We start from the raw sequence: 60,948 nt of genomic DNA, 5'->3' as shown, positions 1-60,948 counted from the left end.
GTTGAAGCTGCATCTATCCGGGCAAGTGGGGAGCATTCCGTCACATGTCTAACTTGTGCCTTGGAGATGGTGAACAGGCTTTGGGGGGGAGTCAGGAAGTGAGTTACTCAGTGCAGTATTCCTAGCCTCTGACCTGTTGTTGTCACTGTGTTCAGTTTCTGGTCAATAACAGCCCCCAAGCAGTGATGGTAACATCACTGATTGTCAAGGGGCTGTGGTTAGACTGTCTCTTATTGGTGATGGTCATTACCTGGCATTTGTGTGGTACAACTGTTACTTAGCACTTGTCAGCCCAAGCATGAATATCGTCTAGATCTTGTATTTGAACATGAATTATTTTAATTAACAGACTTCAACTTCACTGCAAATGAAGTTGCAAATGGTACTGAACGTTGTGCAATCATCTGTGAATATTTCTACTTCTGTCCTTTAAAATGAAGAGAAGGTCTTTGGTGAAGCAGCTGATGGTTGGGCCTAGGGCACTACCTTGAAGAACAGCTGCAGAGATGTCCTGAAGCTGAGAAGACTGACCTCCAAAAATCACTTCTTCCTACGTACCAGGTATGACTCTGGCTAGCAGAGAATTTGTCTCCTGATAGCCATCGTTTTCAGTTTTGCTAGGGCTCCTTGATGCCAAGGGCTGTCACACTCAACTCACCTCTGAAATTCAACTCGTCCATAAGGACTCATGGTCTCCAATGGATGTTTAGTAGATGTTGGCACATGTCTCAACATAATGAGTAATTCTCACCAGCCAGCAACTAACGGCCCGAGACCACCACAGCTCAAGATTAGGATTCTTGAGTACATACCTTTTACTAATGTGCTGCAACACTGATTTGACAGATACTTCCTGAACAAGTATATGCTATGGCATAATGCAGCTTCTGAGTGCTTTTTATGTGGCACGATGGTTCACAGTGCCAGGGACCCAGATTCGATTCCACCTTTGGACGACTGTATGGATTTCCTCCAGGTGCTCCAGTTTCCTCCTACAATCTAAAGATGTGCAGGCTAGCTGGATTGGCCAATGCTAAATTGTCCATAGTGTTCAGGAAATTGTAGGTTAAGGTCTGGATGGGATGCTCTGAGGGTTGGCGTGCACTTGTTGGATTGAAGGACCTGTTTCCACAGTGTAGCAATTCTATGACGATGATTGGTGCTATCAGCTTTGTGGACTGGGAGCATTGCTAAGCAATGAAGTTCCTATTTGCACTGAGGAATGGTAATAAGGGGTTAATCCTGAAATGTAGCAACTAGGTGACAACTTTTTAGATTTTGTTTAGACAGCAACTAATCACCGAATCCTAAATAATGTTTTCAAGACTAGCAGACATTGAAATTATAACACAGAAGCAGGGTATTCACCAGCTTCAAGATCTCCACCCCCTCCCCCCCCCCCCCCCCAACCACTGCATCCCAAAACCAGCCCAGCTTGTCCCTGCCCCTCTCACCTGTTCTTCCCCTCACCTATCCCCTCCTCCCACCTCAAGCCGCACCTCCATTTCCTACCTACTAACCTTATCTTGCCCCCTTGACCTGTCCGTCCTCCTCGGACTGACCTATCCCCTCCCTACCTCCCCACCCATACTCTCCTCTCCATCTATCCTCTCCTCTATCCATCTTCGGTCCGCCTTCCCCTCTCTCCCTATTTATTTCAGAATACTCTCCCCATCCCCCTTTTCTGATGAAGGGTCCAGGCCCGAAACGTCAGCCTTTGTGCTCCTAAGATGCTGCTTGGCCTGCTGTGTTCATCCAGCTCCACACTTCGTTATCTCGGATTCTCCAGCATCTGCAGTTCCCATTATCTCTGATCACCATTTATACAAGCAGTTCATTTTGTCCTTGTAGTTCCCATATCCCTCACTACTTTTCATTTAGCTATCTGTCTAAACATAGAAACTGAGCGCAGAGAGAAGGAGGTCATTCAGCCTCTTCTGCACTGGTGCTTTAGCAGAACAATCATGCTTCTTTTCCTGCTAAACTCGCTTTGTAAAATGTATGGAGTGAACTTCTACTGTTTTTGTTTGAGGTATAGGGTTCCAAATCTTGACCAGCTTCTAACTGAAAAAAGTTTTCACCTCATTTCTAGACATTTTGCTAGTGATATTGAGAATGTGACCTCTAATTATTGAAACAGTACAAATTCAATTTCACTGTGTCCATCAAAACCTTTCAACTTGTAAACTTCTTTTGGGTTAGCACAAACTTTTTTGTTCCAAGAAAAGTAATCTGAACTTGTCCAAACTTCCTAGATAACTGAAGTCCTTCATCCCTATGAACTACCTTTCCAATATTTCTAAATCCTTTTGTAATAGTGTAAACTTCAGAATATTAATAACTTCATAGATTAAGAGAAGCAGCAATATCTCTGTCTGGAGTAAACTATTAAGGGACAAGGATAAACTGTTATACAAGACGTGAAAGCAATTAGCCATGCTTGGGAGAGGAGGGGTCAAAGCTATATAAAAGAAACTTTTTTAAATAACTGCTTGATAAATGACTGTCTTATGCCACAAGGACAAATAATTGCCCTGTAGAAGAATTTTAGGAGTTGATCACAGGTAAGCTGTGTCTTCAAACAGACAAGCCAATGCCAAATATAACAAGGAACAAACAGCTACTGTCAAGAAGGTAAGCTGCATACTTGATTGTTCCAGAGCAGTAGTCAATATTTTAGATGAGAGAATCTAAAGGATTATAAATAATTTCATACCACAAACTTGACAGACAGAAAATTACATAAGAATTCAGCTCCAGGATTCCTCTGGAGTAGAACTCCACAGAACAACACTATGCAAGGATTGAACTGTAGACATCCAAACATAGACTTTGTTGCTTGCAACTGTAGTTGAATTCCATTATGTCATAGCCAAGTTGGGTTGTGAGGCTTAACTTGCTCACTTGAGGGGTCTTATTTTGCTTGCTGCATGCAATAAAGTTTAAAAAATTCTTTTTGTATTTGACTGAGAGATTTCTTAATAAGTAGCTGAATTAACAGAAGCTTGTGATGCACTTCATATCTTTCTTGAAATCTGGTCCCTAGAATTACCACAATGCTGCAGATGAAATCAAACGAGAGATTTGTGAAATTGTAGCATGATCACCTCTCTTTTGTATTGTATTTCTCTATTTATAAATGCAAGTAATCTAATGCATTTTTAACTAGCTTGTCATTTTGCCCTGCCGGAGTTAAGATTGTACGTACACAATCCATATCGGCACTAAGATCATTGTGACTTTTTTTGGAAATTATAGATACACAAATTCTATACTCTGATGAGCAGAAGAAGTTCTGAAAAGCTGAAAGTCAACCATTATATGCCACCATCAGTGCACTATAGGAAATAAATGCTGTCATTCCAAAAGCACGCAGCTGGTCCAGCCTCCTCAGGGCCTTTGGTGGGGATAGGGTTAGAGAGGGACAGAGGCTAGCGATCTCACTAAATTTTGAAGGACAAATAGCTGGACTGGTTGACACCCTGCAAGGCTTCGAAACATTGGTATCTATAGCAAGACTGAGCTTACATTATTTCAGTATGAGCTTCCACTCAGCATCCACAAAGTGGGTGGCTTTTGTTGATTCTGTTAGTGTACCAAGGAGTTGTCCACTCAATCACAGTACTAAAGATGGTCTTCAAGCTTTTTGTTAAGTGCTGTGCCAGACTGTTGCCCTGAAATTGCATGTAGGCTTTCTGGTAGATCTATGAATGGACAAAAGTGGTCATAGTAATGACTTGGATGAATGACGTGAACATACTGTTGTCCAGTTTGTTGATGACACAAAAAATAAGTAGAAAGGCCAGTGATGACAATGGCACGGAGTCTGCAGAGAGATCTGGACAGATTACGTGAGTGGACAAAAACTTGGTAGATGGATAATAATTGTGGGGAAAAATGTGAAATTATGCACACAGGAAGAAGGAAGGAGCTAAATATTATTCAAATGACAAAAGACTGCAGAAGACTGAAGCACACAGAGTACATAAATCACTGAACGTTAGCTACAATGTCAAAATGTAAGAGGTAACTGGCATTTTGGGCTTTATTTTAAAGGGAATGAAGTATAAAAATATAGAAATCTTGGTAAAATTATACAAGGCATTACTTAGACCACATTTAAAATGTTGTGAACAGTTTTGGTGCCATTATTCAAGGAAAAATATACTGCATTGGAAAAAGTCCAGAGATAGTTCAGTAGGTTGATTCCAAATATGGAAGATTTCCTAAACACAGGAGGTTGAGTCTGCACGCATTTGGAGTTTAGAAGAATGAGAGGCAAACTCTATGAAAAATGCAAGATTCTTAGAGGACTTGACAGGGTAGATGTAGAGCAGTTGTTTTCCCCTTGTGAGGCACTGTTGTGCTACCAGTCTTAACCTTTGTTTCACAGTTCTCTCCCTCTAAAAATAAACCCAGTGTTTTGTTTGGTTTATAATTAACTTATTAATGTTATTAATAATTTGTGTATCTGTACCCTGCAAAGAAGTCAACTTTTTTGTTTTTTTTAATTCTTGGTTATGGACTCAAATAGAAAAAGGACAATTTTAAAACCTGGGACTGATGAAGGAATTACTGTTCTTTTAAAAACAAGTTACTGTACTGTAAACTATTGAGTTTACACTGTTTTGTTTTGAAAGCAATAGGGAAGAAGAGATAGCTACATCGCAGAGGTGTTTGGATGTGAGAATATAAGAGCTAGGAATAAGAGTAGTCAATTTAGCCCTTAACTTTCTCCACCATTTGATACAATCATGGCTGATCTAATTTCGGCCTCAACTCCATTTCCCTGCCCATCCTCGGTAATCCTTCAACCCAACACTAACTAACTAACTTCCTTCCTTCCTTTCGCTTTCGCTCTCGCTCTCTCTCCCAGCATCCACCACATGCTGGCGTACTGAATTCCACAGATTCATGACCCTTCGAGGGAAGTAATTTCTCCTCATTCCTGTTTTACATGTATTACCCCTTATCCTAAAACTAGATCTTTCATTCTAAATGGTCTGACGTGATGGAACATCTTTTCCATGACTACTTTGTCAATCTCATTTAGCATTCTCTACACTGTACTTCAATTAGATCTCTCATTCTTCAAATTCTAGAGAGTATAGGCCTCCCTTTTCAATATCTCTTCAAAGACAAGCCCCTCATCTCGAGAATCAATCTAGTGAAAACCCTCTGTACCCGATACAATTACATCCCTCCTCTAGTAATGGGACCAAAAATTGTATGCACTACCTGAGATGTGGTCTCACTGATGCCTTGAATAGTTGCAGCAACACTTCCCTACTTTTATACTCTATTCCTTTAACAATAAATGCCAAAATTCCATTTTCCTTCCTTATTACATGCTATGTGTGCATACTAGTTTTTTGCATAAAGACACTGAGAACCCTCTGCACCAAAGCATTCTGAGGCTCTCTATTTAGATAATAAGCTGCCCTCTATTCCTTTGATCAAAATGGATTTTCTTACACTCATGCATGTTAAACTTCTACCAAATTGTGAACCATCCACCTAGTATTATATAACAATTTGTAAATTTCTTATTTCCTCATTGCAACATACTTACCCATTTATTTTAGTGTCATCTGAAAATTTGGCTATTCCTGCATCCAGGTGACTAAATAAACTGTATATAGTTGGGGCCCAAGGGCCAAACCCTCTAGTATCTCAGACTGAATATCAGACTCCAATGACTGAAGCTACTCATTTCCCATAAATTACAGACCCATTACAACTACCTAATTTCTCTATAAGGTCTATCTATCCCAAATCCCACAATTTTCCCTGTTACATTTGTTTTACTTGTATTTAAGCCAATCTTCCCATTTTTGATTTAGATGTTTGATTTCCCTTTTGTTTTTGGTCTGTATCTATTTTCACAAAGAAAGAAAGTATGCATTTAATAAATTTGCCATTTACTTTTTACCTATTACAGTATTATCACCATGCTTGTCATCAATAGGCTATTTCTCTTGGTGATGCCTTTACATTTTGAAACATACATTTATCCATGAAGGTGGTAGTGCTAGTCACTAAGGCTGTATTGGAAGATTGTAAATCATCAATTAGATTTCAGCTCGAATATACCACCTATTTCTGAACATCACAATTAAGGGAGGATCTTAAAACCTTGGAGAATGTACAGATGTGGTTTACCAGAATGGTACCAGGGCTTAAAGGTCACTTAGTGACTAGAGTTGAAATATTGACAAAAATTGTAAAGATTAATAATTTTATTAACCAAGATACTATTATCTGGAATGCATTGTCTGACTAGGTGTTGAATGTAGATTCCACATCTCAAAAGGCCTCTGTTTTCAAATTCCTTCATGACTTTGACCTTATTTCTGAGGTTCCTCCAGCCTTATTAAACTCTATGATTTCCAGTACTTCATTAATCTTGGACTTTCCCACAGCCCCTTTTTAATAATTCTAATATTATTGGTCGTGGTTTCAGCTGTCATGATCTTAAACTCTGAAATTTCCCAATTAAATTTCTCCATCTCTTTTGCTTAATTGGATTTTAGTTAAAACCTACTTCCACCTGCCTTCATATCTTAAAACAAAAGCAAAGAACTGTAGATGTGGCTAAAGATCCGAAACATAAAAAAACAAATTGCAGGAGAAGTTCCGTAGGTCTGGCAGCATCTAAGCAGAGAACGCAGAGTAAACGTTTCGAGTCCAGTAGCCCTTCTTCAGAACTGCCTTTATATCACCTTCTGTGACTTGCTATCACACTGTATTTCCTAATACTCCCGTGGAGAGCCGAGGGACGTTTTACAGAGTTAAAAGTGTTGTGTGTGTATACAGGAGTTGTTGCAAAGGGGAAGAGAGAGAGAGAGAGGGGAAATAGCAGAAGGACTGGTCGAAACGTCGGAAGAGACTGGGTCAAAATCAGTGAAGAAATACGATTAGCTTTAACATTAACTTTTAAGTTTGTTTTACGTTTATGTAAGTTATTGAGTGAGTTGTACTAAAATTGTTAACCTTTTCGCACTCTTACCTGTACTTCGTCCGATCTGAGGTGAGTGCCAATAATAGGTAGTTGCGACCTGTTCACGTGACGCGGAGAATTGGCGCGAACCGGAAGCTATCAGATGTCCGTTAGGAGCACGAGACGGCCGCGAAGCTGTCAACGAATTTGGCTCGAGTGGGCAGCCTGACCCCTGACCCCCACGGAATGTGGATCTGACGGTCACGGAGAGCCAATCGAGAATGAACGAGTCGGCAGTGTCATCCTCAAGGCCAAACAAGCCCGGTACAGCAAATGTTTTTATTATTTATGGAGCTGCGGTTTGGGCTGACTGAGATTCGGGGGCCGGCCGGGGTTCCGGGGGAGTAAGCGATTCGGAAAGGAGGGGAAGCAGGGAGGGTCTGCGGTAGTGAAGAGAATTTCTGATCGGGTCAGTGAGGAGCCCAACTCCTAAATTTACCCATTATAAAACAAAGAACTGCGGATTCTGGAGATCTGACACAAAAGCAGAAATCGCTGGAGAAATTCAGCATCTGAAGAAGGGTCACTGCACCGAAAACATTAACTCTGCTTTTTGTTCATAGACACCGCCAGACCTGCTAAGTTTTTCCAGCATTCTCTGTGTTTGTTGTTCAAAATTCTAATCCGCTGCTGTGGAAGTAATTATCTTTATGGTGTTATGTAAATGTTCCCGCGTGATTTCAAATAATGTCTGACTGTTAGCCTTAAACCACAGCTCGCTCGTGGTCTGGAAATTTGAGATCCCCACGTCAACCTGCTCCCTGGGTGAAGACTACGCACTGGTTGGCATGGAGAGGCACATTCATAGCCAATTCAGATTTTGTACAATAAAACCAATAAGCGTCAAACTACGTCGTAAACCTTCACTTTTCATGTTTTTGAGGCGTAAGGAATGGACCGACCGGTTCATTCACTCTGAGTAGTGGGTCTAAATAATCGAGTTAAAGAGTGATGTAATAATGTCTGGAACGGCTTTTAAGCTGACAAGAGCGCAGATAATTGTACTTATCGCGATCTGGAACCGTAGTGCCGAATTTTCAAAATGGACAAAATGAGTGCTGATCCTCCGGGTATTGGATGGAGACAAGGACAAAAGTGAAACTGAGATTTTGAATTCGGTTCAAACACATGAAACGCAAGACTGAAATGATCCTCGGGCGTTCATTTACATTAAATTTTATTCTGCAGTTGGTTCCATACATCGTGTCTACATGTACTGAAGGTAAATCTATCAACTCCAATGATGGCTTTGTTTAATCTGCACCGGAACTAACAGCAAGTGACTGACCTTCAGTATTACAGCGACAAAAAACGAATACATTACAATTAATAGTTTCATAATTAATATAAATAGAATTAAATATGCTTTAAATAGCAGCTGGCACTGTCTGTACATTAAGGGTTTCATCCGAGAGTCGAAATTGTAATCAGTCTACAGGTGGGACACTACTTGTCATCTGTCAGAGTTCGTGGAGCAAGAATCAGAGGAGTGCATTAATTGCGGGAAGGTCGATGAACAGGCGGTACCAGCAGTGTTGCTCTCGGAGTCAGACCTTGGGATAAAGCGAGAAGACAATGAACTAAGCAATCTACACTCAGGACGACAGATCCAAAATCTGAGTTAAATCCAAAACATCGAACTGTTGGATGAGAAATTTAAGAGATCTGATTGCATTGAGTCAATTCACTTTGTTACACGAGGTTTTTCATATCAAGAGGGCAAATGAAATAATGATCTTCACCTCACTGGGCTGGAGTACAACGTAGTAGAAGTTGTAGCTTTTTAGAGCTCTGTGTAGACCCCATCTGGAGTACTGTATTTAATTCGGTTCTGAACATTGGACTTTAAGGAAGATAAATTGGCACGTGAGGTAGTTTCCCAACTCAGTGGGTTATTTCAGAAAATAAAACTCAGTCCAAAGTAGTCTAATTCGAGGTCTGTTTAGTAATATTAAACTATTCCCTTGTGGGGGTGACAGATTCATCAGAACTGTATTTTGCCCAAATGGGTTAAACATTTGAGGAGAGGTTGCATAGACTAAGCTCTTATTCCTTTCAATATAGACAAATAATTGGTGATCTGATTGAGGCACTTAAGGTTAAAAGACTTCATAACGAAGAGAAAGAAACCATTTTCTGTGGGAGAGTTCAGATAAAGAGGGCATAGTCCTAAACTTAATTCTAGGGCAGCACAGATCTGTAACAACTTCAACAAGTGATTGAAGCTGGGAATGTCAATTAAAATGTTCAAAACTAAGAACAGATTTTTATTTGGCAATGATAGTCAGGAACAAAGTCGGTAAATGAAGTTGCCATACAGCGACAAAACTGAAATTGCTGGCAAGCTCAGCAGGTCTGGCAGCATCTATGGAGAGAGAAAGAAGAGTTAATGGTTAGGTCCAAGTGACCCTTGTTCGAAACTAATTGTAGCTAGGAAAAGATTGGTAGACATCTGAGGCTGGGAGATGGGGGAAGAAATAAACGGTGGGTGGAGATGGAGCCCAGAGGGAGAGAAAAACAGTTGGGCAGACAAAGGAATCAGTAAAGGCCAGCCTGGCAGAATTAATAGCTGCTAATGGGTGCCATTAATGGCTGACAATGGGTTGGTTGTGGTAGCACCCCATTTAGTGACACTATCAGGCGTGTGGACGTTGGGGCAAGGGCGTAGGAAAGGGTGCTCAAACCCTAAAATTGATGAATTTTAGGTAATTTCTTTTGCCGCGGAGAGACTGGGCCACGACCTTGTCGGGTGGACTTGTCCAAGGTGCTGAAATTCAGAGCTTGAGGTGATTTTGCGGGTTGATTGTCAACATTTTGGAATGTCTGAGAAGTGAACACTATGGCATTCATTTGCTGAAATCAATCCGTCTTACATATTTTAACAATAGACGAAGAGATCGATGCTGTCTGGGGCAAAGATCAGCAAAACTAAGCAAAATATTGCGGGAGGTGGAGAGATCTGAAGTAAAGAGAGAAAATGCTGGAGAAACCCGTCAAGCATGGTAGCGCGCGCGCGCGCGTGTGTGTGGAGGGGGGAGTGGGGGTTTGGCAGGGTGAGAAAAACAGAGTTAACGTTTCGAGCCCCCATGACTCTTTTTTGGAATTTCACTTCCCCTAGCACTTTCTGCTTTTATTTCAGTATATAATTAGCCTAGAGCTAAGTTGGAATATGAAGACTGTTTAAAAAGGTATGGTGAAGGTGCAGGAATTAGCTTCACTGCCTCTACCAAACGCACCGTCACTGTTCCCTTACCATGGACACTTGACGATGAAAGGGAAAATGTGGGGGTAGGGGAGCTCCGATCTTAACCTATCAATTACTTGCTACCCAGCCTAATGGGCTATTTCAGAAAAATAGCTCAATCCAAAGTAGTCTAATTACAGGTCTATTTAGTAATGTTAAATCACTCCCTGGCGGTGTGTGGCTGCATGCTATATCTTTGAGTACTCCACTATTTACGTGAACCATTCCAACTGTAAAAGACATCATCAATGATTATCTCAATCGTTTTTACCTCTAAACAAGCCGCTAACAGCCCAGATCGCTCATAGCCCCGATTCTGTCCAGCTTCGCTCCGAAGCAGGGCCGTGATTTCTTACTTTTTCTCTTCCTTAAATTATTTCTCCGCAGAAAATTATTGCGGAGGTCTTTCAGGACACGGTCCAGGACTGCTTCCTGTTCGGTAGATTGCCTCTCCATCTCTCTGGCATCGCGGTCCCAGGGAAGCTCCAGATCGGACAGGTCTGCGTTGAATTCGGAAATAGAAGCAGCTGGCGGTATATCTTGTGCCTCATTGTTCAGCTCGTCTGAGGGGAAGTACTGTCCATATTCATCTTCTAAAAGTCTGGATAAGGTCTGAAAATAAAATAAATGGATGGGATTTGGGGATCAGATCTTACTGTTCACAGTCATAGATTTGATAGGTTTTGGGATTTGCACCGAACACAATCAATATACATGGCAATATGATTAGAATTTGCAGTGTACAGCTCATCAAACGCTGGAACATCAGCCAAGTAAATGTAGCAAAGAAGCCGTATAGTGCTCAAGTTAGTGACACATCTAGAAACCTACTCCTTCACTGTCTATTGTTGATTAGTCATGCGAATGCTAGTCGCCGGCCCCCATCGACGATAGCTCTTCTGCGCTTCAATTCACTCACGCATTGTCAAGTAAGCAATTAAAACGTTGTGTTACCTGATTATTAACCGAAGACAATGAAGGTTAAAATATATTACTGATCTCGACTGTGTCCACTCCTAGCGGGTCAACAATACCGAAGTGGTCTGAGACCACTGCAGCAATTGGTCTAATTCATCAGCTATTGCTTACTTTTTCAGCTGTGACCTACCTACCACAAGCGAATATGTCGTCCTTCCATTAACTTCTCTTACCTGGATGCTATCATCTGATCTTGGTCTGGCTTGGGCTTGGATCAGGAGCACAAGCAAGAGCCCGCAGTAGAAACTCGTTTGTCCGCTCATCTCTGATTTAAAATTGAACCACTCTTCTCGAATGATTAGCTTCTTCACCTGCCTCCTCCTTCACAGCCTGCTTCTGTGCTTAGACTCTGGGTCTTTTATTTTCATTTTGGCTGACGTCATTCTAGTGAACATGATCCCAAATATTAATTAAATCATCTCGTTCCGTCACTTCCCTCAGATAAGTGGACACATGGCCAAGTTTCATTTGTTCATTAACTGATATGATTTAATTATGGGATGGGTTATTTTTAATCTATATAACCTCAGTTGCTCACATGAAGCCATTCTGACGACAAGAATTAATATTTTAAATAGTTTGAAATCAATTAGTGTTCAAGTCATTGGGAAGTATTTGTTATCTTCAGGTTTTCTGAGTGCACTGAAATGAATGCAACCATCTCATTGTCCAGTTATGTCCTGACCTAACAGTTGGCTTTTTACATTAAAATAAACTGCTCAGTAAGATTAACTCAGAAATAACTGGTGCAGGGATCTGTAAAAAGACAGCGAGGAATTTCCCATTTTGTAACTAACTGCTTTAACAATAAAACAGTTGATCATAATAATCTCTTAATTAATATTCACAATATATAACGACTTTAAATCACTACATTTTCTGCATATTTCAAAAAACAACACGGTATATCCAGTAAACATCTTCACTACCTGATGCAGTAGTCTGAATGGCACCGATAGAAGCAACAAATCTGTGAGAAGTATTCTCTGCATTAAGTGGATGCAAGGAAAGTGACATTTTAACAGCTACCTTGCTCAGAAAGAATCAGATTCCGGTACTGATTTGTAGCAAGTCTGTTACTTCCCGTGCCGTGACTGACGGGGTCATTGATAGTTTAAGCATTTTAAATACGACTTTTATGTAAATACATTGGCAACTGCTACGAATGCATAATAACAGTGACTACAAAATGCGTGTTTATTGGCTGTGGAGTGCTTTTATGCGTCTGGAGGTGTTGCAAAGAAAGAACTCTATTACTTTGCATGTATAGGCTTTGAATTTGTTCGTTGTTAGCGACGCACTGATTGGAAGCAGAACAACAAAAAAAACTCGGTGTTTTAGTGAAATGGTATCATGATGGAAGCATGATTTGAGGATACATGAAATATGGGTTACACGCCAGATTTCATTCAGTTTACACGTACGCTGAACCTGTGAGAAGTTAACAAAGTCGCATGGCTGTGAGATGTGACAGTGAACATCCTTACAAAAACCGTAACCTTTTAAAGAAATGACACTGGAAACCACAACGCATGGCTGCGTGGAATTCTTTTGGGATTGTGTCATTGCATAGCAGATTACACTGTAGAATGCGGGAAGTTCTATAGAACTGTCAGCTATCTGACAGGAGATAATTGGATGGTCGAACCAGACAAAGACTAGTTGCTTCTGCCCTGTCTCCAGTATCCCATGTTATTGTTAATTGCTATCAAATGGCGGTCGAGTAAATCTCAAACTATATAGAATTATACTTGTTTGATTTTCGATTTTACTCAGCATTAACAATTTGGAATGCTGCCATTAGAAACTCATACCGATCTCGTTAATAACGCAAGTTTGTGCTTTTTAAGTAAATGTATGGGAAAACATGAGATTCAAGCACTGTTTCACTGAAAGATTGGAGACGTGTTGGAATGTGCCTGGTCAATTTCATGTGTCACCTGCATCAGTAGGAGAACACAATTTATACTTTAATGCAAAGGCAAAATACTGCGGATGCTGGAAATCCGAAATAAAAAGCAAAACCAGAACTGACTGCTTGATCTACTGAATATTTTCTAATTATTCGTACTGCTTTATTATTCATTTTGGACAATTTTGTGTTGAAACACACGATATTTCCATTTTAATAAATGCTTGTTTTCAACTTTTTCTCACTGATTCTAATCAGTTAGCGGACATGTTTTCAATAATGGAAAACTGTATAAGCTGTTGTATTCTCCTGGACACAAAAATTTCAGCATGGGTGTCCAATGGCTGAAAGGTATTTTTTTAATATATATCAGGCAATCTAGTGCAAATAACTCTGCTGGGCAAAAGTCATGACTTCCAATTTGTGTTAAAACAGGTAGGTAATGGTGCCCTTCTGTAACTTGTGCTTTTTAAGGCTATGTACAGAGCATCCTCCTTTCTCTCGGATGGTTTAGAAACAAATTGGATGAAGGTGGAGTAGAGCTTGAAACTACAGATGGCTGGAAATCTACCTACTGATGTTTCGGATCTCATGTAAGTTTCAGCATTTATCCAATCAAGGAACCTAGCACTCATGACACCAATTGTGTTTTTTAGTGATTTAGCATATCATAAAGTTAAGGAATCAAAAGTTTTATTGATTGTTCCACAATTTGATGGCTAAGTTTCCTTGAATGCTCCAAACATGATTTAAGCACCGAAATCTATGAATTTCCGAAAAGACTTTCCTGATGATCTGTCCAGGAAAGTGCAACGGAAACCACACGAAAATGTATAGAAGAGCGTTTGTATTTTTTTTAGGTTTCCTTGGGCCTTCGGTTGAAGCGATCGGCAGAACGCATGAGGGCTACGTCCTAGGCCTGCAATTTATTCCTTGCGAAAAATAAATATTAACAGACTTCAACAATAAATGTCCACCCCGCCTGGCAATTGTTATTTCGCAGCTACGTTCCATTGGATTTGAAGCTGTTTTCTTGTAGCCAAAGCTACTAATCTGGTTAATAAACTCTTAAATAAAACTTTCTCCTCTGTTGGACATGCTTCTAGATGATTATGTTTGTTGGATCGTTTTTGGGAGCCATTCAGGTGGCGGTCCTTTGGTATAGATTGAAAGCCGCCAGGATGCGATTGTTAGACTTGGTCAATAATTGCAGAACATTTAACGACAGTGTAAAGGGGACATTAAAGTATTGTTGCAGTTCTGGAATCCACGTTATAGCAGGGATGTCATTGCACTGGAGAGGATGCTGAGGAGATTTATCCGGATATTGCCTGGTTTGGACAGTTTTAGTTACGAAGAGAGATTGGAAGTCTGAGGTTGTTTTCCTCCGAACAGAGGCGGTGGGGAGAGGGTTGAGTATGAGCATAATTGAGGTGTATAATATTATGAGGGCCATAGACAGGCAAGAAAATAATTTTTTGTTGGAGGAACCAATGACCAGGGAGCATAGATCTACGGTAAGGGGCATGAGGTACGATAGGAGATATGAGATATTTTCTCACCGAGGGGAATTACTGCCTCTAATGCGATAGAGGCAGAAGCTCTCATAACGTTTAAGAAGCATTTGGGTATACATTTGCCATGTTAAGGTATGTAAAGCTATAAGCTAAGTGCTAGAAAATGGGGTTAGAGCAGTTTGTTGATTATTTTTGACCAGCGCAGATTCTATAGGCCGAAAGGCCTTTTTCTGTGCTGTAGACCTCTATGACCCTAGGGCGGAAAGGTGGCTCACTGCTTAGTATTATTGTCTTGCAGCGCCAGGGCTCGATCCCTCCATGGGTGACTGTATGTGCAGTTTGCACGTTCACCAGGTGTTCTGGTTTCCTCCCACAGCCCAAAGATGGGTAGTTAGGTGGAATGGCTAAATTTCCCCGTGCCAGAGATGCACACACTAGCGTGCATTAGAGCTTACTCTGATCGGGAGGTGGGCTATCCTTCGGAGGGACGGTGGACTGAATGGTCTCTTTGCGCATTGTAGGGATTCCACGACGCTACGACAATAGGAATTAGCCTCCCATTACATCACTTCCCCAATTCTCCTTTCAGTCGAATTGAATGGCTCCTGTGATAACATCGCCCACAATTTAAAATTGCGCCATGAAAATGAATGCTTGCCTTAGCGTGGAAAGAGTTGCGTCTGCTTTTGTGTGGGTTCTGGGATCGGGGTTGATAATCATACTAACTTGTCGCCGGTAAATTGTAAACTTTAGCGCCGCCATGAAAATCGTCTATCTGTCACGGTTGACGTTCACTTTTCCCCTTGTAATGATCTGACCTAAGTCCGCAAAGATTGAACGTTTTTTTCTCTCCACGGGTTCTGACAGAATGCTGGATCTGTCAGGATCAGGGATCGAATTCCAACATGTGATAATGGGAACTGTAGATGCTGGAGAATCCAAGATAATAAAATGTGAGGCTGGATGAACACAGCAGGTCCAGCAGCATCACAGCTTTTAGACGTTTCGGGCCTAGACCCTTCATCAGAGAGGGGGATGGGGTGAGGGTTCTGGAATAAATAGGGAGAGAAGGGGAGGCCGACCAAAGATGGAGAGAAAAGAAGATAGGTGGAGAGGAGAGTATAGGTGGGGTGGGGTGGGGAGGGGATAGGTCAGTCCAGAGAAGATGGACAGGTCAAGGAGGTGGGATGAGGTTAGTAGTTAGGAGATGGAGGTGCGGCTTGGGGTGGGAGGAAGGGATGGGTGAGAGGGAGAACAGGTTAGGGAGACAGAGACAGGTTGGACTGGTTTTGGGATGCAGCGGGTGGAGGGGAAGAGCTGGGCTGGTTGTGTGGTGCAGTGGGGGGAGGGGACGAACTGGGCTGGTTATGGGATGTGGTGGGGGAAGGGGAGATTTTGAAGCTGGTGAAGTCCACATTGATACCATTGGGCTGCAGGGTTCCCAAGCGGAATATGAGTTGCTGTTCCTGCAACCTTCGGGTGGCATCATTGTGGCACTGCAGGAGGCCCATGATGGACATGTCATCTAAAGAATGGGAGGGGGAGTGGAAATGGTTTGCGACTGGGAGGTGCAGTTGTTTGCTGCGAACCGAGCGGAGGTGTTCTGCAAAGCGGTCCCCAAGCCTCCGCTTGGTTTCCCCAATGTAGAGGAAGTCACACCGGGGCTGCTGCTGGACCTGCTGTGTTCATCCAGCCTCACATTTTATTATCGAATTCCAACATGACTTGTTACAAGCATTCCAATAACAGATGCTTGAAAGCAGCTGTAGCCCAATACTCAGTTGGATATACCCACCCCAACACCATCAAACACACAGACCGGTAGTGATTAATTGTCTGTTAGTCATTTAACAATTTGTGACTTCTTAGAGAGCAGTTGATGTCAGAGACTCTTCCTGTACATCAGATTACCTACAGTGTGGAAACAGGCCCTTTGGCCCAACATGTCCACACTGCCCCTTGAAGCATCCCACCTAGACCCATCACCCTATAACCCACACACCCCTGAACACTATGGCCAATTTAGAATGGCCAATCCACCTATCTGCACATCTTTGGACTGTGGGAGGAAACTGGAGCACCCAGAGAAAGCCCACGCAGACATGGGGAGAACGTGCAGACTCCACACAGACAGTCGCCCAAGGCTGGAATCGAACCTGGGTCCCTGGCGCTGTGAAGCTGTAGTGCTAACCACTAAGCCACTGTGCCGCCCCAGGTGAGCACACATCTTGAATGTATTGTTACTATCTTTTTGACCACAGCATGTATAAATGCCACATACATTCTAACTGTGGTTTCACCTGTGGAAAGGTTAGGAACCTTAGCACAATCTGCTGCTGCTCTGTAACCTTTGGCAGATACCAAATCTTGGATGAGTCAGTGTATGATCTAATAAGCAGCCTTCCGACATATGTCAAGTTAAAGTTTTTGCTTGATTGCTGGAATATCAGCCTGACAGAGGGCCCAATAACATTCTATATTCTAATATTCTCAATCAAAAGTTATGTGCCAGGTTTGCTCACCATCAGTTGCTTAATCCAGATTGTTGAGCTTTAACAAACCTGGGAGATATGGTGTAGGAAGGAGGAGATTCCTGAAGTATCAGGATCGATTCTGAGGAAATTAGGACCTGTACAACCTGTACAGATTATACCCCGGCAGGACCAAGATCAATATCCTTGCTAGGTCCTTTGCTAATCTGATGGGGAAAGTTTAAACTGTTGGGGTGGAAACTCGAATGGAGAGATGGTGGCTTGGTAGTAATGTCACTGAGGTAGTAATCCAGACTCACAGGCTAATTTTCTGGGGACATGGGTTTAAATTCTGTAACAATAGCCAGTGGAATTTAAATTAAATGAATAAACCTGGAATTGAAGGCAAGTCTCAGTAATGGTGACTATAACATAATAGCTGATTGTCAGAGATATCATCTGGATCACAAATATCCTTTAGGGAAGGAAATCTGCAGTGCTGACCTTGTCTAGTCTACATGAGTCTCCAGACTCAGAATAATGTGGTTGACTTTTACCTAACCTCTGAAATGAACAAGCCACTCAGTTCCAGGATGATTGAGGATTGGCAACAAATACTAACTTGCCACCGATGCCCACATCTCATGAAACAATAAAGAACACAAGAGGAAAATAAAGATACAAATATTAAAATATAATGTAGAAGGCAGAGGAAACCAAGGCTGCAGCAAATTATGCCACGGTACAAAAAATTAAAAGGTTATAAAGACAATAAGTAAGTTCATTATCTGAAGGTAGAGAACATTCACAATTAGATGAATTAACAGTGCAAATAGATGTGAATTATGATGATGGAGAAATTGCTGCAGGGTGGCCAAGACTTGGAACTGAATATTTAGTAAGGACAGGCACAAACAAAAAGGAGGTTGGTGACATTATAAGTAAATGATGAAATCAGTGCAGCAGTGAGAATGGCTAGAAAATCTAGATGTAGATTCAGTCTACATGGTGTTAAGATGCAACAAGGGGCAGAACTCGCTACTGGCTGCTATCTATTGGCCTCCAAATAGTGGTGGTAAATAGGAGACAGTGTTAAACAGGAAATTGGAGAAGCGTGTAACAAATTGCTACAGTAATCATGGGTGTCTTTGGCTGAAATATAGACAGAACAAACTGCATTAATAAAAATACAGGGTGAATTCCTGGAGTGGATATGATGATTTTTTTTAAAAGACTAGTATGTTGAAGAATCAACTAGGGAACAGGCTAGCCCAGATTGGCAATGGGAAGAGTTAATTAATAATCTTATTATGTGGGGTCCCTCAGGGAAGCATGATCATAATATGATGGAAAGTGATACAGCTATGCAACCCCACAACTAAAGGGTCAGATCTAAGCCCTGCAATCCTGCCACATCCAGTTGTGAGTAGTGTTGATCACTTAAACAACTCGTTAGAGGAGGAAGGATTGCAAATATCTCCATCTTAATGATTGAAGAACCCAATGCGTAAATGCAAAAGATAAGCCTGAAGCATTTGCGGCAATCTTCAGCCAGAAGTGTTGTGTGGACAATCTATGTTGGCCTCCTCCAATGGTCCCCATCATTACAGATACCAGTCTTCAGCTAATTCGATTCACTCCATGTGATATGAAAAAAAAGTTGGAGGCACTGCAAAGGCATTGGCCCTGACAACCTTCTGGAATAGTACAGAAGACCAGCGCTGCAGAACTTACTGCTCCCATGCCAAGCTTTGTACAGCTATAACACTGGCCCAAGTATGTCCTGTACACAAAAAGCAGGACAAATCCAACTCAGCTAATTATCAGCCCATCAGTGTCTGCTCGATCATCAGTAAACTGATGGAAGGTGTCATCAACTTGTTGTGAAGCAGCACCTGCTCAGCAATAACCGGCTCACTGATGCCCAGTTTGGGTTCTGCTCAGCTTCTGACCTCATTACAGCCTTTGGTCAAGCATCGACAAAATAGTTAAGGATTATGAGCAGTTTAGAATTTATCAAAGGACGATCAAGAGAATGATTTAGAGGGAAAATGGAGTATGAAAGCAAAGGAGCAAAGAACACTAAAGTAATTGTAAAGGTTTTATAAGTACGTGAAATAAATGATGACAAGTGTAGATCCTTTGTGATTCAAAATGGGGGAGTTGGTAATGAAGAACAAGGAAGTAGGAGAATAATTAAACAATGAACTTACTTCTGTCTTCATGGAAGAAGACACAAATAACCTTCCAGAAATGCAGGAAGAGTCTAATGAGCAGGAGGACTTGAAGGAAAGTAGAATTAAAGTGTGAGGGAAATTGATGGGACTGAAAGCCAATAATATCCACAGAGCTTGATATCTACATTCCAGGATACAAGGAAAAGGCTCTGGTAATATTGAGTGTTTGATTATCGTAGAGTTTTACAGAACAAAAGGTGCCCTTTGGTCAATCACCCATGATGGCACCAGTTATCAAGCACCTACCTGCTGAAGTCCTACTTACCAGTACTTGGCCCACAGACTTGTACATTATGGTGATTCAAGTAATTGCCTAAATACATTTTAAATGCTGTGATAGTTACTGCTTCTACCACCCTTTCAGTCAGTGACCTCCGGTTCCTGCCACTTTCTGGGTGAAAACATTCTCCTCTCTCCGTGTCTGTACACAATCCCCAATTCCATGCACTTTAATTTAATATGCGAATCTCTTGTGTGAGACCTTATTGAAAGCCTTATGAAAGTCCAAGTAAACCAGGTGTAATAACTCCCTCTCACCAACTCCTCAAGTACAGGTACAGGGATATCTTGCTGCACTTGTAAAGGGCATTGGTGCAACCACACCTGTAGTATTGTGTGCAGCTTTGGTCTCCTCATCAGAGAAGAATGCTCTGGCAGTGGAGGGAGTGTTTTGAAGATTAAACAGACTGATTTCTGGGATGGCAGGATTGACAAATGAAGAGAGATTGGATTGGTTAGGACTATATTCACAGGTGTTTATGAAGAATGAGGTGGATTCTCATAGAAATCTTTAGAATTCTAACAGGAGTAGGCACTGTTATGATGTTTCCAATGACCAAAGAAAACTAGAGGATCACAGTCTAAGAATATGGAGTAGGTCGTTTAGGACTGAGATGAGAAGAATTTTATTCATCCAGAGTGATGAGTGTGCAGACTTGTCTGCCACACAGGGTAGTTGAGGCTAAAAAGTAGCATATTTTCAAGTGGGCTACATATAGCTATTATGGCTAAAGGGATCAAAGGGTGTGGGAAGAGAGTAGGAAGTGGATACTGAGTTGTATGATTGGCTTAGATCATATTTAATGGTGGACCAGGCTCAAAGGGCTGGATGGTCGACTCCTATTCCTATTCTCTCTCTGTTTCCATGTTTCCCTTAAATCTCTACTTGCTGATTATTGATCTGCTAAGGGAAAAGGTTTATTTCTATCTACCCTATGTATACCCTTAATAAATGTATGTATTTCAGTTAGTTCTCCCTCAGCCTTCTCTGCCAAAGGAAAGCAACCTCAACTATCTGGTCTCTCCTCAAAGCTGATATGCTCCAGCCCCAGTAGCACTATGGTGGATCTCCTCTGAACTTTCTGTAGAGCAAACAAATCCTATCTTGTAGCAACCAGAACTGCACGCAGTACTCAAGTTTAGGCATTTAAACAGCCTTATCAACTTCCCTGCTTTTGTATTCAATGCCTCAACTAATAAAGGCATGTATCCCATTTGCCTTCTTAATCACCTTCTTCACTTGACCTGTTGTCTTCAAGGATCTGTGGTCATGCACACAAAGGTCCCATTGACTCTCTATACTTTGTAGGCCTTACCATTCATCATGTACTTCCTTGTCCTGTTAATCCTCCCAAATTGTATCATCTCACACTTATAATAGCTAAATTCCATCATCCATTGTTCTGTCCATCTGACCAGCCCATCTGTGTCATTCTGTAACCTATAGCTTCCTTCCTTGCTATTACTCACACTACCAATTTTCATGTAATCTGTGAATTTATTGATTGAATCTCCTACATTTGTATCTATATTATTAATGTGCATTACAAACAGCAAGAGACCCAGCACTAAACCCTGCCATGGCATACACAATCCCAGTAAAAAAAAGACGTTGACTTTTACCCCCTGTCTCCTGCCATCAAGTCACTTTTGAATCCAATTTACCAAATTGCCCAGGATCCCATAAGTTTTTACCTTCTTGATCAGTCTTCCATGTGAGATCTTATCAAAAGCCTTATTGCAATCAATTTAGTCTACATCCATTGCACTATGCTTATCCATGCATCAAGTCACATCATGAGAAATTCAATCAAACCCATGAGACATGATCCCTGGACAAAACTATACTATCTTGATTAATCATTACCTCTTCAACTGGTAGTTCTTTCTGTCAGAATTTTATGCAATAGTTTCCCAACCTCTGATATTCGACTCACTGGCCTATAGCTCCCTATAGGGTTTAGCACAAGGCATTACGGTCTTAGCATATTAACTGTACTCCAGTCTTCTGGCACCTTTCATGTGTCCAAAGAAGACTTGAAGAAATTGTAGATTCTTTTGATTTCTCAGTAGAGTAAAGGGTAGAAATGTAACCACACTATTTAATAAGAGGAGGGAGAAGCCAGACCTATTAAAGTAATGTCAGTAATAGGGAACATTCTAGAGCTTATTATAAAGGATTTGATAATAGGACACTTAGAAAATATTAATAGGATTAGCCAAGAAAAGGATATCATGTTTGACAAACCTACTTGAGCTATTTGAGGCCACAATTATTTAAATAGGTAAAGGAGAATCAGTTGATGTGATGTATTTTGATTTTGATAAAGTCCCACATCAGAGTGTAATAATGTTAATGGGGTGGTGTTCCCATATAGATACTTGGAAATAGATCACTGTTCCTTTAGTAACATTGGTTCAAAATCCTGAAAATCTCACCCTCATGGCATTGTGCATCTACCTACAGCCCATGAATTGCAGCGGTTCAAGAAGGCAGTTCACAATAACCTTATCAACTAGGAAAGGGCAATAATTTCTGGTGCAGCCAGTTATACCCACATTCACAAGTGAATAAAAAAATTAGATGAATGTGCAAAATTAAATCACAGAAGTTGATAATTGGGCAGCAGACTGGAAACAAAGTAGTAGTAACAAAGTTTTTGCAGAGTGGAAGGTGGTGACTAGTGGGTTTCTGCAGGGGTAAGTGTTTGGGCCCCAGCTATTCTCATCATATATCAATGATTTGGATGAGAGAATCAGCTGTTATACTTTCAAGTTTGCTTGGCAACACAGAATAAGATAGGATTGTGGGTGGTGAGAAGGATTTAAAAGGCTTCAAGGTAATTTAAACAAGTTGAGTGAGTGGGTGAATACATGGTAGGTGAAATAGAATGTAGATAAGTATCAAATAACCCAGCTTGGTAGGAAAAGTAGAATTACAGTATTATTTAAAATGTGTCAAATTGGAAAATGTTGATATAGAAAGGGACCTGAGTGTCTTTGTATATCAGTCACTGAAAGCAAGGATGCAAGTGCAGTTAACAGTTAGGAAGCCAAATGGCATGTTGGTCCTCATTGCAAGAGGATTTGAGTAAAACAGTAACGTTGTCTTACTGCATCTGTACAGTGCTTTGGTGAGACCACACCTCGTGTATTCTGTACAGTTTTGACCTCCTTACTCAAGAAAGGATACATTTCCCATAGGGTGAGTGGAGTGAAGGTCACCAGACTAACTCATGGAATAGCAGGATTGTAGTATGAGGCAAGACTGGATAAGTCTGCATTAATTGGAGTTCACAAAAATGAGAGGAGATTTAATTGATATGTATGTAATTCTGACAGGCTGGAGAGGCTTGATGCAAGGATGATAGTTCTCCTGGCTGGATGGTCGAGCACAAAGGCCTCAGGCTATGGGGTAGGCCATTAATGAGAGACATCTCTTCACTCAGAGCAGTGAACCTGTGGAATGCTCCATCACATAAAGCTGTAGAAACATTGTCACTGAATATATTTAAGAAAGGAACATGTATATTTCTAGACATAATGGTGTCAAGGAGTGTGGGGAGAGCACTTGAGAATAGCATTGTGATTGAGCATCAGCCATGATCAAATTGAATGGTACAGCAGGCTTGATGGGAGGTTTGGCCTACTACTGCTCCTATTTTCGATGTTTCCAAGTTACTAACCAGTTTGTTCACAAGGTTGGGTTATTTTCACATTAAAAGGCAGGTTGAATTGGTGAGAAATGAGTGTTCATTTTGACATAACAAAGTGTGTAGCTGGATGAACACAGCAGGCCAAGCAGCATCTCAGGAGCACAAAAGTTGATGTTTCGGGCCTAGACCCTTCATCAAAGAGGGGGATGGGGAGAGGATTCTGAAATAAATAGTGAGAGAGGGGGAGGCGGACCGAAGATGGATAGAGGAGAAGATGGGTGGAGAGGAGAGTATGGGTGGGGAGGTGGGGAGGTGGGGAGGGGATAGGTCATGTCCGAGGAGGACGGACAGGTCAAGGAAGCGGGATGAGGTTGGTATGTGGGAAATGGAGGTGCGGCTTGAGGTGGGAGGAGGGGATAGGTGAGAGGAAGAACAGGTCAGGGAGGCGTGGACAAACTGGGCCAGTTTAGTGATGCAGTGGGGATAGGGGACGAGCTGGGCTGGTTTTGGAATGCAGTGGGGGAGGGGGAGATTTTGAAGCTTGTGAAGTGCACATTGATACCATTGGGCTGCAGAGTTCCCAAGCGGAATATGAGTTGCTGTTCCTGCGGCCTCGGGTGGCATCATTGTGGCACTGCAGGAGGTCCATGATGGACATGTCATCTAAGGAATGGGAGGGGGAGTTAAAATGGTTCGCGACTGGGAGATACAGTTGTTTATTGCGAACCGAGCGGAGGTGATCTGCAAAGTGGTCCCCAAGCCTCAGCTTGGTTTCCCCAATGTAAAGGAAGCCACACCGGGTACAGTGGATACAGTATACTACATTGGCAGATGTGCATGTGAACATCTGCTTGATGTGGAAAGTCATCTTGGGGCCTGGGATGGGGGTGAGGGAGGAGGTGTGGGGGCAAGTGTAGCACTTCCTGCGGTTGCAGGGGAAGGTGCCGGTGTGGTGGGGTTGAAGGGGAGTGTGGAGCAGACAAGGGAGCCATGGAGAGAGTGGTCTCTCTGGAAGGCAGACAAGAGTGGTGATGGAAAAATGTCTTCGGTGGTGGGGTCGGATTGTAGATGGCGGAAGTGTCGGAGGATGATGCGTTGTATCCGGAGTTTGTTTGGGGTGGTATGTGAGGACGAGGGGGATTCTTAGGGTAGTTATTGCGGGGGCGGGGTGTGAGGGATGTGTTGCGGGAAATGCGGGAGACATGGTCAAGGGCGTTCTCAACCACTGTGGGGGGGGGGGGAGCGATGGGAGTTCTTCATATTGACATACATGCCTTTCCATTAAATATCTGCCTTAATGGTGTCCACTCTTACATATACAATTCTGTGTAGTGGATGGCTTTTATGGTTATTAGTTTGGCTGAGTTGGTAACACCTCTGAGTCATCCTGTTTCCTGGCTTAGGCCCTGCTCACCAGTTCGCGTGAAGAAAGCCCTCCTATTGTGCTAAGGCTGAACGTTGGGCCTTCCCCTGGGAGTTTCAATTAATTTCAGAAGAGCACCAAAATTTCAAACATCAGGCATTGCAGGCGCTATTTCTTTGGTATTTTGAATGGCTATCAGGAACATTTGAAGCTGGAGTGAGATAGGGACAATATTGTGTTTGAGGATCTGACTGGACTCAAAATTCTAGATCAATGCTATCAGCCCTTGTACGTACTTTTACGTTTTCATAGCGTGGATTTTTTTTCGAGCGGATGGGGCCGAGATCATACATTACATTAACGACAATGCTCCAAGTTACCAAACATACCTTTGTTGGAACCCAATTTAGTTGATACCCGTTTTCTTTCCCTACTAATCCTAACCCTAACCATTTATGTGTGAAAGGAAAAAAATAATTATTTGGTGACTGCGAAAAGTTATTTTCCACCTTTAATGTAGCATTTCTAATAATGCAGTAAAGTAAGAGTCTAAGTGACAATGGGGAGCCGACTAACGAGGTCTCGTGGCAGACTGGTAGGCCCTACCTCCGGCTCATCAGCTCGCTCTCCAGTCCCAGCACGGGAAGGTGTATAAAAATGCGGTGGATTGTCGAGTCTGTAGATGTTCCCGATATGCCTGTGCCGAATAGAACGAGGGAGTTTCCTGGTCAACTACAACAGCTTGGTAGCTGCTGCGCGCTTGCCTCCCTACATGAAAAAATTACTCGCTGTCTTGCTATGAGCCAACACTACCTTTTTCTGTTGGACTCCCACAGTGTGGGAACGTGCTGCATACTTCGCTTTTTGTTAATGTCCGATGTAGATACGGTTGCCAAACACATTTCGAGATTTGGGGTACGTAAGGAGCATTCTGCTTCTAATGTTGCCAAAAGAGGCTGTTTACGGTCTCCGGCACCCCGGTCCTTGGGGATGAACGATTCAGTTCTCGTCTCATTATTACCGTTTACAAAAGAACGCCATTGAAGCAATGTTGGATTAAAGGATCATTCATATCTCATGCTGCAATTTCGTTTTATTTGACTCTAGTAATGAGGAATGTTAAAACAACAAAAATCTCACTACTCTGGAATGAGTACATTATCATTTCTAACGTGAACGTTGATGCGAACGATAGGTTGTCTAATTCTGCGATTTACAATGCTTTGTGATTCTATTACATACCCGCTCAGCAATGGATGACATGGAGGCGTACCATTGCTCTTTAACGCACCACCTTCGTCAAACAAGGGAGCTATTCAGTGTCTTTAATATACCACTAAATAAAGCGATACTAAAAGGGGATAAATATATTACTTATTTTACAGTTCTGAGGCTATTGTGAAACAAATTTCATCAGCGGTAGAAGAGTACAAAATAATATATTTCCAGTAGTATTTCAAACAAAGAACCTATTTAACATTCCCAGATAAATTGTACAGTCATTCGCATCCCAGCAAATATATGAATACGGAGCAGAAACAAAAGTTTATAAATAAATATGTTTCTCTTAAATTAATATAAATACCCTTTCATCCAGTAATCATAAAATTGATAGCGTTTACATCATCCTATTAAGTACGGTTATCAGTAAATGAACTTGTAAACATTCTACAGCGAGCCACTAGAATTCAACACGGACTTTGTGGAACACGAGTCGAAACAGCTTAAGCTGAAGCAAACTTTGAAACGTGGATAGAGCCATAATTAGGTTGTCCTTGCTGTCCGGCATTGTCAGCGAAGCTCTGGGGAAAAGAAAGGAGAAAATGACTTTGATTTGTGTATGGAGACAGTCGGAACTGATTTGTGTATAGACAGCTTTTCAGAAGTAATCAAGGGATCGTTTTAACATTCAAAGTCGAAACACAGTTACGGGATAATTTGATTCCATTACACAAACTAGAAATCTTTATTGAAACGTCCTTTTTAAAATCAATTCGGTTTAATAAGTTTCATAATTTAGAGTCTTTGACAACAACTAAATTCAGTCGACAAACGTTATGCTCCGCATTTTTTTAATATATCAGTTAAGTTGTAAATAAATATGGTGGAAGATAATCCATTGATTGCTGACTTCCCTGACTTGCTGATCATTGGAAATCTAGATATAACCTAAGTGAGAACAAAACAGCAACAGTATTTCTACGTTATTCCTGCCGAGGTACCGCTCTGTTCAACTCTATTGATAAACTGCCCAGCTAATTTTAATTTGCATGTGATGAACATGTCCAAGTCTTTTTGGTAAGCCTGCAATGATGTCGACCCAGGTAGTGTTTTATAGCTGCAATTTATATTCTTCAGTGAACATTGTGAATGAAAATGAAGTTTCCAAAAATCGCTGTGGCAGACATCAGTCGGTGTTACTGTCTAGCTAGAAATCTCTTACCTCCGCTTAAATGGTTAGCATCCCAAGTCACTCATTGCACCAATTCTATCCAATTTCACTCCAAAGCATCCTCCTGTTGACCCCTTCTTGCTTCTAGTCTTTAATCTCAAGGGACTGTTGGCAATGTCACTGAGGAGTTGTATAAGGGAACCGTCAGGAACCCTGTATTGACTTCCGAGGTCCTGCAAGTTCTGGTTCCAGCTACGCTGGCCATTTTGCAGGTCGAGTGAGATGCCAACTGGAGATGTCTCGTCTGCTCTGTCCTCTAAATCTTCTTGTAACAGATAGTGCTCAACCTGTCTTTCCAACAGCTTGGACAAAGTCTGCAAATGAAAGGCGCGGGAGAGGGTTAAATTTATAATCCTTCGAAGTATTTCTTTGAGCAACAGAAGTATAATTTAGGAATATTTTATGTTGAGATGGAATGCAGAATTGAAATGACACATGTTGATTATAACGTTTTCATCGATTCTTTGTAAATTAATGATTTCTGGGAGCATTACATTTAGGAATTATCACAAACAATAATATATTCAAATTCGGTTGAAAATCACCATGAAATGGGTATTGTTAACAGTTGAAGATCAAGTTGAGTCTTATTTGCTCATTGCGTGGTTGGTCTTTGAGTATGTCTTACATAAACACATACACGCATGATGTATCGCGGCATGGTGCTTAAAGATGACCGTCTACGAAAACTTTAGCTTCAAACAGACCTTAATCTCACTTAGCGATGACCAAAAAAAAGCGAACTCTTGCAAAAGAACAGGTGATTTTGGTGCATTCAATGCACCAGTGTAGGAATCTGGTTCTGTTAACAATCTGTAGGGAAAGGGATTCTAGATCCTGCTGAAGCTAACGACTGATTCACAAGGAGGTTGAAGTAGTTCAACTCGTGCAGCGTATGGTATTCACTAATATGCTGAGGATGGATAATGATTGTAGGTAAAATTCTGGTCGTGGTTTGTTTTCACTGAAAACGATTGATCAGCATCTCTGACCTGATAGGATTTTGAATAATCAGTGGCATCGAGAGATCCACGGTTATATTATGAACGTTTTTAATTCAGTTATTTTGAAGCAGACCACCGAACACATGATAAGTGTGTTCTCCTACACGTAAGGTTATACAAGCAGTTTTGCGTTGAATATTGACAACACCGAATAAGTAATTGGCAACTTTCTTACACTGGTTTGCGTGTTACGTTGCTTTCGTGTTTTTGTCAGCTCTTGAGCTGATCAGTGCCAATCTGTGTACAATGCAAACTACGTCAACTACTAAACTGACCGATTACTATGCGGTGTTATTATTACTACACCATACCAGTGTACCACTGTTGAAGATATCTCTTATGGCAAATTTTAAAGACATTGTATGGAAACACGCAGACCTGGTTAGTAGATTGCCAATGAACAATTGGTACACTGTCCATTTAATTTAGCACAAGGTTGAACGCTAAGGAAAGCGATTATTACAGCCTGTAGTGAAGCAGGAGTGTTTCTTCTTACCTGGAGACCGTTTTGTGGTCTGGGTCTGGCTTGAACTTGGATAAGAAAGAGTACCAGGAGTGCCCAGTAGTAAACTGTGTTTGTGCTCATCTCTGTACTGTCTGATGGATTTCCCGTGTTTTCTCCTTCGCTCGATCTTTGGAATTGTCTTCTCTGTCGGCTTCGGAGACTTTTATCCTTTTCATGCTGACGTCATATCGCCAAGGGTTGTCATTCATAATAATGTCAAGTATCTTTCGTCACTCCATTAAGATAAGGAACAGAGGCAGGATGGAGAGAAATTCCCTTATACATTTTCTTTATTGGAAAGCTTAACAGTCAAATATGGTCCTGTTTTATTTATGGTAAAATCATACTCGGAAATTGCAGGGAAATGTAACAATTTCAAGATTGTCATTTTTATGTAAATCTGGAAGAAAGCTGAATGGTATTTAAATGATTCTATCCATAACGCAGCGGGCACACTTGCCTACGGTTCAGGAAGTCATTTATTCTGATGACAAAATCTAGCTGACTCTTCAGTGCATTATTGAGGAACCACGGCATTGTTGGGAATGCCGTCTTTTGGAAGGGACTTCAACCCAGTCTCTGAAGGCACATGTAAAAGATCCCATAGCAATTTTTAAGAGAAGAAAGGGATAGTTATTCCCAATGTCCCTGAAAATCAACATAACAAAAGCGCATTGTACGATCAATATCAATTTGTTGTTTCCCAAACTTGAAAAGTACAGATTGGTTGCTGCCACCCCTTCTTTACAGCAGTACCTCGACTTCAAAAATGCATAATTAGCTGTAAAGCCTTGGGGATGTCTTGAGCAAAATGTTATAACTTCTTTTCAGTTCATTTGAATATTCAATACCTTTAAACGTTTTAATGCAGTTATACATATGCAGCACCTTCAGGGAACTATTTGTGACTGGCCTGGACGGTACCTTTCTATGTGGCCATTGTTGCACCGTTTATGGAGAGGTTTGGTCCTCCTAAGGCTGTTCAAAGGTGCTGTAGTAATGCCAGTCCATCGTTTCTTTAAAAAAATATAGATCAGTAGACTCAATTACAACAAAACGTTCCCATAGATTGATTTCTGCAATGTCCCTAGAGTTAATAAGATTGAAACAATGTCATCCATTGAAATGTTCGGTTGGTATGTGGAGTTGTTCGGATGGCAGGTTAGTGATAATGAGTAGAATGATCTGGTTTCCTGAAAACTTTAGGTTGTGGCCTATTGCCTTTAAATTAAGTAGAATTGTGAGACGGGACAGAGACAGACAGGTCAACAGATAGAATTAGATTGACATTGAGATAGAGAGGAAAAGAGAAGAGAGGAAAATAGACAGTCGAGAGAAAAATAACTGAATTCGCAACAATATGAAGGCATTAAGATTAAAAATAAAATGGAATCTGGAAATTAGTAATAAGGAGTCTGTCCAAAGTTTTCCAAATAACCTCAGAGACTGGTTCATGATATTTGTTGGAAAATGTTTGACGGAAGTCTATAACGTGAAAGACATGTAGATTTCACAAGCTTCAAAATCTCCCTTCCGCCTACCGCATCCCAAAACGAGCACAGCTCGTCTCCGCCTCCCTAACCTGTTCTTCCTCTTATCTGTGCCCTTCTCCAACCTCGAGGCACACTGCCATTTCGTTCCTACTAACCTCATCCCGCCCCCTTGGGCTAAGATCGAGCGTTCTTACATGCTGGAGCTCGGCCTCAGTGACGGTGATGTCTGGGATTGCTTTTGGCGGTCTCAGTGTGGAGGCAAAACCTGGGAAAAACCTTGACCTGTCCGTCCTCTCCGGACTGACCTACCCCCTCTTTACCTCCCCACCCTCACTCACTTCTATTGGCTTCATCCCCGCCTCTTTAACCTGTCTGCCTCCTCTCCACTTATCTTCTCCTGTGTACATCTTCGATCCGCCTCCCCCTCTGTCCCTATTTATTTCAGAACCCTGTCGCTCTTTCCCCTTTCTGATGAAGGGCCTAGGCCCGAAATGTCAGCTTTTGTACTCCTAAGATGCTGCTTGGCCCGCTGTGTTCAACCAGCTGTACACTTTGTTTTCTCGGATTCTCCAGCATCTGCAGTTCCTATTATCTCTGATACAGATTTAGAGGGCATTTGAGCAAAACCCTGTTCACTTAGAGGATGGCGAGAATCTAGAATGCACTGCGTGAAAGGATTGTAGTGGAAAGAACAGTACGTAGATACGCCCATGAAATGTAATAACATTCAAGGCTATGAATCAAATGCTGGAACGTGGGATTAGCTTAGATAGATTGGTGCAGGTTCGTTGGGCCAATGGGCCGGAGGACCTCTTCTGCACTGTATGATTCTGTAATTTATAATCCGTTTAAAAATAGATTAGTACCTAGGAAATGTGGCATGCCTCATTGTTTGAACAACAACTATTTGGAATGGTTCTTAAATAAATCAAATATCTTTCCTCAACTCTTACTTAAATATACAAAAAGAAATGCGTCACTGTAATGTTGGAAACCTTAAACTGTCAGTTGTGACTTTGAACAGTTCAGTGGTACTGCATAGTCCAACCCATTTTGCTGAGGTCAGCAATGGCAAATAAGTATAAAAAAAACTTGTACAAGTACATTCACATTAATTTGCGGATTCTATAATTTACCATTTGTAAAATCAGTGCACGGAGTAATAAATATTGCCTCACTTTGTTGAAAGAACTGTTGCAATCTTGATGCCATTTTTGAATTAGAGATAAACGTCCAACCACGTAACTGTGCTGTTGCTGGGACTTCCACCTACCTGATATTGTCTGATAATGTCTCTGCCCTCAGATTATCTACTGCTGAATTCTCCCATTTCCGGTCAGCTTTGAGGAGGTAAAGAGTCTGCAAGGAGATTTGGACATAAATGAATGGGGGGCGGGGGCGGGGAGTGTCAATTGCATGATGCAGTATAATGTGGGTTAATGTAAATTTATCAATTTTTGTAGGAGAAATTGAAAAGTAGTATGATATTTAAATATAGAGAGACTACAAGACTTGGTCCCACAGAGGAATCTAGGTTTCCTGGTACATGAATCACTGTGTTAATATGCAGGTGCGGTAAAAGATTATCACAATGAATGAAATGTTGTTTATTGCAAGTGGAAAGGAATTTAAGAATTGGGAATATTTTTCTGTGTGAGGCATTGCTGAGATTACGTTTAGCGTACTGAGTACAGTTTTGATCTTGATATTTGAAAAGAATAAATGTTTTAGAAGAGGTTCAGAGAAGGTTGAATTGACTTATGGATAAGGGATGAAAAATTTGGGCTTTTATCCCTTGAAGTTTAGAAGAATGCGAGGTGATCTTATTGAAACTTATAAGACCTTGAAGGGAATTAATAGAATGCACACCAGGAAGATGCTTTCTCTTTTAGGAGGAGGTTAAAACTAGGGTATCTACTTTAAGAAAATGAGGCCATCTTTTTAAGGGATGAGGAGAAATCTTTTCTCTTGGCTGATCATTGAAACGGGGAGTTCTCTTCCCTAGAGGTTAAAGGAGGCTAGGTCTTTAAATGTGTTCACAATTAAGTTTGTAAAATTTTTGAAAGTGGAAGGTTTAGCGAGTTTTGAGAAGATTTGTAGCTCAGGTTGAGGTTCTGGATGTGAGTTTGCTCACTGAGCTGGAAGGTTTGTTTTCAGACGTTTCATCACCATTCTAGGTAACATCATCAGTGAGCCTCCGACGAAGCACTGGTGTTATGTCCCGCTTTCTATTTATCTGGTTAGGTTTCCTTGGGTTGGTGATGTCATTTCCTGCATTGGTGATGTCATTTCCTGTTCTTTTTCTCAGTGGATGGTAGATTGGCTCCAAATCAATGTGTTTGTTGATGGAGTTCCATTTGGAATGCCATGCTTCTAGGTCCAAATCAATGTGTTTGTTGATGGAGTTCCAGTTGGAATGCCATGCTTCGAGGTCCAAATCAATGTGTTTGTTGATGGAGTTCCGGTTGGAAGCATGGCATTCCAACCAGAACTCCATCAACAAACACATTGATTTGGAGCCAATCTACCATCCCCTGAGAAAAAGAACAGGAAATGACATCACCAACGCAAGGAAACCTAACCAAATAAATAGAAAGCGGGCCATAACACTAGTGCTTCGTCGGAGGCTCACTGATGATGTTACCTAGAATGGTGACGAAACGCCTGGGAACAAACCTTCAAGCTCAGTGAACCAGCTTGCATCTGGAACAAATAAAGACCCACTCTCTTGTGGACCGGGAGGAGGAGAGTGCTGTGTTGGAGGTGAAAGGAAGACATCGGGTTGGCTGTGCACCCTTGCAACCAGTGGATCTTAATGCTGGCTTCGGCCTAACACTGGCTCAGGGGAGCAGCCAACCTGCAATGATGGCTGCGGCAAGTGCTCGTGCCCCAGGTCAGAGGGTCCGGAACACCATCCATGTTTCCGTAAAGAAGGTGGATGAAGGTGCACCTGTGGACCACACCCTCTTCATGAAGAGGGTCCTGTTGGACTGTTGGGGGATCGCTGCTGTGGACATTTACTGCCTGCAGGATTTCCCCAGAGGAGGTTTTTACGATGTAACCTTCAGGAGTGCCAAGCTTTGCGAGCGCTTCCTGGAGGTTTTCAAGGAGAAAAGAGGTGAGGGCCCCCTCTCTGTATTGACCGCTGTCCCGCTCTTTGTGATGCCAGCGCAGAAGAGCCGTATGGTGACTGTACACATGTACAATCCGCATGTGCCAGCAGTTGATGTCCTGACCTTCCTTGGAAGGTACGTGAAGGTGGAAGGGGACCTAACTGATATCATGGACCCCTTTGGCATCTGGATCAGAAGGAGGCAGGTCAAGGTGACACTGAGGATGGGCACGGACGGGAATGTTGTACACCCACCGTCCAGCTTCGCGATCGGCGGGAGCAAGGGCTACCCGACCTATGCAGGGCAACCTAAAGTCTGCCATGCCTGTGGTAGGTCAGGTCACGTGGCGGCCGACTGCAAAGCCACCATCTGCAGGGACTGCAGAGAGGAGGGACACCTTGCAAAAGATTGCCCGCAAGAGAAAAGCTGCCACCTTTGCGAGGAAGCGGGCCACCTCTATAGGGCATGCCCGCAGCGGGGGACCACCTACGCCCAGGTCGCCAGCAGGGGCAATGCGGGGCCAGCCCCCCCGGAGGAGAGGAAGGCACCAGGGCCCAGCAAGGACCCCACTAATGTGCAGGAGGTCCAGGTCGTGCAGGAGGGCCTAGCCCCGCAGGATGGGCCCAAGGCCAGCAAAGCGCCCCTGCAGGCTCCGCTCCCCCCCCCGACAACCCGGAGTCGATGGAGGCGGCAACAGGCGACCCAGGGGAGTGGACGACGGTCCGGAAAGCGAGGAGGAAGGTGCATCGGCGGGCCCAGGAACCACAACCATCAGGCGGAAAGAGGCAGCTACAGGGGGGCTGTAAGAGCTCCTCTGATGAGGGGGATTCGGAGAGAGCCCGCCCGAAGCTGAAGTTAAAGATCTCCAGAGAGAAGGAAAGCAGCACCACGCTTCCAGGTGACGGGAGGCATCCTGAGGCTCCCTCTGACATCCAGTCATGTGCCGCTGGGGCACTGGAGGGGCCCCCGGAACTTCCAGGTGGGAAGGAGGAAACAGCGCGTCCCCAGCCTGACCCAGAGCCGGACTCTCCTGCCTCCGTACCCCCGACGGGGGGATGCCACCCGGAAGGCAACACGGATGGTTTCCTCAGCTTGGAGAGCGTCCAGCAGTTAGCCCGGGCAATGGGCATGAAGGGACAGATGGAGGGGCTGGACCTTGGACTTGGGAAGGGTACTGCGGTCACTGCCCACAATGGGGGTACGAGTTGCGAGCATTAATGTGCGCAGTGTCAAGTCCACCGCAAGGTGTGTGTCCACGTTGGCCTACCTGACCACCGTCAAGGCGGACCTCCTGTTTCTGCAGGAGTGCGGGATACCGCACCTCGGCAGGTACGGGAAATGGTCCGGCGCCTGGACCTGTGGGCCTTCGATCTGGTTGGGGGGTAACGACTGTCGCTCCTCAGGCCTGGCTATTCTGCTGTGGGGGCGAGACTTCACCATCTCTCAAGTTCAGGAGGTGGTAGGGGGGCACTTCCTAGTGGCTGACATCACATACAGGAACGCTCCCCTGAGGCTGATCAACGTGTACGCCCCAGCGGTACGGAGTGAGCGGTTGGCCGTCCTGCAGCGGCTTCCACTCCTACTGGCTACATCCAGGCCGGTCATCCTGGGCGGAGACTTCAACTGCATCATCGATGCAGATGGAAGATCCAGCCTGGGGACAGCGGGTGGGGGGAGTCAACTGGACGTCATGTCCAGATTCCTGATGGGCACGGTGAAGGATGCCAAGCTGCTTGACGTCTTCAGCACCCCTGCAGACGGACCGCAGCGGAGGTACACCTGGACGCGGCCAGACGGGTCTATTCGCTCAAGGATAGACTTCCTGTTTGTGTCATGGGCGTTCTCGGTCAGGTCCACCGGCGTCGAGCCGGTATTCTTCTCTGACCACTGCCTCCTGCTGGCCGACTGTCACTTACAGGATGTCCAGCAGGCCGGCAAGGGGACGTGGAAGCTCAACACGACTCTGTTGACCCCAGAGAACGTCAAGGAGCTTAAGAGGGAGTACGCCGGTTGGAGAACCGTGAAACCCCTCTTTGAGTCTCCGGGCGACTGGTGGGAGACGGTGAAGGAGAACATCAAGAGGTTCTTGTCCTCAAGGGTGTTCGGAAGGTGAGAGAGAGGCGGGGAAAGCTGTCGCGACTCCAGAAAAGGGTGCAGAACCTGCTCCTTCTGCGGTTGATGGGGGTCGATGTCACGGAGGACCTCCGCGAGGTGAGGGGCCAGCAAGCCTCACTCTTCGCCGCGGAGGCCTCCAGGATAATCTTCCGGTCCAGGGTCCGCTCCGTGGAGCAGGACGAGACGTGCTCGCGTTTCTTCTTTCAGAAGGTGCACAAAGAGAACTCTGTGCTTAGCCGGCTGAAGGAGGACGACAGCTCGGTGACATTGTCTCGGCCCGACATTTTGAGGATCAGCAGATCCTTCTATGCCGGACTGTACGACACAAAGCCCACGGACAGCATGGCCTTTTAGTCGTTCCTGTTGTCTATCACGGAAGTCTTAGACGACGGCACGAGGGAGTGGCTGGACCGGCCGATATCTCTGGACGAGCTGACCAGAGCCCTCAAGTCCTTGGAGAGGAATAGGACTCCCAGGAGCGACGGCTTACCGGTTGAGCTGTATTCTGCTCTGTGGGACCTGGTCGGCCAGGACCTGCTGGAGGTGTACGATAGTGCGCTTCGGGCAGGGGAAATGTGCAAGTCCATGAGGAAGGGTATCATCACCCTCATTTACAAGAGGAAGGGGGAGAGGGAAGAAATTAAGAATTGGCGTCCCATTTCACTATTGAAAGTGGACTACAAAATCCTGGCCAAGGCCATAGTCAACCGGGTCAGGTCTGTCCTGGAGTCGGTGATTCACCCTGACCAAACCTGTGCTGTGCCGGGCAGGAAGATCGCTGAGAGCCTCCCGCTCATCAGGGATACGATCGCCTACATACAGGACAGGCGGGCAGACACCTGCCTCATCAGCCTGAACCAGGAGAAGGCCTTCGACAGGGTCTCTCATGCTTACATGAGGGACGTCCTTTCCAAATTGGGGTTCGGGGAGGGCATCCGCAATTGGATCTGGCTGCTCTACACCAACATCGTTCGCGCAGTCTCGATAAACGGGTGGGAATTGGATAGTTTTCCTGTCAGATCTGGAGTCAGGCAGGGCTGCCCGCTCTCTCCTGCCTTGTTCGTGTGCTGTGTGGAGCCCTTCGCCACATCCATCAGGAAGGACGTGAGCCTGAAGGGCGTGACTATCCCAGGCAGCGGAGGCCTTCAGGTCAAGACCTCCCTGTACATGGACGATGTCGCCATCTTCTGCACCGATCGTCGGTCGGTGAGTAGACTACTGGACATCTGCGGCCAGTTTGAACTGGCCTCGGGTGCCAAAGTCAATGGGGTAAGAGCGAGGTCATGTTCTTCGGGAACTGGGACGACCGCTCCTTCATCCCCTTCACCGTCAGGACAGACTACCTGAAGGTGCTGGGTGTTTGGTTTGGTGGAGCTGGGGCGTGCATTAAGACTTGGGAGGAGCGTATCACCAAATTGAAGCAGAAGCTGGGCAGGTGGACGCTCCGGTCCCTCTCCATCGCGGGTAAGAACCTGGTTGTCAGGTGCAAGGGGCTTTCAGTACTGTTGTATGTGGCGCAGGCCTGGCCTATTCCCTGGACCTGCGCCACTGCGGTCACCTGGGCCATCTTCCAATTCATTTGGGGGTTGAGGATGGACCGGGTCCGCAGGGACACCATGTACAAAGACCTGGAAAATGGGGGAAAGGGCGTACCGAACGCCACCCTCGCCATGACGGCTACCTTTGTGTGCGGCTGCATCAAGCTGTGCGTAGATCCTCAGTACGCAAACACCAAGTGTCACTACTTACTGAGGTTCTACCTGTCCCCAGTGTTGCGAAGGATGGGCCTGGCCTCGTTGCCGCGGAACGCTCCGATTAGTTGGACCGTTCTGTGCCACCTGTCCTTCGTGGAGAAATTTTTGAAGGGAAGCACCTTTGACCACAAGGCCGTCAGGCAGTGGTCAGCACGTTGTATCCTCGAGACCCTTCAGGAAAAGGAGAAGGTGGATCCCGTTGTGTGGTTCCCCAAGCAGACTGCCAAAGTCGTTTGGCAGAATGCCTCATTGCCAGAACTTTCAAACAAGCACAAGGACATTGCTTGGCTGGCGGTGAGAGGGGCTCTGCCAGTGAGATCCTTTGTGCATGCCTGGAATCTCTGCGCCACCGCACGCTGCCGTCGAGGTGGCTGCGGGGGGGGATGAGACTGTCGATCACCTCCTTCTGAAGTGTGCCTATGCGCAGGAGGTCTGGAGGGGAATGCAGCGGTATTTGTCGAGGTTCGTCCCGAGCAGCTCCGTGACGCGGGACTCCGTGCTCTACGCTGTTTCCCGGGGCGCACACTGAGACCAACATCAACTGCGCCTGGAGGACCATCAAAGCGGTGAAAGACGCTCTTTGGTCTGCCCGCAACTTGCTGGTCTGCCAGCTGAAAGAACTGACCCCAACCGAGTGTTGCAGACTGGCGCACTCCAAGGTCCAGGACTACGTGCTGAGGGACGCGCTAAAGCTTGGGGCAGCCGCCGCCAAGGCAAGGTGGGGAAAGACCACGGTATGAAACCCCTCGTCCAGAATAGAAAAAAGGTCCCTATCTGGTAACTGGGCCCAGCTGGCGCCTTCCCCAACTGGTCAGGGGGCCAACGGGGACTGTGCGGTGTGACGACTGCAGGGGTGTTTTCTTTGCTTTGTTTTTTTTTCTTCTTTGTTTTTTTCCTTTAGTTAGTGTATGTACCCCCTGGGTAACCCGGAGCGGCTTGCATGACTGGGTAGGTGTGTGTTTTATTTTTTGTACATCTTACGAATAAAGTATATTTTTTCAAATAAAAAACAAGGTGACGAAACGTCTGAAAACGAACCTTCCAGCTCAGCGAGCAAACTCACATCCAGTGGAAGTTTTTGATAGACAGGCAAAAAGCCTGGAACTGAGACCACAACCAGATCAGCCATGATCTTATTGAATAGTGTAGCAGGCTCAAAGGGCTATGTGGCCTAGTGCTGCTCTTATGTTCTCCTACCCATATAAATTTAAGATCATTAAAACTCCACTGTCTGTACAATAATGCGATCTGCATGTCATTCACCCATCACTCCTGGGCACACTGACCTATATTGGTTCCTTGTTGAGCAATTTTCATCCTTATTTTCAAATTCCTCCAAGGCCTTGCTGCTCTTATTTCTATAATGCCGTCTGGTTGTATATCATCCAAGCCACTCCAGTCTATTTTTTGCATATCTCCAATTTTAGTCAGTCCATAGTTGGCATATTTCCTTTAGTTGCTCATTAAAATACACCTATTTTATTACACTTTTGGTTATTTGTCTTAATATCCCTTTGTTTGGATCAGAGTCAATTTTTACTTAACATAGACATAGAACATTACAGCACAGTACAGGCCTTTCGGCCCTCGATGTTGTGCCGACCTGTCATACCGATCTCAAGCCCCTCTAACCTACACTATTCCATGTACGTCCATATGCTTATCCAATGACGACTTAAATGTACCTAAAGTTGGCAAATCTACTACCGTTGCAGGCAAAGCATTCCATTCCCTTTCTACTCACTGGGTAAAGAAACTACCTCTGACATCTGTCCTATATCTTTCACACCTCAATTTAAAGCTATGCCCCCTCGTGCTTGCCGTCACCATCCTTGGAAAAAGGCTCTCCCTATCCACCCTATCTAACCCTCTGATTATTTTATCTGTTTCAATTAAGTCACCTCTCAACCTTCTTCTCTCTAATGAAAACAGCCTCAAGTCCCTCAGCCTTTCCTCGTAAGACCTTCCCTCCATACCAGGCAACATCCTAGTAAATCTCCTCAGCACCCTTTCCAAAGCTTCCACATCCTTCTTATGATGCAGTGACCAGAACTGTACACAATACTCCAAGTGCGGCCGCACCAGAGTTTTGTACAGCTTCACCATAATCTCTTGGTTCCAGAAATCGATCCCTCTATTAATAAAAGCGAAAACACTGTATGCCTTCTCAACAGCCCTGTCAACCTGGGTGGCAACTTTCAAGGATCTGTGTACATGGACACCGAGATCTCTCTGCTCATCTACACTACTAAGAATCTTACCATTAGCCCTGTACTTTGCCTTCTGGTTAGTCCTACCAAAGTGCATCACCTCACACTTGTCTGCATTAAACTCCATTTGCCACCTCTCAGCCCAGCTCTGCAGCTTATCTATGTCTCTCTGCAACCTACAGCATCCTTCGTCACTATCCACAACTCCACCGACCTTTGTGTCGTCTGCAAATTTACTAACCCATCCTTCTACGCCCTCATCCAGGTCATTTATAAAAATGACAAACAGCAGTGGACCCAACACCGACCCTTGCGGTACACCACTAGTACCTGGTCTCCAGGATGAACGTTTCCCATCAACTACCACCCTCTGTCTTCTTTCAGCAAGCCAATTTCCAATCCAAACTGCTATATCTCCCACAATTCCATTCCTCCGCATTTTGTACAGAAATTTTATTTGCTAATATTCTTGTGAAGCATCTTGGGATGTTTTGCTGCATTAAAGGTGCTATATAAATACAAGTTGTTGAATATATGATGTTTATTTTGGTGTAAGGGTGAAAACAGCCTCTAAGTGGGTGGGTGCTGTGCTTGTAAGAAACTCCAGTTTAAATGTCTGATTTTAACGTACAGTTTGAGGCTAATTGCTGATTAGCATGATTTTCACTTGCCTGGAGCTGCTAAAACAGACAGCTGCAGATTTAGCACTCAAGACCTGATTAGAAGCAATTTCATAAAGTAGCTTATATAGTTTCCATGCACCCATTTTTAGTGAATATGAGGTGTGTGCCGCCTGACATGCAACAATATGTTTTAGGATGGCTGAGGGACCAACTGAAAAGGGATGATTCTTGGACATGCAATTGGAGGTCTTGGTAAGGGAGATCCAGAGGAGGAGGAAATGTCTTATACCTGTAAGGATGAAATAGTCCACCTTATATACAGTCCATTTTACTGGTTTGTATTGGCCCCCTGACTCCATGTCCTCTGCCCATTTCTATTCAAGATCAAGGAAGGATCCCAAACAACATTTCCATGCATAAGGGCTCAATTTTTCCTTTTATTCTTAAATCATGTCCAACCAAGTAGAGTGGATCAATGTTTTCTGATTGTTAAATTCAGCTTTTGGTGTTGGCGCTATGAAAGCTATAAAGGCAAACAAAATATTCCTGAAATATTTCCAGCCACTTCTATGCAGCCTATATTTCATCCTTGCATGACAGACCACTTTTGCAAGCATGCCATGCTAATTCTAAAAGGATTATTGTGACATCAAACTGCCTTTAAATGCTGATTTCATAAACAAGTTGTCATTTTGGACTGATCGGGTCCAATTAACACTTTATCTTAATCACTTCCAACTGAACTGTCTTGAAAGCAATACAGTAGCATCTAGTGCTGTTTAAAGGAATTAATCATCTATTTTACAAGTGAGCTGCTTTTAGAACGTAGAACATAGAACAATACAGTGCAGTACAGGTCCTTCGGCCCTCGATGTTGCGTCAACCTACGAACTAATCTAAGCCCATCCCCCTATAGTATCCCATCATCATCCATATGCTTATCCAAGGACTGTTTAAATGCCCCTAATGTGGCTGAGTTAACTTCATTGGCAGGCAGGGCATTCCAGGCCCTTACCACTCTCTGAGTAAAGAACCTGTCTCTGACATCTGCCTTAAATCTATCATCCCTCAATTTGTAACTTTGACTGACTATGCTGGTGTGGAGTTCATGGAAAATTGTGCTTATGCATTTCAAAGAGATTTGGCTTTATGAGAGGGGTTCTGCATTGAGACATGGTGGTTGGAAGATTTCACTGACATGTTAAGAGAAAGTTTGCTTAATTGTCTGGATTACATTTGCAGTCCCTATTGCATTCCAGCATGGTGGAATACAGGCAGCGTTAGGATAATTGGTGTGCAGAAGGAGGAGGAGCTAGACTCTATGTAGAAGACTCAATCTGAAAAAGCTTCACAGAGGCCAGTATCCTGTCACCAAGTCATCCTTTATTTACATATGCTAGTACTTGACACAAATCAGACATCCTCAGAGCCAGGTCTCAGAGTAAACAGCACCTCTGACACTCCTGCTTATATCTGTCAGCCAGAGCTCCCTGATTGGACCAGGCTAACAGACCCACTCATGGAACTCATATTCTACTAGGTTCAGCTGGCTGCTCTCATTACAATCACGGCATCCCTCACTCTATACATCCAGAGACATAAGCCTGTTCTTTACCTTGTGATCTCTTCTGGGGCGTTTTTTGAACCAGATTCAGTTCCTTCAACTCAGCCTTGGATACGGGTGACATTATCCCAGACCGTAGCCTGCCTCTTGCACCTGGAGTGTTTTGAGAAAAGTTATTGACTTCTTCAGGCAGTAGAGGTGTCAGGGCTATTATATCCACCGTGTCCATTGCAGACTCTGAGGTTTCTTCAAGGCTACACGGTTTGGGGGAATCCACACGTTCCGACAGCCTTTCTTGTTCTGAGGGGCTGGTTTTGTTTTTCTCCTGCTTTGTTTGTGAGTTTGCAGCTCTCATGTAGTCCATATGCTTGCTCAGGACTGCATCATCTACACAAACTTTGTACATCATGGGACCTGACTTTGCGTTGACCATGCCTCTTACCCACGCAGGGCCATTTTCATGGTTTGGGCACCAAACTTTGTCTCCTGAAGTAAATTGTCTCCTTCAGTTAGAGGAGTCTTGTGTCTGGCATTGGCATTCCTGATGCTGTTTCACCCTCGCCCACCCCAGAACCAGAAAGATCAGATTTAACCTAGAGTGGAGTTTTCTCCCCATTAACAACTCTACTGGAGCTATCCCTGTAAATGCATGAAGAGTGGTCCCATAATCAAATAGAAACCAGGACAGTTAGGTGTGGAATGAAGCTGTAGGCTGTTTCATTAAGTCTGCCTACAAAGTTTGGATTGCACTTTATGCCAGACCATTAGATGATGAATGGTGTGGAGCTGACCTTCTGTGTGGAATGTCATTCAACTTTGGGAAATACTTGAATTTTCTGCTTGCCTGTGATGACTCGTTGTCTGTGACCAACATTTCTGGGAACCTGTGTTTTGCAAAAAGTATTTGCAGCTTTTCTATTGTCATCCCCATGTTTGATAAGTGAACTCTGTGCACTTTGAGTGGGCATCCACAATGACTAAGAACATTCAGCCCATGAAAGGGCTGGCAATGTCAATGTGTAATTGAGTCCAGGGTTCATTCGGCATGGGGGAGCTGCAAGTGGTAATTTTTGTCCTTGTTGGAACTCTGGTCATGCTCTGTCAACACAGGTAATGTCTGCCTCCAGTCCTGGCTGCCAGACATGTCTTCTTGCCAACATCTTCATTTTGGACACCCCTGGATGCCCTGGTGGAGTTCAGCCAGTATCTGGCAGCAGCCTTTGCTCAGGACAATCATTTTCAATCCCCATTATAAAATGACATCCTCTGTAGTGATCTGGTCTCGGTGGATCCAGAAGGATTTCAGTTCATGTTGTGATGGCCCTTTGGCTTCCCGTATCTTCACCAGCTGTTTTAGTTTTGCCAAGACTGGATCTTTTTTTGCTTCCACAGCCTGATACTGTCAGTGACCAAAAGGGTATCCAGTCAGTTTAAAACCAGAATGGATTCTTCTAGTGGCGGCACCGCCAAGGTGTATCTGCCAGTGAGGAGCAGCTCAAGGCACCTGCATTTGTTACTTGGTCTCCTGGATGGTGTTCCAACTTGTAATTGTACTCACTTAAAATTAGAGCCCTTTACTGAATTTGACCTGAATGCATGAGTGGCGCAGCCCTGTCCTCTTTGAATAACCCTAGCAGGGCTTTGGTGCCTAATACTGCTAAAAATTTATGTCTGTAAGGGTATTGGTGGAACTTACTCACACCAAAGATGATTGCCATACCTTTCTTTTTTATCTGTGTGTATTTGCGTTCTGCATCAGCCAAAGTCCAGGAAGCATATGATATTGGGCATTCCTCTATTTTGGGCCATCTTTGTGCCAACACTACCTGATACCCTACCGGGAGACAGCGCATGCCAGTACCAGATCTCATTTCGGATCATAGTGTATCAACACCTTAAATCATGATAGTTGCTTCTTCATGTCTCTAAAGACTACATCTTGACCACAAGACCATTTTTCAATAGCAGATGCAAAGATGTGACAGATTGGAGACCAGGTGACGTATGAACTTTCCATAATAATCCACCAATCCAAGGAAAGACCTAAGCTCCAGTACAGACATGGGAATTGGGGCACCTTTGATCACTCTCACTTTATCTTCCAACTGGTGTAACCCGATCTTATCGACTCTGTAGCCCAAGTTGGGTGTCTGGAACAAATGTTCTTACCTTCTAAGGCATACACCCACCTTGAAGAAATGTGAAAGGACTATATCTCAGCTCTCTAAGTGCTCTTTATGGGTCTCCCCTATTATTAGCATGTCATCCAGATAAATGGTGATCTGGGTAGACCTTGCAAAACGTTCTCCATTGTCCACTGAAAAATGGCTCAGGTTGATGACACCCCAAATGGCAGGCTCATATATTGTTACAAACACTTATTGGTATTAATTGGAGCATACTTCTGGGAATCCTTATCTAACCATAATTGCATGGCTCATATCGGCTTCATGAAGCACAGCATCCCGCTCCCCCACCAACTTTGCATATAAGTTGTCTAAGCGAGGACTTGGGTATTTACCCAGCAGCAAGAAGTGCTTTATTGTTTGTTTAAAATCCCCCACATAGGCAAACTTCATAATCTGTATGACTGGTGCTGCACATTCTGCAAACTGAGCAGAATGAATCCTTCACTTTTGACCCCCCTGATTTCTGACTCTGCTTTTGCATGCAAGGCAAATAGCATAGAGTGGGCCTTGCAGAATCGTGGAACTGCTTCCTGATCAACGTGCAAGGAGGCCTTCACTCTTTTGATAGTCCATTAACTTTCCTGATAAATATCTGGGCAGTTAATTAGGACTTCACAATGAGGCAGCCAATTTCTAATTGAGAAATGTTGAGCCAATCAAGTTGGATCTTCCTCAACTAATTTCACCCCATCAGGCTTGTGTCCAAGCCTTCTAATACAATCAATGGTAACTGAACCAGCTGCTTCTCATAAGAGACCGAAGCCGAAGTTGTACCCTTAATCTGTAAAGGTTCAGCATATAGGTTCTCAATCTAGCCAAGGTCTTAAGCAAACTTAAGGGTTGAAGTCCAGAGTGAATTTTATTCAAGACTGATTCTGCAATCACTGATACATCCACACTGGTATCAACCACCAATAAAACCAGGTGACCATTTAACTTTAGAGATAATGGGAACTGCAGATGCTGGAGAATCCAAGATAAAAAAGTGTGGAGCTGAATGAACACAGCAGGCCAATCAGCATCTCTGTGCTCCTGAGATGCTGCTTGACCATTTAACTTGATGTTTATTTTGATTGGTTTTGCTTTGGACGTCACTGAGCAATTTAACTGTGCCAAGCCAGATGTAGATGGGCTTTCCTGGTTGTGCACTGTCCTGGAACACAGCCTATGAGTTCTCTTACTCAGTTCAGGGCTATTGAGACTCTTTTGCACATACTAGCAGCAACTACAATGGCTTGCCAGCCAAGGATCCTGAACAAAATATTTAATGTTCGGTTGAGGCTTGGCTTTGTTTTAAGGTTTTGGATTTTTAGGATTTTGGTGGACTGACCCATAGTCTGTCTTTTTAGGATATGTCCTCAGTGAGACTATGCAATTGGTGTCCCTATGCTCAGTCAGCCTGGTGAGGGAGTCCACTTCTGTTGGCATACTCTGTAACACATATGCTCGACTTGCTGCATTTTCTAATGACAAAGCCAGCTGTAGTGCTTGTTTATGGACCAGTTGGGCTTTGACTAGTAGGTGCTTTTGCATGGTTATGTCATTAATCCCACATACTAAATGCTGTTTTAGCATCTCATTGAAGATTAAACCAAGGTCACATGCCTCTACCAGTTGTCTTAAAATTCCCAACATTGGCTTCCCCTGGTTCTTGAATTGCTGAGTAAAACCAATAGGTCTCAGAATTAGAGTGTGTCATAATATTCGTTACCTAGATCAGTCAACTGTTGAGCAGTTTTAGTATCTGGTGCCTCAGGAAAAGTTAGGCTCCTAATAACTGAAAATGCTGTAGATCAGCAAGCTGTCCAAAGAATTACTCGTTGCCTCTAATCTGCCCCTATGTCATCTGCCTGGAAAGAAAACTGTATTCTTTCCACACATGGCGCCCAGTCTTTGATGGCAGGATTAAACAACCCAAGATTTGCAAATAACGGCATGATGCCGGAAACACTTATCCCAACTCATAAATAAACTTGTGAGCAAATTTCTTTCTCAACTTTTTTTTGTCTCATTGCCACTGAAGTAACTCCACAGTGACCAGTATCCCATCACCAAGTTACCTTTTATTTGCAGATTGACATTGGTCCAGCAACCTCAGATCCAGCTCTCAGAATGAAGAGAACCTCTGAGATTCCTGTTTATATCTGTCAGCCAGGGCTGCGTGCTGCACCAGGTTAAAGGCCCTGATCAGGGAACTCACATTCTATGAGTTTCACTTGGATGACCTCATTACAATCATTACACATTCCACCAAGAATCTTCAAGGATCATTTTTTTATCTCAGTCCTTGTCAGCCAAGAGGTGGGTGTAAGGTGACTGTGTTTTACCAAGGAGATGATTACTGAATTGAACCACCTTCTACAAACTGATCCACAACATTATAATGAGAATGGTGCTGCATGTGGTGATTGAGGTCGCCATGACACAAAATTTCTTTGTCACTGTATTTGTCCAGTCAGGACCAAGTGAAATGGATAATGTCTCATTTTGTTGTCCATCACTGCAGCAGAGAAGTGGCAAAAACCTGTGTAGAAGGAGAGGGTCTTTAGTAACATCTCCTTGAACCAGAGAGTGAAGTGGAAGGTCAAGCTGGAGCAGGCTATTTGGCACCTCAATCCTGCTACATTAGATAAAGTACTTGCAGGTTTGATTGTGGCTTTCACTCTTCTGACATCAGGTTGGTGTGAATCCCAGTGGGTGCAAACAAAGGTAAGCATGTGGTTCTGTAGGACTCACATATTAAAGAGGAAATAATTGCACGGGTATCACTGTGATAATGTCCAGTTTATGTGCAGACATGCATAAAAGATCATTTTGGTGAATGCTTGATATCTTGAGCAACATCCACAATCCATTAAATCTTGTGTCGATCAGCAACAACTACCATCTTTGGCCCACTACCAAGAATTAAAGGCTGGCTGCTGGATGACAAGGGATACCCACTCTCCTTTACCATTCAATCACATAAGGACATCACACCAAAGAAGAATCATGCAGCAAACAGGAACATCACAGAGAAAACAATCAGTATATTGGAACAGTAGTTTTACAGTTGAACTGCTCAGGTGGAGCACTCTAGGCTCTCAGAAGCATGTCTCCAAGTTTGCATAACCTTGTTAACATGTTATGCACTGCAAGTTAAACGCTTTTAGACAAAGTCCAGGGGCATACTTTCTTGTAAGAATTTTATTTTAACCAAACAGAATGTAAACTTCCTGTCGTTCTGATGACCTTTAAATGCATATGAATAAGTGTCTTTAGTCAACCTGTTCTGATATGTTTTGACACAGCTCCAGGTCAAATGGGACTTGACCCCAACCTCCTGATTCAGAGGTAGGGACACTGCCACTGTTCCAAAAGAAGAATGTATATTTGAATACCTATTTTTCTAATCAACCTGTTTAAAGATGTTACTACATACCCCTGGAGCAGGTGGGACTTGAACCCAGGCCTCCCAGTCCAGGGGTAGAGACATTACCACTGCATACAAGAGGGCCCTGTACATTTGAATACAGTTTACTAGTTAGTTCACTGCACATGTTTAACCCCAAGGGATTTAGCATTCTATTAACAAAATTAGGGACTAACATAATCAAGGTGGAGTTCCTGCCATCAGGACTGCGGAGACTGCCTCATGAAGAGGAAAAGGAATCTAGAACTCCTTCACTCCAGAAAAATTGTTGTGAATGAATACGTATACTCTGTTCTCCTGAGGTGTTATCCGCATGCCATAGTTGCTGTACAATTTCTTTCTTTTCAATTCTCCTGCCATGTAACAGAACAGTGTCCTCTTGGAAATAAATGCTTTGTCTGAGAGCTTAGCTTCTGAAATGGAGGAAAAATCGGTTTTAGCTTTCAGCTTTGTGAGGGTCTAATGGTTTTATAAGAAGTTAGAGGAAAAGGGAAGCCCAAAACTGGATTCATTCAGCCAGAAACTGTATCAATCAACCGGAGGAGGTCCTTAATGGCAATGGTGCTGCTATCAACGATCTAGTCAGCAAGGCTGGAATAAGAGTTCTGAGTTGCTTAGAAGAAATTTGTTAGATGGAGACTATACTATCAGTATAAATTTCACTTTCTGCAGAACTGGTCCCCAGGAACCAAAACCACCTTTCCCAGATATAGTAGGAAGTGCAGATGCTGGAGAATCTGAGATAAGCTGGATGAACACATCAGGCCATGCAGCATCAGAGGAGCAGGAAAGCTGATGTTTCGGTCCGAAACGCTTCTTCAGAAATGTGGGAGGGGAAGGGGGTACTGAAATAAATAGGGAGAGAGGGGGACGGGGATAGAAGATGGATAGAGCAGAAGATAGGTGGAGAGGAGACAGACAGGTCAAAGAGGCAGGGATGGAGCCAGTAAAGGTGGGTGTAGGTGGGGAGTTAGGGAGTTAGACAGGTCAGTCCCGGGAGGACGGACAGGCCAAGGGTGCGGGATGAGGTTAGTAGACATGAGATGGGGGGGTGGGGCTTGAGGTGGGTGGAGGAGATGGGTGGGAGGAAGGACAGGTTAGGGAGGCAGGGAGGAGCTGGGCTAGTTTTGGGATGTGGTAGAGGGAGGGGAGATTTTGAAGCTTGTGAAGCCCGCATTGATACCATTGGGCTGCAGGTTTCCCAAGCGGAATATGATTTGCTGTTCCTGCAATCTTCAGGTGGCATCATTGTGGCACTGCAGGAGGCCCAGGATGGCCATGTCATCTGAGGAATGGGAAGGGGAGTTGAAATGGCTCGTGACTGGGAGGTGCAGTTTTTTGTGTGAACTGAGGGTAGGGGTTCTGCAAAGTGGTCCCCAAGCCTCCGTTTGATTTCCTTGATGTAGAGGAGGCCACAATGGGAACAGCAGGTGAACGTCTGCTTGATGAGGAAAGTCTTCTTGGGGCCTGGGATGGGTTTGAGGGAGGTGGTGTAGGGGCAGGTGTAGCACTTTCTGTGGTTGCAGGGAAAAGTGCTGGTTGTGGTGGGGCTGAAGGGGAGTGTGGAGCGGACAAGTGAGTCATGGAGAGAGTGGTCCCTCCGGAAAGCAGGTAAGTGTGGGGAGGGAACAATGTCTTTGGTGGTGGGGGCAGATTGCAGATGGCAGAAGTGTCAGAGGATGATGCGTTGGATCCGGAGGTTGGTGGTGTGGTACATGAGGACGAGGGGTATTTGGTTTTGGTTGTTATTGCGGGGAGGGGGCGTGAGGGATGAGTTGCGGGAAATGCGGGAGACACGGTTGAGGGCATTCTCAACTACTGAGGGGGGAAGTTGCAGTCCTTTAAAAATGAGGACACCTGAGATGTACGGGAGTGGAATGCCTCATCCTGGGAACAGATGCGGTGATGCCACTTTTCCCAGTCTCATCTTTATGTTATTCATTGATCTCTCTAATCAGATTTGCCTCTGCCAATCTGCAAATGATATCTGCAATTGCTGTTTATAATTGCCTCATACTTGTACAAACATATGAACAAAAATCAACAGGAGGCCAGATCTTAGACCCTGCGCTGCATAATCAATTAGATCATGGTTGAACTGATTTCAACTCAAATTTACATTCCTGCATATCCCCGATATTCTTCCATCCCCTTAGTAATCAAGATTCTACGCACCTCTGCCTTAAAAAAATTAAAGATTCTGCATCCCAAGATAATAAAATGAGAGGCTGGATGAACACAGCAGGCCAAGCAGCATCTCAGGAGCACAAAAGCTGACGTTTCGGGCCTAGACCCTTCATCAGAGAGGGGGATGGGGAGAGGGAACTGGAATAAATAGGGAGAGAGGGGGAGGCGGACCGAAGATGGAGAGTAAAGAAGATAGGTGGAGAGAGTATAGGTGGGGAGGTAGGGAGGGGATAGGTCAGTCCAGGGAAGACGGACAGGTCAAGGAGGTGGGATGAGGTTAGTAGGTAGCTGGGGGTGCGGCTTGGGGTGGGAGGAAGGGATGGGTGAGAGGAAGAACCGGTTAGGGAGGCAGAGACAGGTTGGACTGGTTTTGGGATGCAGTGGGTGGGGGGGAAGAGCTGGGCTGGTTGTGTGGTGCAGTCGGGGGAGGGGACGAACTAGGCTGGTTTAGGGATGCAGTAGGGGAAGGGGAGATTTTGAAACTGGTGAAGTCCACATTGATACCATATGGCTGCAGGGTTCCCAGGCGGAATATGAGTTGCTGTTCCTGCACCTTCGGGTGGCATCATTGTGGCAGTGCAGGAGGCCCATGATGGACATGTCATCTAGAGAATGGGAGGGGGAGTGGAAATGGTTTGCGACTGGGAGGTGCAGTTGTTTGTTGCGAACTGAGCGGAGGTGTTCTGCAAAGCGGTCCCCAAGCCTCCGCTTGGTTTCCCCAGTGTAGAGGAAGCCGCACCGGGTACAGTGGATGCAGTATATCACATTGGCAGATGTGCAGGTGAACCTTTGCTTAATGTGGAATGTCATCTTGGGGCCTGGGATAGGGGTGAGGGAGGAGGTGTGGGGACAAGTGTAGCATTTCCTGCGGTTGCAGGGGAAGGTGCCGGGTGTGGTGAGGTTGGAGGGCAGTGTGGAGCGAACAAGGGAGTCACGGAGAGTGGTCTCTCCGGAAAGCAGACAGGGGAGGGGATGGAAAAATGTCTTGGGTGGTGGGGTCGGATTGTAAATGGCGGAAGTGTCGGAGGATGATGCGTTGTATCCGGAGGTTGGTAGGGTGGTGTGTGAGAATGAGGGGGATCCTCTTAGGGCGGTTGTGGCGGGGGCGGGGTGTGAGGGATGTGTTGCGGGAAATACGGGAGACGCGGTCAAGGGCGTTCTTGATCACTGTGGGGGGAAAGTTGCGGTCCTTAAAGAACTTGGACATCTGGGAAGATTCTGCATCCACTGCCTTTTGAGGAGAAGACTCACAAAGATTCATGACCCTCTGAGGGAAAAAAAGCCTTAATCTTAAACTATGATCCCTAGTTTTAAATTCTCCATCATGCACCCTAATAAGGACAATTTGAGTTAAAGGCGTGAGTATTGATGTCTATTTCAGCGACAAAACATTCAATTCTATCTCCACTTTTTAAAAAAAGTATTCCAGGGTTATCCATCATGATCTTTCTTTAAATCATTCAATTACATACTCTCTGAAGGTAGGATACAACAAAAAAATTTCCAATTGGAACATTTGTTTTAACTACACACTCTAGTTCAAATGTTAATGTGATTCCAAAACTGCATTTAGAGTGATATATTAACCATGGAATCAATTTACTATTTTACTGTTAAGTGTTTTTTCAAGTAGATTCATGGTGGATGCCAATCATGGATCACAGTGACTTTCCTCATACTGTCTTTTGCTCCTTACCTCATGAATTTTAATTCTGCTTTGCATCCTTCTCATGCAATCATATGGAAGGAGAAGCAAAATTCCCATCACTGCCAGGATCTATTAGCATACAAGCCACTGGTTCTATATTTATTGGACCAAACACCATTTTAGATGCTGAAACAAGGAACTTCCGTGCACACCATCTATGTAGGATCAAAATGTGCCAGAAATGGCATCCCATTTTCTAAATATGCACTGGAGGTCTCTGGTGGATAGGTTGGTCATGAGGAGAGACATCTTTACCCATTGGATTATCAGAGGAGGCCAAGAACTGGCTCAATGGTGTCTAATGGTCAAAGAGAATGTATAGCAGTACAGGAAAAATGTCAATGATCTTCTTCACTCTATAAGATTGACTGCCACCTCTTTTCTCTGTTACCTTGCACTCACTCTAAACTTCACCAATGCCTGTGGTTCGCCAAATTTGCTACTGTGTGCACTATCTCTACTCAGTAGCTCTCACCCACCTCACCTCCATAACTTTATCTCTTCCTGTCCTCTGGTTAAAACGCTGTGCAACCTAAAGGCTGGCAGCCTCCAAGTAAGTGAAAAATGGATGAGCATTAGGGAATAAAGCCAACAGCTATAAAATGCTTCCTGTGAAGATGTATGAGATGGCTCTGTGTTCCTGTGTGCAAAGCAATTGAACTCCAAAGCGAAGTCCTGAAGGACAGAGTTGGATTCTGAGTTGGTCTGAGATTCGTTATGATAATGTGATGATTTGCCAATTTTAGTGGATGAAAGGTGCTGGAGGACACTATCCGCTGAGCACTTGAGGACTTGTTAGTGAAGGGACATGAAATGGAGGCCCGAGAAACAGATGGTGAACTGCTAGGTGACAACTCTGACTTTCAAATCGGATATTGTTGGAGAGGAGGGGAGAATTGCAAGCTGCATAGGAGAGGAGGGGAGAATTGCAAGCTGCATAGAAATGAGGTAAGATTAGTCAATAATTAACTGTAAGTGCATGGAAATAAGATATTTACCCATTATTAGTGTGATTTAAAACTCTCTGTTGAAACTTTCACAGGAAAGTTGGAACCTTCCTTCTTGATGTTGAGATTCATATTCCTTCAATCTCACCAAGTTGCCAATGCCCCTCTAGGGCTAAGAAGATTCCTCACCCATGTCCTTGGGCACCCTGCTTCTGATTTACTTTTATACTCAGTTGTAGATGCCCTTGATATAATGCCATTGTGCCTCACACTGAGCTTTTTCCAATCTTGCTTCAAAACTTTTCTTGTATTGAAGATCTTTATTGAGTTTTGATAAATGTCATAAACTGATAATATTTAATTGGAATAATCAGTATGATCAATTTGGACCGATTCTTACAGGGCCCTGAATGATGTGGGCTTGTTGAGATTTGTGTCAGAATTCCATGAGAAGTCCAGTGAGGCCTACCTCAGTTGGATGGATACTAAGTTAAACATTAAACAAAAAGAAAAAGGGAGAATGTAGTCTATAATCCTGCAAAATTGCCATGCAAATAGACATCAAGCTGCAAAACGTACCTGCAAAATATTACCATATGATTTGTACCACTGAGCTTTGCCAGAGTGTGAATTCCCACATTTGCCATGTGCCACTTGTGAAACTTCTAAGAGTGGTGTGGGAAAAGGGGAAAATCTCTGCACCATATGTCACATATGTATTATGATGATGGACTGTACTGAATTCTGTGGGTCTATGATGGAAATAGGCCTGAGTGTGGCAGGTTCTCCCTTTTTGATTTAATGTGTGATGACTCAACCAGTGCAGCACCTTCACCAAGTTGGTACACATGATATAAACAAGGTCATAGTGGAGCTGACAATTGAGCATCTAAGATGTAATGTGCTGCTGTTAGGGTACCCTGCTATGGTACGGACAGAGTCTGCCTCACGTTCTTGGTTTGCTGTGATCTACGCAATTGAAGCAGGCAACATGGTGAAGTGACAGACACTGAGAAACTGGAAAAACAGGAGCAGTCTTCAGAAGAGGAAAATTAATACATTGGATGAGAGGAATCTGTAAAATAAAACAAAGAACTGCAGACACTGGAGATCTGAAACAAAAACAGAAATTGTTGGAAAACTCAGCCAGTCTGGCAGCGTCAGAATTGATTAAGAATGACCTGACTTGAAATGCTATCAGAGATAATAGGAACTGCGGATGCTGGAGAATCCGAGCTAAGAAGGTGTGGAGCTGGATGAACACAGCAGGGCAAGCAGCATCTTAGGAGCAGGAAAGCTGATGTTTTGGGCCAAGACCCTTCATCAGAAATGAGGTAGGGGAACTGGGTTTTGTAATAAATAGGGAGAGAGGAGGAGGCAGATCGAAGATGGATAGAGGAGAAGATAGGTGGAGAGGAGACAGGCAAGTTAAAGAGGCAGGGATGGAGCCAGTAAAGGTGAGTGTAGGTGGGGAGGTAGGAAGGAGACAGATCAGTCCAGGGAGGATGGACAAGTCAAGTGTGCGGGATGAGGTCAGTAGGTAGGAAATTGGGGTGTGGCTTGAGGTGGGAGGAGGGTATAGGTGAGGGGAAGAACAGATTAGGGAGGCGGGGATGAGCTGTAATCCGACTCCACCACCAAAGACATTTTTCTGTCCCCATCCTTGACTGCTTTTCGGAGTGACTACTCTCTCCGTGACTCCCTTGTCCGCTCCATACTCCCCTCCAGCCCCTACACACCCGGCACTATTCCTGCAACTGCAGAAAGAGCTACACCTGGCCCCACACGTCCTCTCTCACCCCCATCCCAGGCCCCAAGAAGATTTCCACGTCAAGCAGAGGTTCACCTGCACATCTGCTGATGTGGTATACTGTATCGGCTGTGCCTGTTGTGGCCTCCTCCTCATTGGGGAAACCAAGCGGAGGCTTGGGGACCGCTTTGCAGAACACCTATGCTCGGTTCACAATAAACAACTGCACCTCCCAGTTGCGAACCATTTCAACTCCCCCTCCCATTCCTCAGACGACATGTCCATCCTGGGCCTCCTGCACAACGATGCAACCCGAAGATTGCAGGAACAGCAACTCATATTCCACTCGGGAATCCTGCAGCCCAATGGTATCATTGTGGATTTCACAGGCTTCAAAATCTCCTCTCCCCCTACCACATCCTAAAACCAGCCCAGCTCGTCCCCGTCTTCCTAACCTGTTCTTCCTCTCACCTATCCCCTCCTTCCAACTCAAGCCGCACCCCTATTTCCTACCTACTAACCTCATCCCGCCCCCTTGACTTGTCCATCCTCCCTGGACTGACCTGTCTCCTCCCTACTTCCCCACTAGCACTCGCCTTTACTGGCTCCACGCCTGCCTCTTTAACTTGTCTGTCTCCTCTCCACCTATCTTCTCCTCTTTCCATCTACGATCCGCCTCCCCCTCTCTCCCTATTTATTTCAGAACCCAGTTCCCCTCCCCCTTTTCTGATGAAAATTCTAGGCCTGCAACGTCAGCTTTCCTGCTCCTAAGATGTTGCTTGGCCTGCTGTGTTCATCCAGCTCCACATCTTGTTGACTTGAAATGCTAACTCTGTTTACTCCCCACAGATGCTGCCAGACCTGCTGAGTTTCTTCATCATTTTCTGTTTTCGTGGAAGGAATTTCTACTTGTATATCCCAGAATTCAACAGTGTTAGGTGCCACAAGCCAGACAGGACCTGACTGACACATGGCTGATGAGATGAGAGCGGCATGTAGCAGACCAGTGGGTGAATTGCAACCTCTGTTGGTTTTGTTTGTGTTCAGTTGTGCTGGCTGTAAATAAAAGCTCACATTTGTAATTGTTCAGTTGCTGTATTCCCCATTGCACAATGACAAGATGCAAGTCTTCAGCAGGCATTGGTGGCAGAATACCAGTGATATGGAAGGGGTGCTTAGACAGAATGTAGCTAAGGACAGGTAAACTATATGGCCTGCTGGTTAAACAGTGGCTAGGATAAGAGAATGGTGTTGGATCTGTATGGAATGTCAGATATGCCAGTTATACAGTATGAGCAGTATGGCTGTTGTGGTATTTCATTTATGCTGAGGGGCAACGCCAGAGTGCCAACATTTGTCTGGATGTACAGTGTTTCAAGATAGCACAGGTATAAGGGATGCTGGCCTTTCAATGGATATTCAGTAATGGCATAAAATAACTCCACAAAGTTGGTGCCTCATCACCAAGTCATCCTTTATTTGCACATGAACAGTCCTTGAACTTAGTATAGCCTCTTCAGCGTCAACTGTCAGGGTGTCAGTATCTGTGAGGGTCCCCTTTTTATCTGACAGCAGGGCTCCCTGATTGGACCAGATTAACATATAATTATCTCATTACAATCACATAGGCATATGGTAAAAAAATAGAATTGATCAAGAGAGACACCATAAAGGCAGTGAGTAGTTAATTAAGTGAGTTTGGTATGATAGGATGAGAAATTATGCTAGACCTCATGATGAAATACTCTCCAAAAGCATGCATTTAGCCAAAAAAAGTTAAAATTCAGCCCATTGCTAAATATATTTTACATCATAATAGATAAACCAGTTCTGCTTTTCAAACTCACCTGAAATTGTATCACAAAGTCCAAAAGTGGCTTTATAAAGGTAGCCAAAGTCTCATACAATTTCTTCCATATTGTAACAAGTAATTAAAGGTAAGTCTTGTCGTTAATTCAACTGCTTCTCCTCAGTTCCCAGTTTAAAAGCACATACTGACATTAATCGCTGAAATTTTGCAGTAAAGCACTAAACACAAAACATCCTTTTTCAAAAAATCTTTACAGAATAGAGGAACTATTATTCCTCTTCCCTTAGGATAACTTTCAGTCAATAGAGAATGCTGAAAATTGCAGTAGAACACAAAATTAGGACCTTTGGTCATTGTCTTTAATATATATGAAAGTATTCATTTATTTCCAGTTGTTGTTACATATCGAAGTGTCAGGAGTAAAATATTCTTTGTGTTTTAAGGTTATTGTTCATTTTTTTGAGAACAATAAATTCTGCCATTCATTAATTTTTTGTGTTTGCTCTAAAGTTTTACAAGCCTATCAGTATTGCACCCATTGTTCATAACAACATATGGAAGATCACATCATTGACAGGGTTATTCAGCAATAATTCACAAGCTCATGCACTTTTTTTCATGCTTCAAATTATTAGTGTCAGGGCCTGTTGTTTGAAATGATGCTACAACCACAGACTTAAACTGCATTTACAGAGACTAGTAGGTCCTTCAAACCTGTGCTGATTCTTTGTAAAATCTAATTTGTTCCATTGCTCTGCTATTTTCAACAGTCCTGCAAATGTCTGCTTTTGAAATGTTTATCCAATAAAATATCAATTTTTAAATTTTCTGATGAATTTACTATTTTTCTTATTTCTGATAACTTTTCAAAAATCCTAAATATTGCAAATAGACAATATGGGGAATTACTGACTTCGAGGAGCAACAGCAGTCTGTCATCCTTAGTAACAAAGTGTGGGGCTGGATGAACACAGCAGGCCAAGCAGCATCTCAGGAGCACAAAAGCTGACGTTTCGGGCCTAGACCCTTCATCAGAGCTCTGCTGTGTTCATCCAGCTTCACACTTTGTTATCTTGGATTCTCCAGCATCTGCAGTTCCCATTATCTCTGTCATCCTTAGTAATTTGCTTTCATATTTTCTTTCCATTTTTTCCTTGGGTCAATTAGCCACTGCTTGACTTCTACGTAAAAGGCAGATAAGATAAGGTTCTTCCCTCAAGCTAACATGCCTAGATAGATGAAATAATCCTTCACATTACTTTGGCTCTTGCACTGAGAAACATAAACTTTCTTATAGATCAATTTTTTTTAGTCCCCAGTACACCACATCTAACCACCACATTTCTCTCTGTCCATTGCTCTTGAATCAGCCTTCATTCTAAAATAATAAATAAGCACATGGTAATTTTATTGTGACATTTTTCCTGAAAAGGCTTTTCAAAATGCTCTCATCAGTTTTTCTTTTCATATCTTTTCAAAAAACAACAAAATTCACAAGCACTACTGCGCTTCAAATTCTACAAAAGGGTTAAACAAATGCATAATAGAAAATGCTTCATATAATGTTAGATGCATGTTGTAACTCCCTGGAGAATCTTCAACTGGCAAAGTAATATAACAGGGAAAGAAATTAATGATAAACTGAATACCTTCATTCAAACATTAATCTAAGGCACATAAGGCAGCCTTACAGGTAAGTTTAATAATGCAACCATGAGGTAAGTATTTTAGGGTCATTATTATTTTGTAAATTTTATTTTTAACGTTGAAACTACCTGTTTCATCACTGTGAAGTTGTGAACGAAGATCAATACTGCAGAATCACTAATAAATGGATCTACTTCTGATCTAATAAAGTAGAGAAGTTTTTTTTCTGAAGCAGATGAACATGATTGAAATGAATTCTTGTAATGACTCTCACCTGACAACTTTAATCAGCTTCTGGGTCAGATATGATCATGACCAATACAGGATTTTCTTTTGGACCCCAAGAAATCTACATTTTTTGAGAGGTCTCTGGTGATTACTTGGTTAAATGCCATCTTGAGATTGAGTCAACCAACATCTGTTTAGCTCTTTTGTTGCAGAAGGATTTGGTACTGTGGTACTTGTGGTACTTATGGTACTCAATCAGCAATTCAGAAATCACATCTCTCCACAATATATTGTAAAGTGAATATAATGACTGGGTTGGTTATATTTGTGGGTTGACACTTACAAAATTAACAATGAGACCCAATTTACAGCAGTTTGAAACCTACAACTTCCACTACAAATTGGGATTTCTATTCTACAAATGGTTCAAACAGCAGCCACATAGTCAAACTGAATTATATCTTACATATCATGTCTCAGATGTCACTATCAACATCCATGTGTATGTCCTGTCCCACCAGTATGCCAGATACTCCAAAGGTGTGGATGCCTAGCACATCAGCACAAACAACAAGGCTGAAGTATTTGCATCCACCTTCAGCTGAAGAGCCAAGTGAGCTGCTTGTCTCAGCGCTGTACCAAGGAAGATGGTTATGATTGTTCAGTCAACTATTACAGCCTCACCGCACCATCGCAAGAGTTTCTGAAAATAGTGTCCTAGGTTCATCCTTTCTTTGCTGCTTCATCAATTACCTTCCCTGTATCATGAACTCAGAGGACATTCATTGATGACTGCATAATATTCGTCACCATTTGTGAATCCTCAGGTAATGAAGCAATCTAGGTCCATTTTGCAGCAAGACATGAAAGATATTCAGATATGGGCTGATAAGTGACAAGTAACATTAACAAATGCAAGGGAATAATCATTTGTAACAGCTAAAAGTATAACCATTACCCCTTGACTATTAATGGCAGTACCATGATTGAATTGTTCACTATCAACATCCAGGGGTTACCATTGACCACAAACTGAACTGGGCCAGCATTTAAGTTCTTTGATGATAAAACAGGCCAGGGGTTAAGAATTTTGTAGCAAATTACTCAACTCCTCACCTGTCAGTGTATCTACAATGCGTAAGTCAGGAGTGTGATGGAATACTTACCTTGATGTATGCAGCTCCAAAAATCCTCAAGAGGCCTGACACCATCCTGAAGAAAGCAGCCTTTTTGATTGGTACTTATCCACCACCTTCAATATTAATTCCTTTTACCATAGGCATACTGTGGAAGAAGTTTGTACCATCAACAAGATGCACTGCAGTAACACACTAAACTTCCAAAACTTACTAAATTCATGCCCTCTACCACTTAGAAGGACAAGAGCAGTAAACATATGGGATCACCACCTCCTGCATGTTCTTCTTGAAGCCATATACCATTTTAACTTGAAGAATAATGCCAATTCTTCATTTTGCTTGGTCAAAATCCTGCAACCTCCTTTCAAACAACGCCATGGGTGTCCCTACATCCCAAGAATGCAACAGTGCGAGAGGGCAGCTCACCATCACCTTCTCCAAGATGATTAGGCATAGGTAATAATTGCTGGCCCAGACTGTGAGGCCCGCATTCTGTGAATGAGTGAAAACAAATTGGTAAGGGCAAGTAATGCTGGTGTAGTCAGCAACAGCCATATCCTATGTGCAATTAAAAAAAATGAGACTAGTGTCTCATCATCATTTTTAGGTCATGCATACGGACTTGGGGCTGGGGGGGTGTGCATTTATCAGCACCATTCTTTCATTATCACTAAGTTGAAATCCTGAACCTCCTAATATAACAACGTTGTGAAATACCTTCACAAAACTTTTACAATGATTCAAGAAGAAAGCACACCAGCATCCTCTGAAGAGAATGTAGAGATTCAAAATAGATGATAGCCTTTTCAGTGATACCCAGATTCTGACAGTTAATATTTCTAAAATATGCAATTATGTGACTTTATCTTTAATTTTTAAAAATTTTGTGAGAAACCTAAAGTTAATCCATATTGTCCACACTTAAACAGCACAACTATCTAATTGATTCATCTTTTTGATTTTGATTTGATTCATTATTGTCACATTTACCTAAGCATAGTGAAGAGTTTTGTTTTCTGTGCTATACAGGTAGATCATAACATACAAAGATTATAGCGTGATTGAAGAGAGTGAGGAATACAAAGTTACTGCTGCAAAGCAAGTATACAAAAGGCGAGATAAAATCTGAAAGAACTGTGGATGCTGTAAGTTAGGAAATTTGGGTTCTGAGGAACTGAGGAAGGGTCACCGGACCCAAAATGTTAACTCTGTTTTATCCTTCACAGATGCTGCCAGACCTGCTGGGCTTTTCCAGCAACCTTGTTTTTGTATACGAAAGGCAAGATCAGAATTAGGTTTGAAATTTGAGAAGTCCATTCAGAGTCTAATAACTGTGGGGAAGAGCAGGTTATTGAACCTGTTATTCCATGTGCTTTAGCTTTTGTGCCTTCTGCCTGATGGAAGAGGTTAGAAGAAATTATAACCAGGTTGGGGTGGTGGGGGGGGGGGGGGGGTGGAATCTTTGATGAGGTTGGCTATCTTTTTGAGGCATAGAGAAGTGTAGTTGGAGTCAATTGTTGGAAGGTTAGCTTGCGTGATGGTCTGGCCTGTGTTCACAACTGTCTGTAATTTCTTACAATCCTGGGCAGAGCAGTTGCTGTACCAAACTGTTATGCACCCAGATAAAATGCTTTCTATGATACATCTCTAAAAGTTAGTGAGATTCCATATGGTCATCAGAGACAATCTCAGAGACTCCCGAGGAAGAAGACATTGTTGTACCTTCTTGATCATCACACTTACGTGGGTCCTCCAGGTCAGATTGTTGGTGACTGTCACTCCTAGGAACCCAACACTCTCGACAACCTCCACCTCAGCTGTATTAATGCCAGCGGGGAGGGGAGGGGTTGGGGTGTGCCTTGATTCCTGAAGTTTTTCCTGCCAAGCAATTTTTAATCTGACTGAATTATAACTGATAAGTTCAAATCACTATAAACCTGGATATTGAACAAGGGGATGACATTTGAATTGAATTTGAATCAAGTAATCTACTTGCACATGAGCTCATCAATTGAAAAAATATTTGAATGCAGTGAATATGGAAAGCTGTCTTTTTTATCCGCAATCATTGTTATATCCAGAATCTTGAATTAATTTCATTAAAATGACACAGAAGTCTGAATTACCAAGTGATTCAAATTAATGCACTGAGAAATTTGTAAATTGAAAAGTTTAATTATGAAATTTTAATATGACAAGCTACTTTGTATGTACATATGTAATGCTAAGGTGTGTGATGTAGGAAATGTGGCTCAGAAAGAATGATGGAATTCATGTTGGATGTATTCAGTTTTGTTATGATCCCTGCAAAGACTAACAGCTTTGAGAAAGATATTCAAATTTCCAATGGCTGTCTATAGGATCTTATGGCAAGAAAAATGTTTTAGGACTTCTACTGCGGTAAACTAACAGACTCAAGGTCAGCCCACAGCAAAACCCCA

At 43.4% G+C, this 60,948-nt stretch overlaps 2 protein-coding genes across 2 annotated transcripts; both read right to left on the bottom strand.

Annotated features, from left to right (window-relative positions):
* Nucleotides 1–8,160: 8,160 nt before the first annotated feature.
* LOC125466696 (C-type natriuretic peptide prohormone-like) lies at nt 8,161–11,581 on the bottom strand. Its single transcript, XM_048561577.2, has 3 exons — nt 11,396–11,581; nt 10,516–10,856; nt 8,161–8,553 (listed from the first exon to the last, which is right to left on the bottom strand). Exons 1-2 carry the CDS (start codon nt 11,483–11,485, stop codon nt 10,530–10,532), a joined length of 417 nt encoding a protein of 138 aa, XP_048417534.1. The 5' UTR covers nt 11,486–11,581; the 3' UTR covers nt 8,161–8,553; nt 10,516–10,529.
* Nucleotides 11,582–25,732: 14,151 nt separating this feature from the next.
* LOC125466719 (C-type natriuretic peptide prohormone-like) lies at nt 25,733–28,775 on the bottom strand. The gene is made up of 3 exons (XM_059655640.1): nt 28,610–28,775; nt 27,101–27,423; nt 25,733–26,459 (listed from the first exon to the last, which is right to left on the bottom strand). Exons 1-2 carry the CDS (start codon nt 28,697–28,699, stop codon nt 27,115–27,117), a joined length of 399 nt encoding a protein of 132 aa, XP_059511623.1. The 5' UTR covers nt 28,700–28,775; the 3' UTR covers nt 25,733–26,459; nt 27,101–27,114.
* Nucleotides 28,776–60,948: the final 32,173 nt, after the last annotated feature.

This window comes from Stegostoma tigrinum, chromosome 28 (assembly GCF_030684315.1).
Source record: "Stegostoma tigrinum isolate sSteTig4 chromosome 28, sSteTig4.hap1, whole genome shotgun sequence".
NCBI lineage: Eukaryota > Metazoa > Chordata > Chondrichthyes > Orectolobiformes > Stegostomatidae > Stegostoma > Stegostoma tigrinum.
This window is presented reverse-complemented; position numbering and strand designations above follow the sequence as displayed.

Excerpts from the sequence above, each read along its gene's own strand:
- LOC125466696 (XM_048561577.2), bottom strand. The coding sequence starts at position 11,485 with ATGAGCGGACAAACGAGTTTCTACTGCGGGCTCTTGCTTGTGCTCCTG. Across the intron at positions 10,857-11,395 it reads GATCAGATGATAGCATCCAG|ACCTTATCCAGACTTTTAGA; the intron begins GTAAGAGAAGTT and ends TTTTATTTTCAG.
- LOC125466719 (XM_059655640.1), bottom strand. The coding sequence starts at position 28,699 with ATGAGCACAAACACAGTTTACTACTGGGCACTCCTGGTACTCTTTCTT. Across the intron at positions 27,424-28,609 it reads GACCACAAAACGGTCTCCAG|ACTTTGTCCAAGCTGTTGGA; the intron begins GTAAGAAGAAAC and ends TTTCATTTGCAG.